The 71,005-nt window shown below is 37.4% G+C and overlaps 7 protein-coding genes across 14 annotated transcripts; 3 read left to right on the top strand and 4 right to left on the bottom strand.

Annotated features, from left to right (window-relative positions):
• Nucleotides 1-5,722: 5,722 nt before the first annotated feature.
• Nucleotides 5,723-8,006, bottom strand: LOC143559138 (transcription factor TCP5-like). Of its 6 annotated transcripts, none has more exons than XM_077047808.1 (3): nt 7,779-8,006; nt 7,485-7,643; nt 5,723-6,831 (listed from the first exon to the last, which is right to left on the bottom strand). In XM_077047808.1, the coding sequence occupies exons 2-3, from the start codon at nt 7,530-7,532 to the stop codon at nt 5,839-5,841; spliced, it is 1,041 nt and encodes a 346-aa protein (XP_076903923.1). In that variant the 5' UTR covers nt 7,533-7,643; nt 7,779-8,006; the 3' UTR covers nt 5,723-5,838. The 6 variants fall into 6 exon arrangements, with proteins under 6 accessions (XP_076903923.1, XP_076903924.1, XP_076903922.1 ...); XM_077047809.1 differs by having other exon boundaries at nt 7,485-7,631; XM_077047807.1 differs by having other exon boundaries at nt 7,485-8,006.
• A 13,777-nt stretch (nt 8,007-21,783) lies between these two features.
• Nucleotides 21,784-23,954, top strand: LOC143559107 (glycine-rich RNA-binding protein 4, mitochondrial-like). Of its 2 annotated transcripts, none has more exons than XM_077047788.1 (5): nt 21,784-21,852; nt 22,662-22,828; nt 22,923-22,991; nt 23,123-23,229; nt 23,373-23,954. In XM_077047788.1, exons 2-5 carry the CDS (start codon nt 22,678-22,680, stop codon nt 23,721-23,723), a joined length of 678 nt encoding a protein of 225 aa, XP_076903903.1. In that variant the 5' UTR covers nt 21,784-21,852; nt 22,662-22,677; the 3' UTR covers nt 23,724-23,954. The 2 variants fall into 2 exon arrangements, with proteins under 2 accessions (XP_076903903.1, XP_076903904.1); XM_077047789.1 differs by having other exon boundaries at nt 21,802-21,861; nt 22,667-22,828.
• A 1,596-nt stretch (nt 23,955-25,550) lies between these two features.
• On the bottom strand, nt 25,551-28,326 carry LOC143559137 (uncharacterized). The gene is made up of 3 exons (XM_077047806.1): nt 28,046-28,326; nt 26,882-27,962; nt 25,551-26,175 (listed from the first exon to the last, which is right to left on the bottom strand). The coding sequence occupies exons 2-3, from the start codon at nt 27,836-27,838 to the stop codon at nt 25,678-25,680; spliced, it is 1,455 nt and encodes a 484-aa protein (XP_076903921.1). The 5' UTR covers nt 27,839-27,962; nt 28,046-28,326; the 3' UTR covers nt 25,551-25,677.
• A 6,777-nt stretch (nt 28,327-35,103) lies between these two features.
• Nucleotides 35,104-37,510, top strand: LOC143559136 (DNAJ protein JJJ1 homolog). The gene is made up of 3 exons (XM_077047805.1): nt 35,104-36,762; nt 36,847-36,905; nt 37,324-37,510. Exons 1-3 carry the CDS (start codon nt 35,155-35,157, stop codon nt 37,379-37,381), a joined length of 1,725 nt encoding a protein of 574 aa, XP_076903920.1. The 5' UTR covers nt 35,104-35,154; the 3' UTR covers nt 37,382-37,510.
• Nucleotides 37,511-37,672: 162 nt separating this feature from the next.
• Nucleotides 37,673-41,644, bottom strand: LOC143559135 (histone deacetylase 5-like). Of its 2 annotated transcripts, none has more exons than XM_077047803.1 (14): nt 41,375-41,644; nt 40,427-40,628; nt 40,191-40,337; nt 39,992-40,101; nt 39,698-39,909; nt 39,550-39,614; nt 39,304-39,474; nt 39,132-39,218; nt 38,925-39,027; nt 38,721-38,845; nt 38,451-38,644; nt 38,228-38,354; nt 38,086-38,150; nt 37,673-38,012 (listed from the first exon to the last, which is right to left on the bottom strand). In XM_077047803.1, the coding sequence occupies exons 1-14, from the start codon at nt 41,545-41,547 to the stop codon at nt 37,847-37,849; spliced, it is 1,947 nt and encodes a 648-aa protein (XP_076903918.1). In that variant the 5' UTR covers nt 41,548-41,644; the 3' UTR covers nt 37,673-37,846. The 2 variants fall into 2 exon arrangements, with proteins under 2 accessions (XP_076903918.1, XP_076903919.1); XM_077047804.1 differs by having other exon boundaries at nt 38,937-39,027.
• Nucleotides 41,645-59,918: 18,274 nt separating this feature from the next.
• On the top strand, nt 59,919-61,081 carry LOC143559133 (uncharacterized). The gene has a single exon (XM_077047801.1). It carries the CDS (start codon nt 60,021-60,023, stop codon nt 60,930-60,932), a length of 912 nt encoding a protein of 303 aa, XP_076903916.1. The 5' UTR covers nt 59,919-60,020; the 3' UTR covers nt 60,933-61,081.
• A 3,460-nt stretch (nt 61,082-64,541) lies between these two features.
• On the bottom strand, nt 64,542-67,292 carry LOC143559134 (PLASMODESMATA CALLOSE-BINDING PROTEIN 1-like). Its single transcript, XM_077047802.1, has 4 exons — nt 67,182-67,292; nt 66,116-66,355; nt 65,988-66,021; nt 64,542-65,057 (listed from the first exon to the last, which is right to left on the bottom strand). Exons 1-4 carry the CDS (start codon nt 67,231-67,233, stop codon nt 64,784-64,786), a joined length of 600 nt encoding a protein of 199 aa, XP_076903917.1. The 5' UTR covers nt 67,234-67,292; the 3' UTR covers nt 64,542-64,783.
• Between the last annotated feature and the right edge of the window lie 3,713 nt (nt 67,293-71,005).

The following is a 71,005-nucleotide window of genomic DNA, read 5'->3' as shown; positions in this document are numbered from 1 at the left end:
TGTGAAACTAATAAGATATGAAAGTATAGGATAAGAAGTTACTACCGGAGTGTGTGTTGGAATGGATCAGAGCAGATCAGAGCAGATCAGATCTAGATTGAAGGGAAGATATGTTATAGGATAAGAAGTGTTGTCTGATGTATACTATATAATGCCATCCCCAGCCGCCCAAATCTATTCAACTTGAATTTTAAGGGACCCTTTATTTATTTACTTACTTTCATTTTTTAATCTTTAGACACTTGAATTTTAAATGGATTGTAAGAAAGAATTGAAGTTTGATTTTTGGATTGATGATTGCAAAGGTAAACACACAATAGTTGTTTAGAACTCAAATAGGTAAATTATGGACTTCAAGTTATAAGTTTGTGAGCTTGAAAAATCAATATTCATTAGCCGGCTATACTTGGCTATGTTTCTTAATTACAATATGTTTTCCACTCACATTAGTTTATGTGTCTCTATATATGTAACTTGGCTAAAAAACACATATAACTCTAAAGTTTTAACTTTTTTTTAAAAACTTTTCATATCTCAAACTCTAATCTCTATTCAATTCCATACTTATTTATTCTTTCATTTATTATTATTTTTTCCCCTTTTTTTTTTCACTCACTAACTCACACATAAGTATAGAAAATTTACATATAGAAGGAATATTACATCTCTATACTTAGAGAAGCATTGTTCTCATAAGGTTTGACCAACATTTAATTTTGGTGCAACCTATACCGACGACGTGTCGCCAGGATAGGATATGACGTTAGGATACACTAGTTTATTTTCATTTATTATTTTCTTTTATTACATAGAAACATGTCGGCACCCCTATGCCGGCGACATGTCGTCAACAAAAATAAATCTGTAATATTTAATTATTTTAATACGCAATAAATAAAAAGTGTTGTATTGGCTCACCCTAAAGCGAAACAAATCAACCTTTGCTTCTCACTCTTCATCATTTTATCAAATCTCCAGCTCGCATATATCTCTCAAACTACCTCCACCCACCACTGTTTATCGCCACCACCGCCTTGCTATCACTATCGTGAGTTTCCTCTACCAATTGTGACTTGAAACACCTACAAATTAAGTAATTTTCCTACATTATTTTGTGTTTTGCCACAAATTGTTGATATTGAAGTTAATCAAAACTCAATGTAGGTGTAACTGAAATGCCACAAATTTTCCAACGTACCAGGGGTTGGGCTTACACACAAACGTAGTTCTTAAATTTCAAACTAACATTAAAAGACTGCGAAGTTCATACAAATTCCGTACTTGGAGGTATGTAGTTCAACAAAGCACAAATACAAAATCCGTCTTTAACATAGCAAACATACTAACATTCATACATTCATACATTGTACATACGCATATATAGTTATATACATAATACATATAGATAAAAACTATACATACATACATATAAATGTATACATGCATACAAATTTCAGGCCAAACGGGATAAACGTGACGTGGGGATAGGTTGCTAGGTCAGATAAAGATTCTTGTAGCGTGTGTTTATGTGTCTCACAATGTATATTTATACATTAAGATGTACAATCAGTGACGAAGCTTGGTGGCCGAACTCAATATATATAAAAAATTCATCAACTAGAGGGGGGTGGGCTCAAAATTTTGGTCGGAAACATGTAAATTTACACTACGTATAAAAAAATTTCGGCCAAAAAAGGATAAATTTACACTACCAAGCGAAAAAACGGAGGGGCCGGACTCAAAATTTCGGTCGGAAATGGGTAAATTTACACTATGTATAAAAATTTTCAGCCGAAAAAAGATAAATTTACACTACCGAGCAAAAAACGGAGGGGGCTGGGCTCAAAATTTCGGTCGGAAACGGGTAAATTTACACTATGTATAAAATTTTTCGGCCGAAAAAAAAATAAAGTTACACTACCGAGCGAAAAAACAGAGGGGTCAGGGCTACCCGTGGCCCCGACTAAGCTACGCCACTGTGTACAATTATACTCCTTAATTTTCTTTGTTAATAATAAAACAGATTTTAACTTAGATCTTGAGAGCACATGAGTATAAAAAAATAGAAATACGAGCACGTAAGGGATACCAAGTCTTTTGCTCAATATATAAAATCTAAGGAATATAGCAAAAATGCCTGATTAATGACCCTTGAACAACTAAAGAGACAAAGCAAATACGTATATTGTTTAAATGACACCAATTACACGCCCTGCTTGCGGTGCGCGCATATAATGTATATATGTGTGAACCCTCGGGTGGGCAAAAGTAAAAGTGCACTAATTTTGACGTTATTTTACTAATCTCGTGAAAATAACGTTAAAAGTGGCGGAAGGTTAATCAGGCATCATGTGGTGGCGTTGATAGCCGAAAGACAAGGGCACATGCACCAATCAGCCGGTGTCCCTGATGATTGAGTGCTATGTGCCTTATGTCCAAGGCTTGATGCAAAACTACTATCGAGCCGGGGGTCTCACCGGAAGCAGCCTCTCTATCCCTATGGGATAGAGGTAAGACTGTCTACATCTTACCCTCCTCAGACCCTACCATAGCATTGCTATTGGTGGGATATACTGAGTATGATGATGATGATGATGATGATGATGATGTTTAAATGACACCAATTACCAAATCTTTGATTCCTGCAACATTGTTACGATTTGACACCTAACATGTCCAGTCATTATTTCATGAATACGATCGACCGACAAAAGATAAGGTTGTTTTAATTCGCCTTAGACTTTGAGGAATCTAGTTGGAGTGTCAACTTGCGTAATATATCGATGGTTATAGAAATGCCTTCAGACCTTCTATTGGCAAGTGTACCACGTATTCACAAAACTAGAACATGCATTGCAACTTAACATCATAACATTAAACTTTATTCCTAACTTAATTTATGCCTATTTTATAAGACTCTCAAATAAAGAAGGCTTAGATAACTTAATTGCAATCTTATTCTAACTATTAGGCTATGGGGTATACTCTTACCTATACATAGGTTAAAGTGACATGACACTTTAAAGATGGATTAAACCAATCCCCACTTGTGTTAAGTGTATTAAAATGGCCTATGGGTTATGCTTTTAACGGGTTAAAAAGAACAATATGCATTAATTATGTATTGATTTGTTATATTAATTATGTGTTAAATGGGGGTTAAACCATTTTCTTTGGATGACATAGAGTGAAAAAGAAAAAAATGAGTGATGTGAAACTTATGTGGAGTTAAAATGGGTTAAAGTATACCCCACCTTAATAATTTGAATTGATGTGAACTTGATATTTTGGTTAGTGCACGTGGCTTTTTCTTATTGGACCAATTATTATTTATTTATTTTTAATTTAAACAACTTACATTTTTTATCCTTTAAAATAAGTTATCGTAGTCATTAACTTCATTAGTTTTTTTTTTCTTTAAACGATTTACATGCATGTCCATTTTTCTATTATTATCATCTTAACCGATTTACATTTTTATCACCGAACTTTAATAAAGTCATCATGGCTTATGAACTTTAATAAATCCCTTTAAATGATTTACATTCATACCCCTGAACTTTAATTGAGTTATAAGTTTGGTCATTATATATTTTTTTCTTTTTTAACAAATATTTTTCTTTAATTTGTTTTTTTTTATTATTTAACTTATTAGAATTAAAGTTGATATTTAACTCTAGACAAAATTACTTAATCACGTGACTTGCTTATTTTTATATTTGTTTAGATCAAAGCATAGATAGTTTGCAACAAAGACATCCTCGCCAGCGCCCTCCTACAATTCCACTGGTAATTGCGACCCAATACTAATTAATGATCAGATTCACAACATGATTTATGGCGGTGAAATTAAATACGCCCGAACCTATATTTCAAAATCTATAACTTCACCTCATCTTTTTTTTTTCTTTTCTCTATTTAGTTGCAAATCTACATTATTCTTACTCTTATACTAATAGCTAATACATCTTATGCCTGGATTTGAACCCAAGAACTCACGTCCAAGAAGCAAGGCCGCATCCCACATTAGCAAGTTCACCTTCTATTAAACTTTTAATTCATAGCTCTTACACTTCTATATTACTCTTTCTGCATTCTTTTAAAATTCATCTTATTTTTTTCCTCATAGGGGGTTGCGCATACACCAACATCTATTTTAGATGCACAAATCTATTTTCACATTCTACAAACTCTTATAATTCACATAAAGTAACACAGCTTTAACTTATATTTCTCTTAACTTTCAAATAAGCCTCAATTCTTCATTGATAACCTCAGACCATTTTTCTTTCTAATCCCACGCCGCCGCCAAATTTACGTCACCCTCAAGGGAGCTTTCGACGAATCCTTAATTAAAAGTTTAAAACTACCATTTAAAAGTAGGAGGGGGCATTGATGTCAAGCCTAACCTTCAAACGGCCATTTGTAATTTGTGAACATTGTAGGATTAGATTGTCAGTGAGTAACATTAAATCGATCTGTATACTTATATACTGTACATATATTGTTTATTACTAAGTGTACATCTGTAAAAACTTTGAAGTGTAATATCTTATATGTGATAAGTGACTACATGGATCCGCAACTAGTTTTACGCATATTCACAATCTCTAATTATGGTGAAAGATAATAATAACATATCAAAGCATTGGTTCAGATTTCTATGTAGCATAATATCATGATGCGTACTAAAACATTAGTGGATTGATTAGTAAAACATAAATCTGGATGTGACATGAGTGTTGCTAACAATCACTGAAGTTTCTAACATCTTTCTCAAACTCACATAAAATCAAGATTAAATTTCAAATTCATAATATCCATGTAATTAAACCGGCAGGAAATCGCATAAAACAACGATTTCACATGGATACTGTTTACACTCATAGGGATGAAACACACAATACAGAAAAACGAAGAACACAATATTTCTTTGTAGGTTTTACAGCTACATAATATTAATTACTAAGTGTTGAAAAGAGTGGAGACGCTTATGTTGATTTTATTAAGCTAGATTTATATTTATATATGGGTCAAAATTATAAATTTTAAATTAGAAGAGTCCTTATGTATTATGTAAACTTAAACATTAAAGTATTGTGTTAGGTCATTAGGTTTAGCGGTTATAGAACCAATGCTTAGAATAAACATCACATTCATCATTTGCACCGGCCAGTTCGTCTAGTATAAGTAGGGTTAGTTAACAACAATCGAGTCTTGTGTGTGAATTTGTATTATGATTAGTTCTAGCCTATATCAATCAAGTGCAGTTTGTGTTTGTTTTATTCTCAAATCTCATTCCTATATCAATTGTGTTTATAATTTGGTGTTTCTTGATTTCCAACGGTGTAACAATCTGCAAACGATTAGATTAAACAACTCAACTTACCAACCTATCCAAGTAGCCCTTGTTAGTTTCTTATAAGGAGTTTCACATCTCATATTAACTTCCATAAGAAACAATTCATCTGCCATTTTCTGGCTAATATGTTCATATGAACATTTGTCACTCAATCCTAGCTACTCATTTTTATGTGTCTATCAAATAACAATGCACCCCTTGCAGTTCACCATGACTAATATCAGTACGCTGATTGAAATTCAAATGATGAACAAACCCATTTACTGCAAAATCAAATGTTTTACACAAAAAACCATGGATTTGAAAGAGGATCCAGATAAATATAACTACAAAATCAAGGAGTTCAAACACCTGAAGAAGTTGGTATATATATCACACACCCTTAACATTAAATACAAGAAACCATATATGTGTAATAGATAATGAAAACTATAAAGGATATGAAGTGTTGTCTTTGTAATCTCAATTAAAGGAGATCACCTATCATCATTGTTATGAAAACAATTAACCTTGAGATGCGCATCCAAACCAAAGGGTACCTTCTCTTGAGAATCATTCGGGTTGAATAATGGCATGAGCGAATTTGGTGGTACATGTTGGGAACTTGAGCTTAACAAATGAAAGTAATTGTTTTGTCTAACAAGATCATGGTTATTTTCTCCTAAATTGGGCATGATAAATGGAGGGAAAGCTGAAGGTGTGATGGCGGTAGGAGGACCCAAAAATAACTGGGATGCAGATGGGAGAGCCATCGAAGAATCAGTTTGAGATGAAACTAGTCCTTGGTTTCCAAATTGAGACATTGAAAGATTTGAACAAGGTTCCCAATTAGTGTAAGGGTTGTATGGAAACAATCCTGGATAAGAATATTGAGGTATGGGGAAAAAGTTCAAACCTCCACTTTCGTGTTCGTATGATTTGTTTTCGACTAGTGCTTCCTTTCCTTTCTTCTTTCTTTGATGGTCTCCATTGATGTCATGATCTTTCACAAATGTTGCATTCGGAGGATTAAGAGATTGAGAGAGAGAAATTTGAGGTGAATTTAAATCTTGAGGAATAAAGGCTGCTGATAATGGATTGAATTGACTAAAATCTCCAACTAGCATTTGGAGGGGTGGAAGCTGATCAATATCATCTTTAGTTGAATCAAGCAGCCAATCTATGACCTTGCTAGGTTGGCTTAACCCTAGCTTATCTTGAAGATCATACAATTGAATGGCTGTAGGAACCGAAAGCCGAATCCTTCGGTCTCTTAATCCTTTTACTGTGCAAACCTTGCTATGTCGATCTTTCCCTCCAAAAGCCTTAGATACCCTTACGATTCGCGGGTTCTTGAAACCTGCCCATTGTCTTGAAGTTGATGTATACATTGGTAACATGTTCTCATGATTGCTATCGCCTTCTTGCTTTGATTGAAAATCTTTTCTTCCTGAAGTATTGTTGAACATCTTCCTGTTTGCATCATCTGGCTGCAAAAAGCAGCTAAACACACAACTGTTCACAGGTTACTTATCTTCATATAATGATTATATTTCAGTTTTCTGAAATGGTGTTTGGTTAAGCTATACTAATCATCAGACCAGGTTAATAGATTAAACACTAAAAATTTTAATTTCGAAAACGATTTCATAACATGAGCAAGAAGTGTGTCTCCAATCTAGACAAATTTAGGGAGATCACAAAGTAGGGTTTCAACATGACAAATTTCAGTTGAATATTCCTTGATGATCGATAGATACGAACAACAAACTAGGGTTTTTGTTTTCCAGATCTAAAACATGATATATTAACATATTTTATATTTTGTTATAACTAGCAACAGATGAAAGATTAGATAATGAGAATAAATAAGTGAAATTTATATAATATATCCATTTTATGGCTAATTAATACCTGCAAATTGAATATTCCTTGATGATCGATAGATACGAACAACAAACTAGGGTTTTTGTTTTCCAGATCTAAAACATGATATATTAGCATATTTTATATTTTGTTATAACTAGCAACAGATGAAAGATTAGATAATGAGAATAAATAAGTGAAATTTATATAATATATCCATTTTATGGCTAATTAATACCTGCAAATTGAAAGATATAGATCACAAAAATGAACTCACGGTGAGTGAAACTGTCATCTGCCTTCGGTACTGCAGATCAGGCAGCATTCAATTGCAAAGTTTCTTGTGCAGTTTCAAGAAAGTCTCCAGATTCCAAATGGAATTAAATTGAGGAAGAATCTAGTATGCAAGTTCTTGATCAGCAAGCTGTATAAAAATCTGACTTCCAATTATTGCAACAAAAGGAAGCATCGTATGTCTATATCTGCATATCTCTATTTATAATATTTTCCAATATATTCGTATTATTATATTTTTGTAAATATGAAAAGATAATATTTCTTAGAATCTCACCATGTTGCAAACTAAAGTGAAGAAAAAGGAATGGCGAATTTGCGACTTAATGGTGTCTATCAGCCGAAAAGAAAGTTTCACAGGTTCATACCACACAATAAAAATTCTGGTAATTAATTAGTGAAGAAAGTTCAACTAGTCTATCCTTTAGTAATCACGTGCTTATATATCAGTGATGTATGATGGTGTATGGTTAAAGTTAAACAACTCAATGTATATGTATACAAATTTCAACTATACATGGACCATTCTAGCCTATTTAGAGAAAGGGGCTTAATGCTTTATTGACACCACATATGACCCGCTTTATCTGTCAATTCTAAGGTGTGCGTATGCATGCTTGATCATCCACACTCAAAAGTACATTATGCAAGAAGATAGAAACATAAGTATATAATACACACATACATACATCTAGAGAAAATAAACTTGGGGTTGGACACTAATTTGGGCAATTACATTCTTTTTATTATTAGTGTAATTTGTGTTCTTTCTAACTGTATGGAGTTTTAAGTTTTAACAATACAATCTTACCTAGTGGTTGAATCGAATAAAAACATACGCTAGAAAACAAGTGCTAAATGATTAATGATGCGTATAAACATATACAAGCTAGTGATGGGTTAACCCCATCCAAACCACTAAATCATGACCAGAGCTCCACGGGTGGTTGGTTCTGGTACGTCAATGCATTTCACCAATGGAAAGGTCCATAGCTACGCCATTGGTGAAGATCCAAAATGTAGGTGATTCTTCTACCAGTGGCGGAGTGATACGATCCTATTATATTAATAAGTATATTATTTTATTATTATTTAAGTTTATCTTTTATTTAGTTTCCTTATTATAATCAAATTATGTTTCCTTATTGTTTATTTTTTTCTAGTTTTATGTCTTTGTTTTCCTGTATATTGTAATCTTTGTTTGAGAAAAAGAATAAGAAAGAATTATTATTTTGGGTTTATATTCTCTTATTCTCTTGTGTTCTTGGAAGATTGACGGTTGTCTCGAATAAACCGTATCACGGAGCTAGGAATTTTATTCTGTGGGTTCGGGATTTTTCAATGCTTGGTTTTTTTTTAATTAACATGGCAGCCGCCAACTATCATTGACGGTTAGATCTTCGCCAACAGTGTAGCGACAAATCCTCTAATTTATAGTGTGAAGGATACAAGACCACGCGTGGCAACTTTAGTTCTAATACCACTACCTTAGGTATGTCAGTAAACACTAGGACCGTAGAGATCGAGAACAAAGATGTGAATATAAAAGGTTTTATGAAAAATACTAAAAGACTTACATAAATCTTATCTTTAAATTTTGTGACGGATCATCAATTAATTGTTAGTCACAAATATGCCCTTACCCGACAATTACTAAAAAGACCTAAAGGAATACTATCCGCAAATATCCATGACAAAGATGGAGGGAAATACGCCCGGTCTGTTACCTTTCTGGCATTAGAGACACGTCGAAGCTAATGAGTTTTGTACGATAAAACCCCAACTGTTGGATCTCTCTCAAGATTGACGGCCTAATCAACGCTAGAGTAAAATTCACGTGGATAGGGGCATTAGCGGCAACATTCTCAATGTATGCCCCCTTTTTTCTTGTAGTGTAAGGATACCTACACACATGTATATTAGTATATTAGGTTCTATCACCAGAGATTCGTCGTTGATTTCTAACAGATCACGGACATACCTTTAAAAAACCGAAAATTTATCTATTGCTGTGTAAGTTGTGTGATGTGACGGAGGCAACCCACCAACGGACTTTCTAAGAAATAAATTTTCTTTTTCAGGATTTTGCTAATTTTACCCGTTGGTAAATTTTGTTTTCTAATAGTGAACAACCGCACAACAAGACATGGCACGTTGACCCCTCTCCCCTCGCTCGTCGTTTCAAAGTACTACTAGAACAACACTACTTAACCCTACATATACGCTCCTTGGGTGAGAGTCTTGATCCACTTTTTCACATTTAACACTTACTATTCTCCGTTGTTGGGAGTAATTTCAGACTGCGAGTCACAAGTCGGTGAACTTGAGGGACCAATGTTGACAAGTTGCTCATAGTTGGTTATGTTTCCTAGTTATGATATGTTTCCTAATTGTATTGTGATTATAATATGTATGTCTTGGCTAGCAAGTTAGGTTAGTCTATATAAACATGTCATGGTTTGACATTATAGATTGTGGTGGTGTGAGATGCAACCTAGTTAGGGTTCATCTAGAGACACACACAAGATGTAATCGAGTTAGGGTTCATCAAGAGTCAAACCGAATTAGGGTTTGAGGGTTTGTAATCAGTTTTTTGAGTAAGATTTTCTTATTAATATAAACGAGAGTTATTCGTTTAATATTCGTGTGTTGATTATCGTAAGAAAAAAAAGAATAATTTACAAATAAAAGTTTATGCATAATATGTATTTTTCTTTCAAGAGGTATTTGTGAACGGGGTTTTGCGAGCGAACTTGTTTGGTTCTAAAAAGAGGTTCAGGACGGACTGAATTGGTTGTATTTGTTCCAACAAAGTGGAGCAAAGGGGGTTGTGCGAGGCAACTACGAGACATCAATCTGAGCGATTCAGATTGCGTGAAAAATTGATCAACTGTGAGAGGTGTGAAGTTTACCTGAGTGATTCGGGTGGTACGGTGTGATACCGGTGAAGAAGAAAGTTGTCAATCCGTGACAGATTGATCAAAGAGTGATTGTGTGAATCAATCAAGAACGAGACGAGAAGTCGGTTGTGTGAAGCAATCAAGTTTGTAAGATTTTGATTTGAACGATGTGCTCGTGTTTTGGTTCGGGAGCAAAAGAGGATCAAGGAAGATTGCTCTTCGCTCGATTAGATGATCGGGATTGCAGCCAAAGGTGTGGTTATGCGTTTTCATACGACCGGGTGAATGGTCATGAACATGGTTACAGAGGTAGTCGAGTTCGGGGGAGCCGAAAGAACACAGTCATGGATCAAGGAGAGTTCTAGGAGATCAAGATCGAGATGATGAAGACCAAGATGGTTGTGAAAGCCGAGAAGGTCAAGCTCATGGGTCAAATCAAACATGGCAAAAGAGATATGCTCGGAGTTGAAGTGCCACCTATTTCGAGTCAGAAATTAAGGGGAGATTGTTGGAAGTAATTTTAGACTGCGAGTCACAAGTCGGTGAACTTGAGGGACCAATGTTGACAAGCTGGTCATAGTTTGTTATGTTTCCTAGTTATGATATGTTTCCTAATTGTATTGTGATTATAATAGATATGTCTTGGCTAGCAAGTTAGGTTAGTCTATATAAACATGTCATGGTTTGACATTATAGATTGTGGTGGTGTGAGATGCAACCTAGTTAGGGTTCATCTAGAGACACATACGAGATGTAACCGAGTTAGGGTTCATCAAGAGTCAAACCGAGTTAGGGTTTGAGGGTTTGTAATCAGTTTTTTGAGTAAGATTTTCTGATTAATATAAACGAGAGTTATTTGTTTAATATTCGTGTGTTGATTATCGATACGGGACTTGATCCTTCTCTAAAAGTATTCTCCTCTCATGTGTAACATTTTTAGACATGCTATTGAAGAAAAAACAACCTTTTTTATAATCTTTACAATGAATGTAAAAAGGATATTTAATTAGTTTATTAGTTGAGTTTTGAAGGATGTTGATCTTGGAGAAAGCTGTGGCGTAATCCAGAGAAGGATTACAGCTTAGATAAAGCTAGCTAGCTACTGTATGTAGATGAGGGACCAAAGGAATAAGAAATTCAAAAGATATCTCACAGTTACATTGCTTATATATTGCTCTGGCCGGGGACCGCCTGAGATAACCATATATTATGATGCAATGAGATATAATATAATGAATAAACATAAACTTCCAATGTATATTACAAATATTGTTTCCTAATTAACGAGTATCAAAGAAATTTAAACCTGTAGTTGGCTTGTTTGGGACTTGATATAAAAAAAGGTGTAAAGATAACTCTAAAGTTAAAGCTTTAACTGTTCTTTTTTTGATAAAGGGGTAGGGTTAGCTAGGGAGGTGAATTCTTAATTTTTTGGAAATAAAGCTGAAGGTAATTAACTACTTTCTTGCTGGATTGATTGGTGAATCAAATATATATGGTTAGCAAAAAAACATGAGAGCTAACTATATATAAAAACATACTTAAGAGCTCAGAAAGGATACTTCAAATGCACTTAAAACTCTGATAAAAATAGAAATATATGGACTATTTGGAGCCAGGGGTTTCGCTGGAAGAGGCATGGTTATGTGTGGGATTTTACCGGGTGGATATGGTTGCTGTAGAAATATATGGACTGTGAAGCCTGCAGCAAAACTGTTATGGCTGCAGCTGCCAGTGAAGCTTTTAATTGTTTACTGTATTTTTGTATGATGTAAATATTCAAACAAGCAAGAAACTCTATATAGATAACAATAATAGTTTCAGAAAAGAAAAGGAGATTGAAGAATAAGTCAAACCCTAGAATGATTGAAACCTCACCTTATATTGTTTGATACTAGAATCATGTTTTCGGTGTTCTTTAATCTAATTTTAGCAGCATCAAGCCTTATATAGACAATACCAGTTGTTTAACAAAAGAGAAGGAAAAAATCCCTAGAATTGATCAAACCCTAAACTCATTGATTATATGGTGTTCTTTTATATAACTAATTATATCAGCATGGAACCCTATATAGAAACTGCACCAATAGTTTAAGCAAAGAAAAGGAAACGATCCCTAGAATTGATCATACCCTAAATCATTGATGCTTCACTTTTATGATTAATTATTGGGAAAACTGAAAAGGAAAACAGCAAAGCTAAGAATGTGGCCTAGCTACCTACTTTGGTTATATTTCGAAGAATTTTGTAAAAAAAGAAATAGCCTGTTTTGGAGCAACCTTACCAAAAATCTGAAACAAGGTCCAAAAAGAATAGAATACCACTACACAAATCTATTTTAAAAGTTAACTCCCCTCTTTCGCAGCTTTGAACTTTTTTTGACTGTGTAGAAACGTAAGTTCTGTAATCCGTCGGTGATACTCGTTTTTTAGCTGACGATATACCTTAACTTTGATGGTCCGGTGACAATTAACATTCCGTTAAAAGTTTTGAATTAATTATCAAGTGCACAAATCACAGGATTAATTAGGACCAAAACATTTGAAATACTATGTTAATTAGAAAGTAATATCTTTTAGAAACTGAGCTATAATATCATACTTCTTTAGTTTCCACATAAACTGCACTTACACATGCAATGCCATCATGCAAGTTAATGAGGTTAGGCTCAGCCACCCCGGGTTCAAATTAAAGTGGCACAACTGGTCCTGATAAAGTGGGTATTCTAGCGTGGTGAGCGGAGTTGGATAGGATTATGGTGTTGTCCTTATTGGCAAAATGTAATGTTAGTCGTTGGATTGTCCAGTTTGTACATGGTGAAAGGGAAGAGACAACCGAGCATTTCTTTGTCTCGTGCGGTTTGGCTCAAGCAGCGTGGCAAGCGGTTTCAATTTGGTGTAAGGTCCCCCGTTTAGTAATCAAGATATTCTTGAGATATAAATTTATAAAGGGTTTAAAATGAAAGGCGAACTTGTTCTACACGGTTTGTGTGGTGTCGATGTGGTGCTTATGGAAGGCGAGAAATGACATAGTGTTTAATGGCATGGCGGTTACGGTGGAAACCGTGGTGGGGGATATAAAAGCACTCGGATACCTTTTGGTTAAAAATAGGTCGGGTGGGTCTAGCTTGTCTTGGGAGGATTGGATCGGTGTAGGTTCAAGGTATAGCGCGCTATGCGTGTTTTGTAAACGTTCTGTGTATTGGGTGTATCTTGGTCCTCGGGCTAGTGTCTTGCTAGTTCCGGGTCGGTTGTATGTTTTTTTTTAAATATAATTTTACTTCCGTTGGCCGTTCTAAAAAAAGTAAGTTAACAGAGCTAATTCATCCGAACTTATATTTGTGTATATATGTATCTTTGTGTTATGAACTATTTTTTTGGCTTTTCTAGCATGACGACCCTAGGCTTTAGATCTCTTAACTTCTATGTCAGAGTGATATACAGGTAGTCTAGCAAAGATAGAGACAAGACATGAGAAAGAAAGAGAGAGTTTCAAGACTTATAAATGCACAGGGATACCACAGGTATTAATTCTAGCAGACAAAATAAATATAGAGGTTAATTAAGAAGAAAACTAAATGGTCCCAGTAGGATCTAGACATATGTTTCTATTCTTCAAGACAACAAACACATACTACTATCACTACCTCTGGTGCTAACTGCAGCTTACTATTGTATGAATATTAAATCAATTTAGCCTTTCAAAAAGATGTATGTCAAATTCAAAAGTCTACTCATTGTAGTTGATAAGGATATAGTGCCTTGATTGGTACATGCATTACATTTTAAGAAGGATCTCCTTTTCAAAGGGAATTGGTGCTGATCATGAAATGGCCAGTTGGGTGCAAGTGGACACTTAATTTCCATTACAACCACTGGATTTCAATATCCTCTAGCTAGAGTCTAGCTTGACAAGGGTACATAAAAGGAATCCCATAAAAAACAATTAACCTAATTAAATCACGCGAAATAAGTTAATTAGATACGAAGGTAGTAATGTTGGTAAAACGTGTGAGAAGAAAATGTTAGATTTAAGCAACAAGTACTGTCAGTTAGCAGATAGTACTCACATAAGCAGTATTAACAGTCACCATCCAAAGAGAGAAGTATCAAGAAGCACAAAGATCATGAGAAAAATGATTGTTTAAATGATCCCCAAAAATGACGACAATAATAGTAGGAGTGTGAAGTCATTTTCATGGCCAGCAAAACTCATCATATCTCCTTATGTTGCTTTGGCATGATGCATAATTTTGTACCAGGACTCGTCGTAGAGTGGCCATAATTTCAAACTAGACACTCCCAAGAACGAGAGGCGTGTCAAGTGCAATAATGATTAAGAAACAAGTGCCTTTTATCGATCAAAAAAACAAAAGTAAACAAAAACATATAGAATGATAGTAGCACGCTACCACTGTTGGTGATTTTAGTGTCATCAAGTTATTTGAGTAATCTGAATTTATTTAAAGACTAAATGGAAATAGGAATATAGAGTGATACGAGTTAGGAGGTAGTGGCACGGGAGATCAAAAATCAATCATCAAACAAGAACAATAAAGACATGATGAAACCTAAATACAATTGTATTGATCGATCAAATCACTTGTATGTTTACATGGTGCCCATCGACAATGAAGACCAATGCGTCAATTTGGAATCGACACACCCTAAACTAGACACGTATTTTAAACGGTTACTGACTATACATATATACAAACTAAACCTTATACTACTTACAAATACTCAAAAGACTTAAAATATGCTTTACATTAATTTAGATGTTGTCTCTGCTTTTTAGTTTTTGACAAAGGGCTCCGAGCGGCGATTTAGGATATTGTGGTATGTGGAGGTCCGATTTTGGAGGATTTTCAATAAAGACTAGCCTCTCTCCCTATCCGTCTTGATGGTTTAGGGTTATATTCATTTGGGGATGTTTCCAACTATGCTTTCGTAACCTTGAGAGCACAATCTTGGAAGTTACAGGACCACATTTTGCGTGATTGTGGTGTTGATGGGTTAGATTCCGATTTTGGGTGTGCGTTGGATTTTTTGCACAACTCTATTCCCGATCTTGATCTTGGCGGGTTCGCTAGTAAGGACCCCCCCCCCCCCCTCAAAGCCCAAAATGCTTTGGCGAGTGCCCTTTATAGTAAAACCGTCCAAAGTTTAGGAGAAAAGTTTGGCATGTCCCCTCATCAGAGAGCGGTATTATAATGTCTTAAAGCTCATCATGCTCAAGACTTTTTGACTGTCATCTCCATTTAAGGGTTAGGCCAACACATGTCAGCAGTGGACTACCGGAAAACTTCTAGGGTTTAAATATAGACATGATTTGGTCAGAGATGTCCTTTGTGATGTGTTAAAACAGGTGGGAATCTCGGTAAAAAAAGGCTCCTGTGAATTTCTTGTCGGATCCTCGTGAAGGAAGGTCTACTCTCCGACCAACGGACATTCTTGTGTTTGGATTTGGGAGGGAGTATGCTTGTGTGGACCTTACTGGGGTGTCCCCTCTTATCGGGCTTAGGGACACCGAATTTGTTACTAGGCAGGCCATGTTAAAGGTAGAATCAGGAAAAAATGCTAAGCACGAGAAAGCGTGTATTGAGAATCAACACTCCTTCATTCCTTTTGCTTTTGATACATTTGGGTCTCCTGCCCCGATGCGGCTACGCTTCTGAAAAGAGTTCAGCGGGTCATGCACAGTAATTTAGCGACGCCGAAAAACGATAACTTTGTTTTTAGTATGATCGATTTCGCCATTCAAAAGGGGGTGGCGGCGCAGCTTATTGTCCGCTTACCTGCCTCTCTATTGTAATTTGATCATTTTATTATAATATTAAAAACTCATCAAATTTATTAATTAGATAATTGACTATAAGCTTTTATCAAAATTCTATCAATCAATTAAGGCTAACAGGAGGTGTGGAGTACACACGTTTTTCTTATGAAATGGCCATTTGGGTTCAAGTTGACACCTAGTTTACATTACGACCACTGCATTTCAGTATTCTCTGGCTAGCTACTAGTGGTCTTGACAAGGTTACATAAAGGGATTCCCATTAAAAACAATTAACTTAAACACAAGTTCAACTTCAAGTGACTCAAGTCAAGCTGAAATTAGTTAAGTATTTAGGAAGTAATGTATTGCCATAATGTTAAGACTGAAAATTGGTAAAATGTGTAAGAAGTAAATGTTAGATTTAAGCATCTAGTAGTGCCAGTAACTAGATAGTACATATCCTGCATATAGGCAGCATTAACTGTCACCATCTATAGAGAGAGCTTCATGAATTAAAAAGAACATGAGAAAAATGATCCCCAAAAATGATGACAATTGACAGTAACAAAAGAAGGATTGTGAAGTCATTTTCAAGGCCAGGAAAACACATCATGTCTCCCTTTGTTGATTTGGCATGCTGCATAATTTGTACCATGTCTCATCCTAGAGTGGTCATAAACTTGATCGGGACACTCCCAGGAAAGAGAGGCGTGTCAAGCACAATGATGATTCAGAAACGAGTGCCTCTTATCGGTCATAAAAAACAAAAAGAGAACAAAAACAATTAGAACTATAGAAGCACGCTACTAGAAAAGAAAGTTGAGTGTTAATCCAGGTGTTAACCCTTGGGCCAAGTTTGTACACAATGAATTAAACAATCGAACATAATTGAACTACAAAAAGCCAGAAATCGAAACATCCATTTGAAACATTGCCAACAAACCGTTAAAATGTATATTTAGCTCAATGGTATCTAGTGGTCTAATACGTACCCCATCCCTTTGCAGGTAGAGGGTTCAAATTTAGTGGATTTAAGAATAGAATATTAGTTGTTAAAATAATACATATACTTATTGGGGAAAGGACTAGTTAAAGCATCTCTAATGGTAAATTGTTTCGTTATTTACTTATATCATGCGGTTGCGGTTGGTGGCCTAGTGACAAAGACAAAGTCTTTATACATCCAAAGATAAAGAAATTTGCCTTCCACAAAAAAATAAAAAAATTGAACTCATATCATGAGTTAAACCGAGCTTGAAGGCATGACTTGATAAACCCAACAGAAATCGCCTCGAGAGCCAAGTTTTCAGGCTCAACTCTATGTCCCTAACCCGCCCAATCAATGGAGTTGATAGCTCACGCACGAGTTTGAATTCTTAAACATTTTGAGAGCTTCCAACATATTCTGAATCAATTTGGGCCCTGTTTGTGATTCATGGGCCTACGGCCTTATACTAATAACTCCTAATATTCCACTCCATATATATACAACCGAACCATTGTAAAGTTAAACAACACATGAGTGAGACAATCAAATGCAATTCACACAGGCTTGAATCAAGAAAACAGCAATTTCAACCCCCATAAACCCAAAAGCAAAAAATGTATAGAAGCCCATGCAATATTTTAAGAATTAGTGCACCTAAAGTAGAAAAAAGACCCAACATGAAAGTGACAACGCTCACAACAGGGTGGTTTGGGTTCAAGTTCGGGTCTGATTGGGACATTTTACGGATCAGTAATGCCCAAAAAATTGTGGATTGTACGGAGGGTGTGCCTCTGATCGAACCTAGACCAAACCCGAACATGACCCGAATTTCTTTTTTTAGCAAGTCAAAACCAAAATTGGTCTCAGTCATTCTGGGTGGTTTCTCTCGGGTTTATTCACCCAATAAGATCGAGAAGTACGGAAGCTTAACTGGGCGGTGTCGGGTCAGCCCAGGCCAATGATCGGGTAATTTAGCCCAGCTTGAAATCTGTTAACCCATGGACTATGAAAGAAAATTTATGTACCCTTGTGATATAACTAATCTTCTATAATATATATAAACGAAGATATAAAAATCCTACGTGTCGCGATGTGGTCGCTCCCCCTTTTTTTTGAGTCACCAGACTTGCTTGATTTTTAAATGGAGGCTTCTCATGCATTTGACCCGAATTCACGGGTATGGGTCTTACCAAACCCAGATATTCCTTAAACGGGTTATAACATCTCATTAAATTAAAAATTATTCTCACCAAATTATTGATGTAAAAATCCAATAAAATAGGATATAATAAAATTTGATATCTTATTTATTTTAAAAAAGATATATATATATATTATTTAAATTAAAAAAACAATTTGATTGTAAAAAAAATAAACGGGTCTTGGGTCTCATAAAACCATAAGTATATTATTAACTTTCATAAATATTATTTATAATTAAAAACCAATTTTATAGTAAAAAAATAAACGAGTCTTGGGTCTCATCAAAACCATATACCTTTTAAACCGGGGTAACATCTCATTTATTTGTGAAACAATTTATCATCAAACCATAAGTATATTATTAACTTTCATACAATAAGAAAAATATAAATTCAAAAAATAAATAAATATTAGAACAAACAATATAAAACAACCCCCGTAATACGGGGGATAAAAACTAGTGTTAATATAACCATGAAATGTGTCATGTTTAGGGATTATGATTCAAAAAACAAAACTAATGTTTAAGTTAAATGATTCTCTTTTTTAAACGTAAATATGCACAAAGTATTTAGTGTACGTACGTAATCGAAGTAACGAATCTATGAATGAAAATAGGACGAGTCCGGCCTATTTGGTAAATTGAATGGGTTGAGAGGAGGTGAAAAACAGCTCAAGATGAGTATCGTTGCTGGTTAAGTCATGTTAGATTGACACGAAATAGTGAAACACTTCGTAATTTTCAGTTTTTATCAATGTGATCCATTGCATATATCTTAGGGGCCCAAAACACCAAATAACTTGAGAAGTTTATAGTTATAGTTGGGGACTTGGCTTGGGAATTGGGTCCATGATGGTCCAGTATTAACTACAGTTCTTGAAAATGTATATTATAAACTAGAAAAGAGTAAAGTGTTATTTTTGTTCTTTTGGTTTGGCAAATAATGTGAATTTAGCCTAAAAAGTTTACCTTTTGCATATCAACCTTCCACGTTTCCCAGTTCTTGCCAATTACATCCAAATCACTAACCCCGTTAAATTTAATCGTTAAGTTAGGGGTAAACATGTCTTTTCATTATTTCTTTATTATAATACTTATTTCAGTGAACTGCGTTTGCGTGCCTCTCAATGACGACCAGTGTTGTTGTTTTTCTCCCAATAAGCCTCCTCACGTGAGGGGCTGGGGTGTTTTTGGGGAGAAGGAGAAGGGGAAGGGGGGGGGGGGAAGAAGGAACAAAATTGCCCCTCACGTGAAGACACACTGATGGGTTTAATGACCAGCTTAACGAGATTAGGGAATTCGGGTTTAATTGTAAGTGAAATGAAACTATATGGAAGAAAACTGTAAATTTGAAACTACTAGACCAAAACCACATCTTTGGACAAACGAGGGGGACGAAAACCGCAGTTCACTGAAATAAGTATTATAATAAAGAAAGAGTGAAAAAACATGTCTGTCTCTGAATTAACGATTAAATTTACGGGGTCAGTGATTTGGATGTAATTGGCAAAAACTGGGAAACGTAAAGGGTCCATATGCAAAAAATAAATTTTTTGAACTAAATTCGCATTATTTATCAAGCCACGAGGATGAAAATGACACTTTACTCGATAAAAAAACTAGTGTGACAGTATAGAATTTGGGATATTAAAACTTTTTGAAAAGAAAAAAGAGAGCAATCCAAATAAAAGTATCATAATAACTTTACTAAAATACAAATTTCAAATTTTAAAATTGTAACTTTGTGAAAAACACCAAAAATACTCTTTTTACAACTTAATTCTTTAGTGAGTGTTCCGGTATTTCAAATGCAGTGGAATCTAATGTTTACCGGTTATGATTTTTCACATCGGCATTCACAACTGGGTGCCCCAAGTATTCATCGTCACTCCCAATCATTATTAGCGCCTCCCACCTACGTGGATCATCCTAGTCCAGTCCAACTCCGTTAGTCACCAACATATCTTCCCTAGTGCCTTTGTCCGCTTTAGATGTTAGTCACCTACTTTTAGCGATGAATTAAAACTACATTTGAATGGTTAAAATTAGATCTGAATCATTCAGACTTGTTGCTGCTGAATGGTACAGAGGCTCATTCAAATCTGAATGAACCAAACAGCCCCTACATATTGTTTGTTCATGTGACTTGTATCCTTCGATGACAGCTTGATAGACAATCCAACTAGGTGATTTATGATAAAGATCCGAGTTGATGAAATTTGTGTCCTCTTCTAGATTTGTAACGTTCTTCTAACGTTGTAAAGTAAAGACTCCAGTTGAGAACAAACACCAAGTGTTTAAAGGCTTGCAATGCCATTTTGTGTATTTGTTATTCACTTATTTGGTTCATTGAGGATAAATGTGAAAGAAGCTAGTGAAAAAAGGATATCAACACCTAAATTCTAAGACTATATCACCATCACCACCCCCAATTAACAACCCTAAATCGCCGTTCGAATATGCCTAACAGTTTCAGACTCTGCAAGAAAAAGTGTGAATGGGGATAATAAGCGGAAAAGGGCCACACTTATAGGAGAAAAAGAGAATTCACATTAAAATTAAGAAAATACAGCACTCATATTTAACCCTCGTGTATGTTAGTTCAATGATTGAATTAATTACATTAATAACCTCTCATATAGCATTTTAGTCCTTTTACACAAACTAAGACGTAAGTTAGTGCTAGAACACAAAACTGCTCCAAAATGAAAACCACATAAATCAAGCATTCTACCTTTTAAACCTAGACCTGAAAATTGTGACTATTACCAAAACGTGTGGACTCTGTTGGTGTTATTTCTTGGACGGGAATTCTAGATATACTTTTTGATTCTTCACAAACCTTAATTACCTCACTGTTTCAACATTCGATGTTGAGTAGTATCTTAATGTATGGATAGATCAAGAATTAGTTTGCGAGCTTTTCGTATTTTTGTTTGAGATTTTTTTTAAAGTTTGTAAATATCTAATTCTTTGTTTTTGACTCTAAAACATTAGACCATAGAGTTTTTAAACTTATATCTTAATCTATGAATGAAAACCTAAAATAAAAAAAAAGTCAATCCATATATTCTGTCTTCATCTTGCTTTACAATCGTGTTAAAATCAAAGTGATCTTTCGGATAATAAAGAGTTATCACATGACATCATAGCGTTAATTTATGTTATGCTAGCTTTGTTTAATCGTATGATATAGAAAACAAAAAAGAAATAATAAAGTCTCAAGAAATATCTTTTGTTTCTCAAAAATCTCACTCCAAAGTGCTGAAAATGCAACAAAGAGAACTTGAGGGATGAATTCCGTATTAGTCTAATCTAAGACGTGAATCAACGGCCTAAAGTTTCTGGATTCAAATCCAACGGTGAGTACCGATTCAACCCCTCCCCGAAAGTATCTCATAAACCCTCGTTCGTTCGTTTGTTATCTATCAGCTGCCAAATTGAAATAGGGTTTTATTCATTCACAAACAAACAAACAAAGGTATCCTTCCTTTCCAATTTATTCAGTTTTTGCTGCTGATCTTAATTCATCGTATATTAGTTTGTGATCTATATGCTCGATTATTATTATTTTTATTTTTATTTTTATTTTTGGTTTCATATTCTTTCTGTTATCTGTTTCATTTAATTGGTTACAAGAAGCGGTGGTAGATGCGATTCGTGTTAATGAATTAGGGTTTTCATTTATTCATGGTTAAGCTTACTTATTCTTTTTGCTTTATTGTAATTATTATATCTACAACATATTAAGACAGTTTAATATCTATTTGTTTTTGTTTATTTGCTGAAATGGATCTAGATTTTTATCTGCTGAAATGTTTACTTTTTACTGCAACTGTGTTGTTTTGTTTGCTTTTAATCTTGTTATGTTAATTGACAGTCTAGGTTTAGGAAGTTTCTGATTTATTAGGTTCTAATTTCTATGCTGTCAATACTGGTGCTATATCGGTTATCGGACCTCTAGCAGAATATCGGTACCTATAATAACAGAGATTGGACCGATATATCACCGATTTTTCCAATTTCAGATTAATTGTCAGTTTTAGTGTTTTAAGTCTTCATCAGTTTCTACTTGCTACAATTGTTAGTGTTTTGCAAGCTGTAAAAGGTTCAATTGTTAATGGTTGGAGAGTATACTGAATTGTTAGGGTTAAATTGGTATATATATATAAACTCTGCATGGTATTAAGATTACTGATATCTGATTTTTTCCCCATTAACTGCATAAAATTTAGGTTACTTCTATCATTTTTATTTTCTTATCTGTTTCTTTGATTTGATGTATTTTAGGTTACAAGGTACAGCCATGGCTTTCTTCAGTAGAGCTGGTAGCCTTTTAAGGCAGGCTGTGAGTAAGCACACAAACATCAACCATGAAATGTCAGTGACAAGTCCGTCTCTTTTTCAAATGGTAAGATGCATGTCGACTGGCGGTAGCTCAAAAGTTTTCGTGGGAGGTAATCTTAACTTGATTTAAGAGTTTAATACGAGTAACGTTAAGTTCAGAAGTCTGTATTGATAGTTGTGTTGATGATTTTTTTTTTGTTGCAGGATTGGCATGGGCTACGGATGATAACAGCTTGCGAGAAGCTTTTTGCGCGTATGGGGAAGTTTATGAAGGTATGATTGTCAACCTTGTGAAGATTTGATAAACGTTATAAGATTGATATGAATGGAAGTTGCTCTTTTATTATGCTTTGTGTTTTTTATTTTATCATAAGTACCTAATAGCTTCTTATGGCATGTAACAGCTAGAGTGATCGTGGATAGGGAAACTGGCAGGTCCAGAGGTTTTGGCTTTGTTACCTTTGCAGACACTGAAGCTGCTTCTGCAGCAATTCAAGCGATGGATCAAAGGGTATTTTTGCCATTTTTTATAACTGTTTTGGTTGGGTAGTTTATGTTAACCTTTGTCCCAGGAAAGCTGCAGTGTTGAAATTTTCGTATGTTTTTATGATAGATATGTGTTAAATGAATGAAATTTATGAATAAATTTTGCAGGAGTTGCATGGTCGAATGGTGAGGGTGAACTATGCCAATGAAAGAACACAAGGTAGCGGCGGCTTCCGGGGAGGATATGGTGGCGGCGGCTATGGTGGTGGTGGATATGGTGGCGGCGGCTATGGTGGTAGTGGTGGTGGCGGATATGGTAGTGGTGGATATGGTGGAAATGATGGTGGAAACAATTATCGTTCTGGTGGTTATGGAGGTGAAAGCCAAAACTTTGGTGGCGGTGACAGTTTTGGTAATGATAATGCTGATTCTGGAAACACTTTTGGTGATGCCGACACTCAAGTAAATGGAAGCTACAGGGACAATGATGATACTGATGATTTTGCGAAACGGGCTTGATTCATGCACCTGAGTTTGTCACTGGAATGCTATTTGCAGCTTTTTATGGTCTGTTATTTTCAAGTGTTTTTTTTATGGATGTTGAAAATGGAATATGCAAACTTTTGAATGTTATGGTCTCAATCGGCTAAAACTTCATTCGTGCTTGTGAGAGAACAGTTAGTGTTCTTGGTTTTAATAGGATAAAAGGATTGATTCCTCTGTTTTAACATCAACATTATTTTTTGAAGATCTCATGTTGCTTTTATTTGGCTTTCATGTTTTTACTAATTTGTGTGACGCATGCCGAAATGGCGTTCTCCTTTTATTTGCCTTTCATGTTTTATTAATCTGTATCATGCTAATGTTAACATTAGTCGAGCGTGCCATAATGGTACATGTGTTGTTTCCATCATGTTATCAGCTTCACGTATGTAATATGTTTTGTGAAGCTACATATAATGGTAAAACTTTAGGAAATGAACAATAGCTAATGTAGTGGTGTGGCAAACTCTTGTGAATTTTATGTTTGTAGATGTTCGTAGGGATTTTAGTGGGCATTTTCTTTCGGTAGTTACATTTATAGGCATCTTGGTGGTTGGATAGGGCTTAGGGACCATAAGGTCCTGGGTTCGAATCACACGAGGGGTTTTCCCAAGATTTATTGGGTTTCCTCCTGAATTGGTGGTTAGCATTATTGCCTAGTGGAGATGGATATGATCGCGTGGTTCTGCTGGTGACACGATGATACTCCAGTGGTCCGTGAGTGATCCTAATTTGCCGTTCAAAAAAAAAACATTGAGGATAGGTGAGGAAGTAGTTTCTGGCATTCATAACAAAACGACCAAGAAGACGAGACATTTTTATTTACAAAGATACCCTTATCACCGGGTGATGTTGGAGGCTCTAAAATCCTAAGCACCAATTATTCTGGTGACTCTTTTATATGGGGCAAGTGTAATAATATTACCACTTGCCCCAAGGAAATGATCGGGCGGATGTAATTGGTTTATAATTTGAAATGGAAAAGAAATCTGATCTAACGGCTAGGAAAAAGAGGTCGTTCAAAAGAGGAGCGTGTCTGGCATTTGGTGACGGCTGGTTAACGTGTCCTCTGACATAATAATTCACGCTCTCATTATTATGTTTTTGAGTTATTATTAAATAATGTAATAATAATATTCCATAGAATCTGACAAGTACACTGTTTACATCACTTCAATTTTGTCTTTGTCGGCTTTGTTTGAACTTGAATTTCAAAATTGATATTTTTTAATACTTTATAATTCACAGACGGTTCGTTTATTTTAATACTTTAGTGTTTAACCGTCTTTTTAATACTTTAGTGTTTTAAGAGGATGACGCCCTCTTTCCTAATTAGGGAATGAATACCGTCTATTTTTAGGGTTGTGATGGCCGTCATTTACGATGATTTACAAAACCCTATGGTGAAATGGTAGTTACATCGGGTTGTTGGTCCAAGCTTATGGTGATTTGTTACTTCAATTTCAGCAGTTTGCTAATGAATTTGAGTCAAGTTAAAAAGAAAACCATTACAAACCACAAACGATTTCTACAATTTTAAGTTTTCAACTAAAAACTATAAACAATAAAACCAAAAGCAATTACATAACAGAAACCATTGAAATATTTATTACAAAAAGTTCTCTTTTCGTCAGAATTTTATAATCCAATCGAGGACGGCATCGAGCCATAAAATAACCAAATTACTCATTAAAAACAAGTAGCAAAGGAAACATGTGTGAATCTTGTGATTAATTTCGACTTGAACCATAGCCCAAAACCTGCATAACAAAGCCACTTAGAACCTATGCTACAAATTGCGGCTTGAAAACAAAAGTGCATAATACTTATTAGCTGTGATTCATGTCAAAAACAATAACTATCAATCTATCATCAACCTATATATATATTTGTTCAGACACAAAATTATAAATTTTTCAATTTCCAAACTTCACTCATAAAACAAAGCCCTCTGTGCATTCAAAACTGCAGGAGACCCTTGTCTAGCTTTCTCCACTATATGTTTTATCAACAGCTTCTCCATCTCATCTTCATCAAAATCCATCACATCACCGCCCGTACCACCACCACCTAGCGGCGTTCCATCATCATAATCATCCAATTCATCAAACTTTGCAAACTCATCACACGCCTCATTATAAGCATCTAAAGCTTCACCAGATAGATTCAAAACAACTGGCTCATCCACGCGGTTTTCATCTCCCGCATCACTGCTTGAGAAATCTTTCCAAGATTTTTGATTTCGGGCTTCAATTTCTGCTTCCAATTCTCTGACTCGTTCTTCAAGTTGGGATTGAAGAACCTCGTGTAACCGTACGCTTAATTCTCGTGGTGAAACTGCATAGTTTGGAGAATGAGTTGTGGTGTTGTCTAGCATGTCAGCCCTTAACTCACCCTCGACTACACCTGGCTCAAAGTCCGGATCAAGCTGCAAACGGGACATGTAAATTAATAAATCACAGATTGACCCAAATATTGTTATACACGAAAAGGGGTAGGGTAACCTTAGACATTAGTAACCAAGTTCCCTAAGTGTTCCACTAAAGTCACTCAAGTTTCATTAGCTGTTTCAATCCTATATATATATATTTTAAACTAAGTTAAGCAAATGAAATATTACGAATCTTGATTACTGTTTAGTGACTGTTTTTACCAATTTGACTTAAATTTAACAATTATGAAACTTTGTTATTATTTAGTGAAATTATAATCTTCTCTATTACCTCCTAATTCAAGTTAATTGGAAAAAACATTATTGTTTCTTAGGAAGAAGATTCATTTATGTTTCATTTGTCTCGCTAATTTTTTAAAAAAAAAACAACACACATTTATAGAAAGATTACATAGTATTGGAACACTTAATATTATCAAGTTAATTAAAAATATATTATCACTTATTAGTAACACGATTCATACATGTTTCATTTGCCTCAATTTCATATAATTTGAACATATTAAAAAAAATTACATAGGATTGGAACACTCGAAGAAAGTTGAATTACTTTAGAGAAACAAAAAAAATACTTTTTAGAGTGATTTTAGTAGAACATTTGAGAAACTTGGTTATTATTGGGTGAAATTTCCACAAAAAAAAGTATGATAAATGTATATATTTATGTATGTAAACCGGTTACCTCAACAAAATTGGAAATCTTCCTTTCTAAGGTGGAAGAACTCATATTAAGTTCAAGCATCTCGAGTTCAGCTTCGAGTTCAGTTTCAATTCTACTAAAAGAATCATCTTTTTCCTTCATAAAATCAGAATCTTTATTATAATGCACATGAGAAACCGAATGAGGTGACGCATCACTGACAGAACCATCCATTCTTTGTGATTTATGATCATCATCAATTGTAAGCTCTCGCAGAACTAATGAATCTTTCATCTCAATCTCCTCTTCAAGATCTTGAACAAGACTCTCTTTTTGCTTCAATAACCGATTCAGTCTTTCAACCTCACGTTTATTTTCCATAAAAGAATACAACATCCCAAAAGAAATCCCGATACAAACAAGTAGAGTTGCATCTACAGAACTGTTTTGAAGTTTCTTTTCAACAGGATGATGTTTAACAACAAAAGACTCCACACTTGACCTGTTAATTACATTATTTCCATCAGTCACCAAAAACGGCCTCACCGTCTTACTAGAAGGTGAAGCAACCGGACTTGGCATATATTCCTTCATTTCAACATGAGCCATAACACAACTTTCTAACGAGCTTAGAGGTCTAATTCCTCGCCTAATTGTTCTCCTACTTCTAAACGACATTCTACTTCTAGAAGTCACCGGTTCAACATTCTCCAAAATTCCATTACTACCCTCATAACTTCCCGCATTTACCTCCTTTTCACCATCAACATCATAACCCTCGGTTATAACTTCAGACTCAACATTTTTAAAACTTCTTCTGTTTGACACGCGGAAGGGCCATTTCGTGTCAGACGGCTGCTTCGGGGAGTCCGGTTTCTCACTAAACGAACCGTTAACGGATGACTCCGACGTTATCCGGTCACCGGTCTGCTGAAACTTTTTGAAATGCTGGGCAATATGGCCCGCACCGGCAGCGATTGCAACCATCCATTTATCCATATTCTCACCCTTCCACAGAAGAAGACTAATCTAACCAATGTTCACACACAACATAACATAACACAATGTTGAATTAAATCAAAGAATCCCCAAACTGAAGCCCTAATTCTGCCACTTTTGAGCCCTAAAAAAATAGGATGCTTTGAAATGGTCAATAATAATAATAATAAGGATATAATAATAAATGAATAAGGTGCTGCAGCTAACCTCTTATAAATGCGTTGGTTGGATTAATGAATGCGAAGAACTTAATCAATGCAACCAATTGAACACTATTCAATTGATATTACTGCAGAGAAACTTGAAGAAGATAATAACGATTCGAATGAATGAACTGATAATAAGTGTATGCCGAATTGATAATAAGACGATTGGCAATGCTATAAACGAGTGTGTAATTTGGGGATTGCTGTCAATTGCTCTGCAATTTTTCTAGGGTTTTTCATTTTCTCTCAAATCACACCTCACCTTAACCCCAAATGGGAGATAATATATATATGGTGATTTTGACTTTTATTTTATACTTTTGATACAAAACATGTATACATGTTCTTGTGAAAAATATTTAATTTTAAATTGTTTAAAGGAAAAACAAATTGATTTTTAAATGAATTGATCGGATATGTTTGTGTTGTTTATTTAATTTTAACTCAACATAACATATAATCAAACACATTTATTTTTCATGTTTGTGTTTATTATGTTAAAATATAAAATGAACAATTTGAAAACGTAAATGAACACAAATTAACATAACTAACCAAGCATAAATAAACACATACGAATATAACTTAGCATTAATAAAACAAGTTTATTAAAAGTACAAATCAATACAAGTTTACTAAGATATTAGAAAAATAAAATTTTTATTAGTGTATAAAATAAAACTGAAATAAGCTTTCATATATCAGAATTTCGTATCTAACCAATTCATATAATTTATTTACCAAATTTAAAATATGTGACAACTGTAATATACTCATTTACTTACCAAATTTACAAACCAAATAGTTTACATTGTAAATTGTAATAGACTTTGATTTTAATTCTTTAATACTCTGATTCTTTTAACATATTTCATTTCTTTAAATGAAACCTATGTGAACCAATTCCAAACATCATTATTTAAAACTGAAAAAACTAATGTGTATATCTTGCCGTACGGGACAACATAAACAATCAAACAACCTTGGCCCAAACAACATTATGATGATCCAAAATGCACCAAGACAAAAAGAAAAATGCACATGGCTTTGATTGTAGTACATAACCTAATTGCTATCAACCACCCCCCACCACCATCATCATCACCAGGGCCGTCTCATGGGTAAGCTAAATGAGGCAATGGCTTTAGGCCTCCAGATTTACAGGGTCTCCGCCTTAAATAAGAGTTACGTATTACAAGATTTTGAAAGTAGAGTTCTTTCAGAATTAGTAACTCAATGATGAGCCACAAGCTAACGATGATTGTTTCATATTCATTATCACGGCATATTATTCATATTCTATAATTCATGTATATTCTCTAGCACTATACGCATACAGAAAAGAAAATAAAAAAGCCTCAATATTTTAATTAGTTTTAGGCCTTCGAAGATGTTTAAACGGCCCTGATCATCACCTCAATAAAACATCAATATTAACAGTCAAACACTCTTTCTATTATTCACTTTGGAAAAACAAATGTTGAAAAAGTTTTAACTGACTTAATTCTGAGCACACATGATGAATGGTCCACTCACCAACAGCTTTTCCAGCTCCACAAAACATTATCCTCTCGGTAACATCTTTATCAAGCTATATAATTGTAAATAATAATATGTAAGTGAATAAAAAACAACAGTGGATAGAAATTATGTAAGATTGTAAGTAATAAAAATCAGTCATTCACAAAACAATTAATAAAGATAGTAACTTAACAATGTAAGTGAATGGTCGTCTATAGTCACCAGCAATTATAAGATAGTAGCGATTAAAAAATCAACTAGCTCCATACAAAGATAACAAAAAAAAAAAAAAAAAGTCAATTTGCTTCATTTTGTAACATATTCACGTACTCATACATTCTTGATGTGTCAAACAATAGAGTAAACTGCGGTTTCGTCCCTGTGGTTTGTCCAAATTCGCAGTTTTAGTCCAATAGTTTCAAACTTGCGATTTTCGTCCCTGTGGTTTCATTTCACCTGCAATTAAAACCGAATTCATTAACCCCGTTAAGTATGGTCGCTAAACCCATCAGCGTACCTTTCACGTGAGGGACAGTTTTGTCGTTTTTTCCCCAACTAAACCCGAGCCCCTCAATTGAGGGGGGGCTTGCGAATTACGACTGAGTTTATTTGGGGAGAAAAGGGGCAAAAATGCCCCTCGCGTGAGGGGCACGCTGATGTGTTTAACGACCAGACTTAACGAGGTTAATGGATTCGGGTTTAATTGCAAGTGAAATGAAACCACAGGGACGAAAATCGCAAATTTGAAACTATTGGACTAAAACCGCGTATTTGGACAAACCGCGGGGACGAAAACCGCAGTTCACTCCAAACAATATCATTCATATAGTATAAATACATACAATAGCAATAACCAATCTACTTGCTCCTGTAATTTGTGAACATGTTATTTCAAGACCTCTTCAGCAGACATGATTAGCAAACTGATGGAGTACACTTACTAGATTGCCTACAAGAAAGGTGCTAAGAATCTAGTGGCTGATGATGTATCTAGAGTGCAAGGATTAGCATTATTTGAAATGGGTATTAGTGTTATTGATCCTTTCTTACTTGTTAGAATTAAAGCTTCTTGGGAAAATGATAAGCCATTTACAGTCTATCATTAGATAAATTACTTGGAATAGTTAATTATTACAAATGAAGAAGTTGCGGATTAGAAATGATGCTAAACTAAAAAAGTGATATTTTGAGCTTATTTCATTCATCCTCAACGGGAGGGCATTTGGGGTATACTCCTACTTTTATTGAAGGTGAAAAACTTTTGCTATTGGAAGGGTTTTCCAAAACAAGTTTACAGTTTTGTTAAAGAATGTTCTCAAAGCCAACAAGCTAAATATGAGCCTATAGCTAATCCTGGCCAGCTACAACTTCTGCCTATTCCCACTCATATTTTCATAGATATCTCCATGGATTTTATCTAAAGTCCAAGGTAAAGATACTATTTTAGTCATTGTAGACAGATTAATTGAGCATGCCCATTTTACCGTTTGGCTCATTCTTTTAAGGCTCCTCAAGTGACACAACTTTTTCTTGATACAATATTCAAGATACGTACATGGTTGTCCAATGACCAGTACACCATATAGAGATCCTATTTTCTTAAGTCAAACTGAAAGTAATTCATGAAAATACTAGGTAGTCAACTAGCCTACTCTACAACCTATAACCCTCAGACTGATGGCCAAGCCGAAGTTTTGAACACATGCCTTGAAACTTATCTTAGATACATGTGTATGCAAGAACTAGATCAGTGTCTCAAATGGCTAAGTCTAGTTGAGTGGTGATACAATACTATCATTCCTCTATCAATACAACTCCTTTTGAGGCTCTACATGGTTACCCACCCCCTCTACATATTCCTTACATACCTACTAATACTAATGTGGAAACAATGGAACTTTTACACTGAGATATGTTGGGAATTCTCAAACAAAATCTTGGCTACTAGATAAACGGAATAAAACAGTATATGGATAAAGACATAAGTGAAAGTGTATTTGAAATTGGAGATTATTCTTAAAGTTGAGACCCCTGTACTGACATCACTAAAAACTTAGAATAGAGCATCCACAACAACAGACTCATACAAACCGACACATCATCGTCACATCATATTCCAAACTTTTCTTAAAAACCTCAACTTTCTTCCGCAACAACAAACCTCCACAAACCTTATTAAAAATATTAAATATGTATGCATATGTATATGTATATATAGTATGTGTGTGTATAAGAGGGGAGGGACCCAGTATGCAAGTTTGAAACATGTTTGCAACCATGTTGTCACACCCCGATCAAAGGCGGCGGAACATGCCGGGGTGCAACGATTGCTAATAAGCGCATGACACTATTTAAAGCGACAATATTTAACAAACTCATTTCATTTCACAACATCAAAAATGTCACATAACCAAATATTCATAACTCAAATACAACAAAATATAGCAAATCAAATATTGTTCATTTTTGCTAATATCCTAACGGTATTTGTGACGTTTTCTTCACCGAACTCCATAATCAACCTAGATGCAAACCTGTAGCATTTCATAAAATAAAGTTTATCAACACAAAGGTTGGTGAGCAATTCATAAGTTTGAACAATAGATATATAGTATGAAAAGCCACAAAACTAGTATACAAAACCATAAATAATAACTATAAACTTGGATAAATAGTTATCGCTAACAAGTTAGCGACACCCAACTATAAGGGGTTGCCAAATAGTTTAGAATTTTATAGTTATCATTAATTGCATTACGTTAACGACACCTTGCCATGAGGGGTTGCCAAATGGTCTAGGATTTATAGTTCCACCATCCAAAAGCGATAAACACATAGTCAAATAAGCATAGAACACCAAATCGAGCAATTATTCAAGTAAGGTATACAACAACGTTTGTGGTTTAAGACCCAAGTATAAAACATTTAGTTTAGATAAGTTGAAATGTTACCCCCAAAATAAAAGATAGAAAACGGGGTATGAAGTTACTCACGTTCAAGTAATAAACTTGAAAGATTGATTATTTGGAGATTTGCCGGAACGACGAGTTTAACGTATGAAGCCTAAATAAAAGAAAGTCTTGGATTTAGAAAGGTTGTCTTGAAGATCTTTAAATAAAATAATTATTGCAAAAACTAATCAATTAAAGTTCAAGGTTTAAAATGTAACTATTTACGAATTTATAATAATAACCCTTTTAAAAAATGTAAGTTTGCTCAAAACCGGGTTAAAGTATCTAACCTTAATATTTACTTAACCAATGTTAAGTAATAAGGTGGGGAAAATACTAAAATGCAAGTTCCATTAGGCTAAAGATACTAAAACGGGTTTTTAACGAGTGTTCGGGTTGTCGATTCGGGTCTTGACAAATGGTCAAACCCAAAAGTCAACTTTCCAAAATATTAATTGTTATGAGATAACTCATTAAAACATACTAACACTTAACCAAGTACGTAGATCTATTGTTTAGAACTAACAACGCACGTTAAGCGAGTGTTCGGTTTTGTCGGTCCAAACTATGTTATGAGATCAAGTTGGATCCAACTATTCCAAGTACTTAAGAAAATAATTAAAATCAGTTTGTAAACTATTTTTTTAAATAAATATACAAGTCTTGATAGCTAAAAACACACTTGTGTGTCTTAAGCGAGTAAAAGTCGGTATAGTTCGGTTTGGTTCGGTCTCCATCTCACAAATAGTTCATAGATGGTTTCTACATGCCCAAATATCATAGAACTTGTATGTTGGTTTATAAATGAAGAAAACTTAAATTTTACAACAAAAAAAGTTAATTACAAGTCTTTTAAGCAAAAGTTTCGTTTTAGTTCGGTTCCCATCTCCCAACGAGTTCATAGATGGATTCCATATGCTTAATATCAAAGAACTTGTAAAAATGATTTTTGAAACTCAAATCTAGCAATAAACATGTTTAAACAACTATTTTAACAAAACTAGTAAACAAAAGTTTGGTTTCCTATTTGGACTAGTTTCGGTTAAACCGAGGTTAGTCTTATACAAACCCACACCATGGAACTTGTAAATAAGATGAACAAACTAAAGGGTTAGAAGTTAGTCATAAGTGATATGTATAATAAGTTATGTGTGTGTAAATATATATCAAGAACACGAAGTCCTCCATGAAGCTTTGCCTTATGACATTCGAAACTTAACCAACCAAAGTCGGTGAAGTAACAAATAAAGGAAACAAGGGGTGTGTATTATATATATGTTGTACCACCATATTCAAGAGTTAGTAATGTTAGATGAATAAGTTAGAATGAAAGACTATAGTTAGTTTGACTTGAGAAGTCAAAACTTCAAGAATACATAAGGAATAACAACCTTGAATCTATGGAGTTTTGAGAGAGTTTTTGGATATGTAGCAAGAGTAAAATGAAGAAGATGGGTGTGTATATATAGGGAAGGAGTGAAGGGTTGGGTATAAAGATTCTTTTATGGTTTGCATAAAAATGGGTATGTTTAAATGGTCAAACAATGCATAATATAAAAAAAAACAATATTTTATATATTTTATATATTTTAAATGACAAGATCCAATATTTTATATATTTGAAATGTTCGGGTTACAAACGGGTCGGGTTTACATAACAAAAGTGACCCGAAATTGACGAATGTCACACATGTACTTTGTTTCCTTGGACTTGGCACCACTATGGTGTTTCCTTACCACATTAAGTTTGCTTCTTGCCACATCACCCAAATCTTCAGGGGTGTGGCTTGTTGTAGATGCTCTTACTCATGATTAGTTCCTTTTCTTACGAGTTAAAATTACCAATTGTTGCACATAGGCACCCATTCTTTCATGTCTCATTGCTGAAGAAAGCACACGCTTAGCATACTAATCCTCAGTTTCCTCATCCCTGGCTTTCAAAACTATCTACACAAAAGGGTCCCTTATTTACAAAACGTGTCATCATGAATACATAGGCTAATCTTCGCCCACTTGGAAGATCTGTCATCTTTTAATTGGTTTTAATGTACTTACTTTTCAGCAGGCTAAAAATCTGAACGTGTAGGCTAAATTTATGAAACATGTGTCATCTTCTGACTGATCTAAACTTACTATATATAATATTTACTGCCTAAAAAGTGACGACTAAGACTTAACCTTCTTAGCCGACTTATCTCTCATGACAAGTCTAGAAGTGGTAGAGGTATGCCCTCCTTGACTCCCTTAGTGGAGACAAGCTTTGATTTCACTTGAGCCAGTTTGAAGAATATATGGATGAATGGACGAATCATGATTTTAATTTTAAGTTCGAACCCAACATGTGGCGAGGGTTTACGAATTTCATTCGGTTCCCATACATCTGAGTGTACAGTCTCAAGGCGGTCGAGAAGTCAACCTTAAACATATCCTTCAAAAAATAAACTTACACGTAAGATTTTTTACCGTTTAAAAAAACGACTTAAAACTAAAAGTCAAAAGTCTATTTCCAAAAATAAAAATAAAAAAACAATATGCCTATTTAAGTAATTTCCCCTGCAATTTATACTTCCGTTTTATTACGTATCACAGGTTACCATTACCAAAACCCTAGTCGTAGCTCACCGTTCACCCACCACCAATGACATCGCCGGAGAAGCGTTGCCTATACGAAGTCCTGGGCCTCAGCCGCGACTGCACCGCCGACGAGATCCGATCAGCCTACCGCAAGCTCGCCCTCCAACGCCACCCAGACAAACTTATTAAATCCGGCATCTCAGAATCCGAAGCCACCGCTTCATTCCAAGAACTCGTCAACGCCTACGAGGTACTCTCCGACGTCAAAGAACGCGTCTGGTACGATTCTCACCGCTCACAAATCCTCTTCTCAGGCACAAACCCATCATCATCGGCATCAGCTGTCGTTCCTGATTTGTTTAGTTATTTTTCGAATTCGGTGTATTCGGGGTTTTCGGATAAGGGTAAAGGGTTTTATAAGGTGTATGGTGATGTGTTTGATAGGGTTTATCAGAATGAGTTGAATTATGTTAGGATGTTGGGGTTGGGTGGTAGTGTGGCGGTGAAGGAGGCCCCGTTGATGGGGAATGCGGAGAGTCCGTACGCGCAGGTGAATGCGTTTTACGGGTATTGGTTAGGGTTTGTGACGGTGATGGATTTTGCGTGGGCGGATGTGTATGACGTGATGGGGGGGGGGGATAGACGGAGTAGGAGGAAGATGGAGGAGGAGAATAAGAAGGTTAGGAAGAAGGCGAGACGGGAGTTTAATGAGACGGTTAGGGGGTTGGCGGAGTTTGTGAAGAAGAGGGATAAACGGGTGATTGATATGCAGGTGAAGAGGCAGGAGGAGGTTGAGAGGAAGAGGGAGGAGGAGAGGGTGAGGAAGATGGAGTTGGCGAGGGAGAAGGCGGAGAGGGCGAGGGCGTATGAGGTGCCGGAATGGGCCAAGGTGGAGGATGATGATGTGGCGGATGAGGTGGTGGATGAAGTGAGGAAGAATGAGTTGTATTGTGTGGCATGTGGGAAGAAGTTTAAGAGTGATAAGCAATGGAAGAATCATGAGCAGTCGAGGAAGCATAAGGATAAAGTTGCGGAGTTGAGGGAGGCTTTGGGGGAAGAAGATCAAGAAAACCAAGATGATGACGAAGATGAGTTTGTGTCGGGTGATGAGGTTGAAAAGCTAAAAGAAGAATTTGAAGGTGTTGATATACGGACGGAAGAAAAGGATGATGATGAAGAAAGTCGGTCAGAGGAGTTTGTTGATGTTAATGATAATGGAAAGGGAACGGATGATGACGACAAAGAAGAAGAAGATGACGATGATGAGGATAGTGTTTTGAAAGCAATGTTGAAGAATAGAAAGAATCTTGGAGCGACAAGGAAGCCGAAGAAGGTTTATGTTGAAGTTGAAGATGAAGAAGAGGTAGACTTGATGGAGTATAATAATATTAAAGGTAGACGAAAGAGGGGAGGTAGGAAAGAAACTGCTAAAAGAGATGAAGGTGAAGAACAGGGAAGAAGTGATAAACCCGAGATTAGTAACAAAGTTGAGGCGGATGAGAAACGTGAGGACGGTTTACACACAGAGGAACCATCTTGTGCAAACAATGAGAACAATGGTGGGCCGACGGAAAAGATCAAGGTTTCCAAGCAAGCTCCTGCAACTAAAGTTACAACCAAAAAGGAGGCAAATTCTAAAGCCAAAAATCCGCCCAAAGGGAAGAAGCAAAAGGTATTACTAACATAGTTGTTAACCTGGTTTTTCAATTTGTGCAACGTTTGGTCTAAAATCATGTTATGTCTTGTTTGATTGCAGGCAACATCAAGAAATGCTGGGACTGAATGCGATACTTATGGAGTAGACTTTGAATCAAGGTATGAAGTTAAGATTCTATGTGCTGCATGCCCCTTTATCCGTTCTAGGAGTGCAAAGTGCAAATGAGTCAAGCTGAGCCCGAGCCTGAGCATTACACTACTCGAGCTTGGCTCGATTTAAGTCTACGTTTTTGGGCTTGAGCTCGGCTTGTATACAGAAATTGAAGCTTGATTTTTGCTCAGCTCGAGTTAATTTAAGAAAAACCTTAAACGAGGTTGGACTGAATATTAGTTAGTATATTGAAGTCCAAAAGTAGTTGACTTAAAACATAAAATCACATAGATGAGCCCGATAATTTGAGGCTTGGCTCATTTAGAGTGTTTTATCGTTTTGATTTCGAGTGACTCGTGAGTGGCTCAGCTCGTTTGCACCCGTTTCTGTTGGCAGCTGAGCTTATTATGGTTGTTTATGTGGCAGGACTAAATTACATAAACATTTGAGTGACACGGGTCATGCTACACTGAAATCACGTTGACAATGAAGTCAGAAAGAAGTTGCAGATGTTTACTCTCAATAAGTCATTCCAGGGTTCCTGGGGCTTGAGTGGTATCAATTTTATTTACATTTATACCATTTTATGCAGAGTAGGATTCTATTTATTAATGGTGCTGAGTGAAAAAGTGCCAATTGCTTTATAGTTGTAATTGAGTTGATATAAAAGACAAAAGTATTCAAAATTCTGTTTTAAATGTTTGTTATTTGTTGGTGTATAACATCATGCTCTATTTAGAAATAATTTCACAATTCCTATAATTAAACAGACCTAAAAGCCTAAAAGGTCTTTAACATTAACAGAAGTTCAATACCAAGTTACAAAATAGAAGTTGTCAGTGGACTCCAGAAAGTCAAAAGCATATATCTTAGTTGAGAAATGAGAGCTACCAACACGAGTTGTTCAAGCAACGTCTTTAAAGAATATACACATAATTTAAGGTTGCAATCATAACGGTTTAGTAGCTGCTTCCTGTATATAAGCAAAAGCTTCATCTTCTGACAGTTGTTTCCCCTGTACAAGCCCTCTAACCAAGGTGTCCGCATATCCTTTAGCCGGTGCACAAATTGGTATCTTTCCAGATTTAAATCCCTCAACATGAGCATCGGTGCACCTGAATTTGAATAAGAACTGTTCAAAAACCTTAAAAGAAAGAAATTTACATTTTCCAGGCAAAACAAGCTTACGTCATTGTTAAAATTGGAATATCATTCTCCTTCCCCAAGTAAACAACATTATGGTACCAACCGTCCTGTGCAAAATCGACATTTGGTTAACATTATACTGTTTGACTTTTGAAAGTCAACTCAAAGAAGTTGCAGTGTGTACCTTGAGAGCTTTCAAAGAAATATTCTTTTCATATTCAATGGAATCTAAAGCATCCAGGTCAAAGAAAGGAGAATTTGTGTCTGTACACACATTTTCCTGAAGTAGAACATCATTAAACTGCTCAAGACTGCAAAATTGACAAATCAAAATCAATGTGAGAAGGATTATTGATATAAAGATATAAATAAAATAAAAATATGAATAAAATTTTAATATAACATACGTGATCCGATAAAGGCACATGAAGGTCTTTTCCTGATTATTAATTTCAGGATTAAGAAAAGCAACACCTCCAGGACCCCAAGTTACTGTACTCTCTCTACCAAAGAATAAACGATGCGGGACCATCTTCCACATTACCTCTGTTGGCTTCGTTTTATCCACCGCACCTCGACAAGGTTTTTTCATACCTTCCGCCTGCAAATTAGGTTAAAACAAGGGTAAGGTGGTAATTTGACCCCTAACATTATAAATGGTTATGCAACTGTTTTACCTGGCCACCTTGTATGTAACAAAGGAATCTTGACTCGCTCATGCTTGACCCAAAAGATGCATACCAAACATGAACTGTTGATAACTCGGATCTCCAAGCTCGAGAAGAAGTAGCAGTAACTTTATCTAGATTCAGTTGCAACTAATTAGATTCTAAAGGACAGATAAAATTGAAGATTTTTGGAACAGGAATGGAGAATTCAACCTGCAACATTACCGTCTTCACTGAGACTCAGTTTTGAAAGTGGTATTGTAACATCCTCTTGAAGATCATCATCATATTCGTCTTCTGATTGCGAGCTATATATCTGTAGTCACATATGGAAAGAAAACACCCAATTGTTTAATCTAAATTTGATGATTATGACAAAAGTTTCTTAACATAAATAAAGTAGAATCGCAAAACTGCCACCTGAAGTTGAGGTGTTACTTTAGTGGTCAACTCTTCAGGCAACTTTTCTGCTAGTATTGGCCAAAAGGTCCTTAATTCCTCGCGAACCTGAACAAATGTAATGTGTAACGACAACCATTATTATGCATAACTGCGTAAGAAAGATGAAATTTTGAAAATTTCTGGATCTTACCGCCTTGATCACGGTCCATGTGGATTCAAATGGATAAACATCAACAGATTCAGAAATAGGTTTGTCTTCTAGCAAAGTTTCCACACAAGCAACTACTGAATTTGCTAATGAGTTGAGACTGTATCCTCCTTCTAATGCCATGATAATCTTTCCACTGCTAAACTTCATCAGCTAGACAAATCACCAAAAATACTGTTAAAACATGTAAACTGCGAAAAACACAATCCTAGGCTATTGGACGCTAACCTTTTTCAACAGTATAGAATAACCATGTGGTGTGATACGACAGCCTCCAAGTGGGTCACCAATGGCTGCTCAATGATACGATAAAAAGTTTCATATACATGCGGACAGTATATATATATTAAGTTCATTGACAGTTAGTAGAGGTGACCTGCATCAAATCCTGCTGAGATTATTATTATGTCAGGGTTGAACTCTGTTGCAACTGGGATTAATATATGGTCCCAAACCGCAATGTAATCTGCATCCCCACATTGACCATTCTCCCATGGAACATTTATATTATATCCAGCACTGGGTTCCTCACCAATCATGATGTGTGAACCATCATCACCAGTAGGATAAAAACTCCCAAACTCATGCCTGCATGTTTACAGTGTATCTATAAATAAGCATCATAAATTGATTATCTGTTTTACAAACAAAAGGAAATCATGTATTTTACCTGTGAACAGAGAAGAAAAGCACATTGGAATCTTTATAGAACATCTTTTGAGTACCGTTTCCATGATGAACGTCCCAATCGACAATTAGTATCTTGTTGATACCTAATTCCTAAAACATAACAAGAGTTAAGTTACTTAATGATGCACTATGGTCATGTGCGTACATGTTAATGATACAAAAACACATATCACTCTCACTTTTTGGTTAAGAAGAAAGCTGGTTGCAATTGCAACATTGTTGAATAGGCAGAACCCCATTGGTTCATCTTCTTCTGCATGGTGTCCCGGAGGTCTAACTATAGCAAAGGCAGAGTTAAGTTCCCCCTTTGCAACTTTCTCAGCAGCCTGTTAAACACATCTTTTATTAATACTTTACAGTCAAATAAAATATATCATATAACACGTAATTACAAGTATGTATCAGAGGTTCTCACCTCAAGCACAGAACCAGCAGCAAGATAAGCAGATTCTGATGAACCTTCATTGAAATATATAGAATTGTATTTACTAGCTACCCTGTTTCTTTTTGAAGCTGGCTTTTGGGAGCTTATTGTCTTGATCAGATTAATCTGATTACTGGTATGAACTGCAGCTATATATTTGTCCTCCACTTCTTTGGCATCAAAGACCATGCATCTGAAACACAAGTTCAAGTATTAAAAAGGGGGTGGCGGCGCAGCTTGTTGCACGCTTACCAGCCTCTCTGTTGTAATTTGGATCCTTTTGTTCAGTATTAATGAAAAGTAAAGTTACAATAATAAAAAAAAAATCATGAATACATCACAAAACCGATTTAAAACTTGTTAATGCAATCCAGATTTCCATCATATGATAAGGGTAGAAAAAAGAAACATTTACAGAGTCACTACAGTCTACAGTAACAAGATAGCCTTCTAGCATCCGTTCCCCCCCCCCCCCCCCCCTCTTCCAAAATAATAATAATCAAAAAAAATCTTTCCATAGGTCAAAAGTTACAACTTAAGGATTAAGATACAGATATTGTTGATTAATTAAAAAAAAAAAAAACTGGTACTGAAAATGAAGTTTCTTTGTTTTTTTACCTCTAATCATGCTAGGTAAGAAAAGATTTGCATAAACTTAGGTGGCAATGTGAAATGTGATAATTAAGTAAAAACAGTAGCAAGAAAGGAAATTTATTTACTAAATAAATACTTATAATTGTAAGCAGCACAGTCAACATGAAAATAATTAGTATCAAATGACAAAGCCATTAGAAACCCTAATAATTCCATTAAAAACTAAACCAGTAATAATATAAAGTATCAAACACTAAAAGAAGCTTACAAGTACATATACATTATATATAGTGAAGGTATGCATGTATTGAGTGAGTAAGAAAGAGAAGTAAGTGTGTGAGTTACCTGTGAAGAAGTTGAGTGGAGGTAAGTTTGTTCCAAATAGCACGGATACGATTGGGGTTTTCGGGATGAGGTTCGCCTTTAGGTGTTGAGTGCTTACACATCCTTTCATCGTACACCAAACCAACACGACGTTGAGTTCCATGGACGTGATCGGGCGGAGGCGGACACTCCATGGACACAGAGGTTGAGAAAGAAAGTGAGGTTTGAAATTTGAAACAAGGCTAGGCTGTGATTGCTACTTTCTCCGAGTAAAAGAGCTAAAGCCAAGTAATCATATCATCCACTTTTTGTTTCCATAGATTGTTTGACGGGCCACGCAAACTAAATTTGGGGTTTTTGGATGATACCATAGTCAAATGGTTAGTTAACTTTAGATAAGTTTTCGGTTAAGTTTAGTTACTTGTCTAATGTATTTTATTTTCCTTTGTACTAGTTGAATATGGTTTAGTTATGATGATCCAAGCTTAATTATAAAGTTTTGAAGCGAAATGTATTTTTTTTTTAAATTTGGCTATGGTGTTTCGAACTATGTTATAAATAATTGGAACATGAAGATGGAAATAGAGGTATAAAACTTACAAACACACAAACATAAATGTTATGTTTGGTTTCGGTTATCGTCGGTTAATCAGATTCACATAGCCATTACTATCGATTTTATTCGGTTATTGGTAGTTTCGGTTAATTGTTTGTTTATTCATTATGGTTCGGTTTTTCTCACCCATAACGCGAATGTAAGTAGATTAATTACATAAATGACTCAATTGAAATATGGGTTTAAATAGAATCTCGAATTGTGTAGTAGATAATTTTATGTATTCAAATTTGTCTCGTTTGTTAAATTAAATGTAAATACCCTTTTTCATTTACTTATATAAATTGTTATTCTGATATCCAAAAATAACTTGAAGTTAGTTCTCAAGACCAAGTATGATTGGTTATCTTTTTGTTTTCTATATTTTCATATCTTTTTTATGAACATTCATTCCAACACTTTTACTAGGCTTTTATTTTTAAAAGATTAAGAAAGCAAAAACATATTTTGAGTGGTTAATCTATACACACCAAAAAATCTTAATTTCAAGATTAAACCAACATATTGTACAAAAGAAACTTGAAAAACTTATATTCTCATTTTACATTACATGTATAATGCCAATGGTTTATCCCATTCATTATGTGATCTTAAGATATTATATACTATAGATCAATGTTGTAAAACTCGCTAGGCGGTCCTTAGGCGGCTGAACTCCTTGTAGGAAGTACTCGGAGTACCCGGGGAGTACTCGGCTTGTACTCGGACATGATAAATATAACATAAAATATTTATTGGATATCTTACAATACTAATAAACAAAAATAATGATGCATAGGTGTCCTAACCACATTCATTCCTAGATTAAAATTTCATATTAATCTTCTAATCTCTCTTCTCCTTAATCCATGTTATCCATTGGGTTATTGGTGAAAATGGTTTGACCCATGAGTTACGTCTCAAGATATAATACATACATTAATGACTGTTTACAATAATATAAAACCTAAAACATAATTTTGCTCAATGTATATATTACTTTTTATTAAAAATGTCAACACATGTTTTAACAATAAGGACTTGTGAATTCAGTTTGAATTATGCGAGACTTCTCACTTCATATATATAAATTCTTAATTATTCTGTTTAATTTAAATTTCCAATTAATGTGATTATTAATTTTGTATCTTTAATTTAATATTCTAAACGTAGACATACTAAAAAAAATTTAAGCATTAAAACAATGATTAGTTATACCTAAAGAAATTTGGAGTCCTGTAATTGTAATTCATATTTTTTTCTAAAATGTTAAAAAACCGAATTCTTTGTTTTTTTGGAAACTGTAAAATTTTGTTTTTTTATTTCATAAACATTTATTACATAATCAATTTCAACAAAACAAATCTTATGTTACTCTACTAATAAAAAATAAAGTGTTAATGCTTAGGTGTCAAGACTACATTCACTCATAGCTTAATTTTTCTTCATAATTCCTAATATCTCATCTCATTTATCCTAATTATCCATAGTCAAAACCATTTTATCAGTTGGGTTATAGGATAGTTAGATGGATTTTATTAACTATTTAAAGGTGTATAAATGTCACGTTTATAATCACCATTCAAGAAGAATTGATGCTAAATATAATCAATTATTGGGTTGGTTGTGGTTTTTCAACATCGCATAAAGTATATATTTAGGTGTGCATATATGTAATCTGATGACATTATACTAAAGATTATTGTCTATATGCACATTGATCATCATCTTTTAAACATTGTTACACGAAAAATTACATTAAGTTCATATTATCCACCATGTGTAGTACACGTAGTGAAACATGATGAAGATACATTTTATAAGTCATGAAACGTGAAAATTTTATAATTCATAAATCGTATACTTTGTCTAATACATTAATATACATGGTAAATGAGACCTTAAAGTGATTATTACAAATTCGAAAATACTTATTTGTATAGAAAATTTGTATCATATGTTGCGTTTAATATGAAGACACGTTTTGGACATGCAATTGTATTACCAAATTGTGTTTGTCGCATTTCGAACTACAATTGTATCACATGTTTCGTTCTGATTTGACATGAGACAATCATCGAATACGTATGGGTCATTTTAAAAAATGGTGACTTTGGTTCATTTCAAAACAACTTCACTAAAAACTAATATAGCCTCAAAGGCTTGTGGATGACCTTGCATTAAAAACAACTCGGTTTATCATCATCAATGAATCTTTTAGATTTATTATATGGTATGTTAAGCTACACGTAATATCAATCATGAGAGGTATTTTAAGAATCATAATTAAAATATCATACCTGATTTATTTAATTTATCTTTACCTTTCATTTTGTTTATTTTTTTTAAATATCAGAATTTATTTATTTTTGTCATTTGACAAATCCCGTGTAATACACGGGTTCAAAAGCTAGTTATATATATGTTAAGATAAGCATAATTCATGTCAAGATAAACATAATTCATATGAAAAAACATAATTCAAAAAATCCATGTTTTGTTGTTATTTTTAGTTTTTTACTAAAGTAAAAATAAATAAAAATTATGGCCGAGTTGACCTTGGAGGCCGAGTAATCCCGAGTACTCTGACTTTTGACCGAGTTGGACCTTGGCGAGTAATGGTGGCCGAGTTGGGAAAAAGCTGCAAGGTTGATGTCCGAGAACCTTGGAATCGCCGATTCCAAGACCTTGGAATCCGACTTTTACAACACTGTTATAGATAGTAATTCACGTGTCGGTGCCATAGAAAATTAATGTGCTCCTCTTATTAGTTTTTTATGGTTTTATTTGACTTTTAATCAATTGTGTTGGCATGATGTCTTGGTTCTTAGTAAATGTTTATTTAGACTTGAGCCCACATTTCAACCCAAGTTCAGGCATATATTTATTAGCTTCTTTTATTATGTGTTATATTTTTGATTATTTTGTGTGGTTTTCTTTTGTTTTATAGTTTTAATTTGATGAATTTGTTATTTGGGTTTATTTGTTGAACCATCACGAATATTTTTGATATCGGCCGAATTCACATTGAATTGTTGTCGCAACGTCTGAGTTTTATCAACACCCTGGTTATATCTATCGAATAAACATCGTTTTAAATATGGTATTTTTGTGTATTATTAGCTATACGAGTGCTACCACTATTATGGGGGTCTACTAACTTAAGTGTCGATACTGTAACGAACCTAACCGATACCGATCAAATTCTTGTCATTTTGATTATAAGTTGTACATTGTCGTTGCCATTTTGGACGTTTACAGATTTATCCGGTTGATTTAGTGTCGGTGTTGTAACGAATTTAACCGACACCGACCGAGTTTGTCGCCGCGACGCGACGGATATTATATAGTTACCTTTTAAATAGCCATTTGTACATCGTTGTCAAAACTGTGTGAAAGGCCCCTCTTGATAGAAGAAGAATGTGTAAACACACTAGTAGTAGTGTGATGATTTTTTTTTCTCTTATTTACTTTTGTTAATTAAAATATATTGATACCGAAGAAACACTAAATGTCCCCGGTAGATTACGAATAATCTTAGGGTTAAGTAGATGTTTCCCACGAGGGTTAGGTCCGGCAAAGATGGTTACTCTTCTCGACCTGCAAAACAGACACCGTGAGCTCATCACTGAGAAGGGGGGGGGGTTCCTCCTTGTGACCACCCTCCGGCGTGAGAATCAGACTAGATTGCTCTGAATATAAGTGTATATTGAGAGAAATAGCTAGAGAGAAGATAAGATGCTGATACCGTTCCAAGGTGTTGGAGTATTTATAGCCGAAGGTAGGTTTCCAAGCAGGTACGGCCAGCTGTGTATAATATTCCTTTTCCACCAACTACAGGCTACGTACGTGCCACGATGGGAGTTGGTGGGTAGGCAGCGGCTGATAGTGACATTTTGTACTGGAGCGTGCTCCTCCTCGTACTATTGTCGGTGAGCTGTCATCCTGTGATTGGTTCATGGGCTGCTTTTGTCAGATCTTGTCTATTTTGTCCATACCTTGGCAGGTATAGTACAAAAGATCTTCCAGAAGTGTACGGACTGGCTCTTTTGGGCGGGAATATTCCCGCCTTGCTCATTCTTTCCTCAGGTGACATTGCTGAAGTATGAGTTAGTGCCTTATGCGTGTAGCTTTACTGTTAGTGCTGGTAGCCTTTCTTATTGGCTTGTACCCACAGCTGCGGGAACAGGTAGGGTACTGTACCAAGGGAGGCTTTCTTGCGGGAATAGCTGGCTTACTGCGTGTAAGGTCTTCATCTCTGAGCATGGTGGATCCTGCGGAACCAGCTGGTCTAGACGTACCTCTTCAAGGTGTGTCTTACGGGTCCAACTGGGCTTTGCGGGGACCTACCGCTGGTCCTGACACCCAGTTGGACCCGCAAGACACACCTTGAAGAGGTACGTCTGCGCAAAGACCAGCTGGTTCCGCAGGACCCACCATGCTCAGAGATGAAGACCTTACACGCAGTAAGCCAGCTGTTCCCGCAGGAAAGCCTCCCTTGGTACAGTACCCTACCTGTTCCCGCAGCTGTGGGTACAAGCCAAGAAGGAAGGCTACCCGCACTAACAGTAAAGCTACACGCATAAGGCACTAACTCATACTTCAGCAATGTCACCTGAGGAAAGAATGAGCAAGGCGGGAATATTCCCGCCCAAAAGAGCCAGTCCGTACGCTTCTGGAAGATCTTTTGTACTATACCTGCCAAGGTATGGACAAAATAGACAAGATCTGACAAAAGCAGGCCATGAACCAATCACAGGGTGACAGCTCACCGACAATAGTACGAGGAGGAGCACGCTCCAGTACAAAATGTCACTATCAGCCGCTGCCTACCCAACAACTCCCATCGTGGCACGTACGTAGCCTGTAGTTGGTGGAAAAGGAATATTATATACAGCTGGCCGTACCTGCTTGGAAACCTACCTTCGGCTATAAATACTCCAACACCTTGGAACGGTATCAGCATCTTATCTTCTCTCTAGCTATTTCTCTCAATATACACTTATATTCAGAGCAATCTAGTCTGATTCTCACGCCGGAGGGTGGTTACAAGGAGGAACCCCCCCTTCTCAGTGACGAGCTCACGGTGTCTGTTTTGCAGGTCGAGAAGAATAACCATCTTTACCAGACCTAACCCTCGTGGGAAACATCTACTTAACCCTAAGATTATTCGTAATTTGCCGGGGACATTTAGTGTTTCTTCATTGGAGTCATCCGTGCATAAGCTAGAACTAATTCTTCTTTTCTCAGTTTTTTCAAAACTTCTGGAAAGATGGTTAACGTTACTCCGATGCCAAAGCCACCGGGTAACCAAGAAGCTCCGGTAACCACAACCCCAGCCACTGGGAGGAACACTGGAGAATACACGAATGTTACGAACACTACCCCGGTTACCCAAGCCGGGGCAAGTGCAGTAAACAACCCTCCCCTAGGATTCACTGATACCCAGGTAGAGATGCAACAGACGAGGCTTCCCCGCCAAACACTATATCAAGTTAAAGCTTGGGCGGAAGCACGTCAGAAAGAATTCCAAGCTGAGTTGGATGAACGTTTACGTTCACTCCAACAGGCTAATGACGAATTCGGAAGCACTCGACAACAGCTCAACATGAGCAATGATTGCGAGTATTCGGATGATGAGTGGGAAGAATCTGACAGTGACGCAAACCCTCGTCATAAGGCGAAAGGGAAGCGTAAAGAAGCAGACTTCCGCTCGAAAAGAAGTTTTGGAGAAACTTTCAAGCCAAAGAGCGCGGGGGGAAACCCACGTGACTTCTCCAAAACTTTCAGACCGACTGTTGCAAACGCGGGAACGTCCAAGTTTGCTAGAGACATTGCGGAAGCAATCGCTCCAAAGAGTGCCAAACAGATGTCCAACATAGGCACTTACGACGGCGTATCTGACCCGGACGATCACTTGAACAGATTTATAGCGGGGGCAACCGTCAGCAATTGGACAGAATCCACATGGTGCTACATGTTCCAGATGACGCTCGTCGGGGCAGCCAGAGCGTGGTTTGATCGTCTACCGGTCCACCACATCTATGATTGGGCAGACTTCCAGCACAAGTTCAGCCAGCACTTCAGTCAACAAAGAAAATATACTGAAGAGCAGTGGACGATCCTCAACTGCGTCAGAGAGGAAGACGAATCTTTGCTAGACTTCATCACTCGCTTCAACTCAAAGAAGCTAAGTCTAGGCACCATCAGTGAAGATCTTGTTCGCGCCGCTTTCATCCAGGGCGCTAAGTACCCAGAGCTTATCCGCACGTTGACGGGTAAAGATGGCATGCCATCCACGTGGGATGCCATCATGACGGCAGCTAAACGCTTTGCCGAGACGGAGAAGCAACTGGGTAGAAATCTTCCCCAGAGCACAAATCTCTACACGCAGAAGACCAGGGAAAATAACGTCCGTACCGCCCGACAAAATAAGAAGAGGAAGCTTGGAATTTGGCAGTCAAGGATAAACTTTGACACCTCATCCAGCTCTCGCCCTCTCTTATGCGGAAGGGACAACACGCACTCATCAAACATGAATCCCAGATGGACGCCACTCACCAAAAGCGTCACCGAGATATTTGCCACCGAGAAACTCCCATGGCCAAAGGCTCCAATAATCCGACAGCGTCATAACGCTGATCAGAGCAAATCCTGTGACTTCCACGGGACCAAAGGCCACACTACTGAGGAATGCACATCTTTGAAGGATATCGTCGAAACATTCGTCAAAGATGGGAAACTCACACACCTCGTGGCGTCAATCAAGAACGGAGGGAGGAACGACAATCGGTACAAGGGCAATGGACGAAAGCCCGTCGACATCAGCATCTACATGGTTCATGGCAACGTCAGATGAAGAAAACGACGAACAACAGAGCCAAGTGCGTGGAAGGAAGCTGAAGTGCGCTTCCCGCGTGTGCCAGGAGGGCCCAACAAATAAGGCCCCATAGTCATCAAAAGCCAGCTGGGGCACTACATCACTTCCCGCACTCTTGCTGATAATGGCGCTTCGTCAACCGTCATGTATAGGCAGTTCTTCGACAAACTAGACAACGAAGACAAAGAACGTCTAGAAACGGTTTACGCCTCGATGGAAAGGTTTGACGGCAGCACAAACACCCCCTTGGGGATCCTATCCTTCCCCGTCACTCTCACAGACGGGAAGTACTCCCGCACAGAAGACGTGGACTTCGTCGTAATGAGGAAGCCACACCACACGTACGACATTCTCTTTGGGAGAGACGTGATGGCAAGGTTCAATGCTGTGGTGTCGTCGGTCCATGGTATGATGGGATGGCCAACAGCTGAGGGCGTTGCTATGATCACGGGCATTTCCCAGGTATGCATCGCATCTGTCTCATCCAAACCTAAACCAAAGATGGCTAAACCAACAACCTCTGAGCCAGAAGAATGGGCCTTCAATGGCAAATACCCTGACCAGGCTGTTACCATTGGCCCAACGATCACTCATCCCACACGCACCCTACTCAAACGCTTGTTGCAAAAAAATGCTGACATCTTCGCGTGGACACCAGCCGACATGACTGGTGTACCCCGAAGTAAGGCTGAGCATAAGCTCAAGTGTGACCCGGCGTTTACGCCGGTCATACAAAAGCGTCTCGTGATGGGGACTGAGCAGGCTAACGCGTGTAGAACCCAAGTCAAGGAACTCCTTGACGCAGGCATCGTACGCGTTAGTAAATATCAAACATGGGTTGCAAATCCCGTCATGGTACCGAAGTCAAACAAACATGGCGCATGTGCATAGACTTTAAAGACCTAAACAAAGCATGCCCCAAAGATTGTTACCCGTTACCCGAAATTGACCTTAAGGTAGATTCGTTAGCACCGTTTCGCCTTAAATGCTTCCTTGATGCGTTTAAGGGATACCATCAAATCTACATGGCCGTTGACGATCAGGACAAAACCGCATTTCGGACGCTCGATGGCACATTTTGTTATCAAATGATGCCATTCGGACTTAAGAATGCCGGGTCCACATACCAACGCCTGATGGACAAAGAGTTCCATGCCCAAATCGGGAGGAACTTGGAAGTTTACATGGATGACTTGGTCATCAAAAGCCTTGAGCCAGAAGCGATGTTGAAAGACATCGAAGAAACTTTCAACACGCTCAGACGGATAAACATGAAGCTCAACCCGAGCAAGTGTTCCTTTGGGATGGAAGAAGGGAAGTTCTTAGGAGTCATCGTCACCAAAGATGGCTTCAGAGCGAACCCTGAGAAGGTCGAAGCCATTATGAAAATGGAATCACCTACTACCATCAAACAGGCTCAAACATTGAATGGACGACCAGTCGCACTTAACCGCTTTTTGGCAAACCATGCGGATAGGTCGTTCCCATTCGTGTTAACATTGAGAAATTGCTTGAATAAAACGCACTTCCGCTGGACACCAGAAGCGGAAGCAGCTTTTCAAAAGATTCGGTCACGCTTGATCGAACTCCCAACACTCACAGCACCAGAAGTGGGGGAGGAATTAATTCTTTACCTCTCTGCCACAGACAGAGCAACCGGGGCAGTCCTACTAGTAGAACGAAAAGGCATCCAGATGCCCATCTACTATGTTAGCCGCGTCTTAACAGATGTAGAAACCCGGTACTCTACCCTGGAAAAATTAGTCTTAGCGCTTTTACAGGCTTCACGCAGGCTAAGACGATATTTCCAAGGCCACCCAATCACCATTCTCACCAACTTCAAACTTGCAAACGTTCTAGGCAAACCCGAGTTGTCAGGGCGCCTAGCCAAATGGGCAATTGAATTGGGAGAATACGCGATAAAGTACAAGCCAAGACCAGCCATAAAAGGCCAGGTCTTGGCCGACTTTATTGTAGAAGTCCCCGCTTCGCGGGAAAAAGAGTGCCAGGAAGAGGCTCAACCCTCTCCAGCACAGGACATTGATGATGTCTGGCGACTCTATACTGATGGAGCAGCCAACAACGAGGGTTCAGGCGCAGGGTTGAAACTAACTAACCCAGCAGGCCAAGAGTACACTTACGCTATTCGGCTGGATTTCCAAGTACGAATAACGAAGCGGAGTATGAAGCATTCTTGGCTGGATTAAGAATTGCGCGTAAGATGGGGGTGAAAAACTTGGAAGCCCACGTGGATTCCATGTTAGTAGCCAACCAGATAAACGGGACGTACACGGCCGTGAACGACACAATGGCCCTGTACCTCGCACAAGCAAAAACCCTTATGCGCGATTTTAACGATTGCAAAGTTATGCACATCATGCGAAGCGAAAACAAATCTGCGGATGCGTTAAGCAAGCTTGCATCGTTAGCCTTCACCCACTTGGGAAAGGACATCCGCGTTGAACTTCTTGGAGCACCATCAGTCCCGCACAAGGAAATTTGTGTCATCCAAACCGGCACGGAAACATGGATGACACCAATCATAAATTACCTTGCAACGGGTATATTACCAGAATCGAAGACACGAGCAAGATAGATACGCTGTAAATCACTGAACTATCAACTTGTTGATGACATACTTTACAGGCGTAATTTTCTTGGCCCACTACTCAGATGCGTTGACAACCAAGATGCCGGCTACCTCCTAAGGGAAGTACACGAAGGCATCTGTGGAGTACACGCAGGTCCATGCGCAGTTAAGCTAAGCTAAACAACGCGGGATACTTTTGGCCGGGGACGCATACAGATGCGCTGGCCTACATCAGAAAATGTAGGTCCTGCCAGCTCTACGCACCCAACACGCATTGCCCGAAGAACGAACTTGTTCCAGTCACTTCTTCATGGCCATTTCAGAAGTGGGCCATCGATGTGACAGGCCCATTTCCCACAGCAGCAGGGAACGTTCAGTTCATAGTGGTAGCCATCGACTACTTCACCAAGTGGATAGAAGCAAAACCCTTAGCCCAAAAAACCGCAAAACATATCAAAAAATTTATTTGGGAATTTATTATTTGTCGTTTTGGACTTCCACAGAATTTGGTGAGCGATAACGGCACCAACTTTGCTGACCATAAGCTACAAAAGTGGCTGAAAGAACTTCAAATCACCCACACCTTTACCTCAGTGGCACACCCGCAGGGTAATGGTGAGGTGGAAAGAGCAAACAAGAGCATCGTCGATGGCATAAAGAAAAGACTCTTGGAACATAGATCCGGCTGGGTGGACGAAGTTCCACATGTCCTTTGGGCGAACAGAACGCTAAAAAAGGCAAGCACGGGCGAAACCCCGTTCAGCCTCATCTATGGCACTGAAGCCATGGTCCCGGTCAAAATTGGTCTACCATCACCAAGAGTCATAACTCAACCAGAAGACAATGATGCGGAAAGACGGTTAGACCTTATGCTGACCGAAGAACGCAGAGACTTAGCCGCAGCGCGTGAAGAGAACTACAAGCGACAAATGCAAAAGTACTACAACACGCGGGTAAAACTCTGCAACTTCAATGTCGGAGACTACATACTGCGTAACAACGAGGCTTCGAACCAAGAACGCCCAGGAAAGCTGGCCCCGGTCTGGGAAGGGCCATACATCATTAAAGAAGTTTTGGGAAAGGGCGCATACCAGCTCGAAAGGCTCGATGGCACCCCCATCCCAAGAACATGGAATAGAGCTCAATTACGCAAATGTTACATGTAGATCAATTCCAAACTTGTAAAGAAAAGGCCTAGAGCCACTTCTAATGGAAATGATTCTCCTTTCACATTATTTTGATAGCCTTACCTTTATACTTTTGAACTGACCACCACTGAAATGCCGGTATTCACCGCATAAATAAGTGTGGGACGAAGTAAGTCGTTGCGTGTGGAAAGCGGCACAACCCGCATAAACACAAAAACAGTAAATATTTCTAAGAGGAAGATGAGGAAAAGCTTCACACAGGTCAGATATAGGTAAAGTTTGGTCATCCTACTAAGTGAAAGTGACGGTTCTACCCGCACAATCATGATAGAGGAAACAGAACAGTAACCTATTATCCAACACGCGTCGAAAGGTTAACTTATTCAAAACACTTAGAAAATTGCTAAGTTAAACTAAAATATGCATGAACAATTCATATAATGTTTACAAGGCAAGGCGTTAACAAAATATTTATATTTACAATAAAAATTCAAACATTACAAGAATGGCTAGGTATTTACCCGCCTACAAAAATACAAATATATCCTAACGGTTGGAAGGGATCTCAAGGTTCAAGCTTCAGGACCACTCCCTCCAAACCCACTCGAACCTGCACCATCAGTTGTCTGCGGCGGTTCGAGGAAAGCCTTGAGAACAGCTAGCCCGTCATCAGCAGCCGCAATTTCGTTCACCTTCTCCACAACCGGATGCGGGAAGGCAGCATACTGGTTCACAGCTTGGTCGTAGGCAGCTTCAGTGTCTACATTGTGTAAAGGAAAGTTGGAAGGCGGGATGCCCTTCTCTGCAAATCCTAGACCAAGCAGGAAACCAGCCTTCTCTCCATCCTCATGAGAAGCGTTGAGGGCTGCACTCATGGCATCGTCATAAGATGTGTTCGCGAAAATCCGATGCACAACCTACAAAAAAAAGTATATATAAAAGAACTTTTCTAAGTATAAAGAAAAGCGTAAAGAAATTATGGAGCCACGCGTACCTGCGGCAACGCTTCTCGTAGAAGCCATTCCTTAGTGATCAGAGCTTCTTGGAGGGTAGCTTGAGCTTGATCGCGGGCGCGTTCGGCTTCATTCTTGTTGAGGTTGGCAAACAACACATCCTTAGCAGCAGCCTCTTCAACGCCCTTGAGCTTGCGCTCAGTGCGATCAAGCATACCCTTCTGATCCAGGAGCTCTTGGAGCTTCTTGGCATCTTCTAAAGCCAAAGCATCATGAGCCTGCTGAAGCTTCTCTAGTTTGGCTTTGAGCTCTTCGTTCTCAGTGCGTAGAGGCTCAGCGACGGCTTCAGCTTTGGTGGCCCTCTCTGTCGCATTACGCGCAGTTTCCTTGGCCAACCTAAGCTGTTCGTTAACAGCTTGGGTAGCTTTGGAACGGGCCTCATGCCTGGCCTGAATCTCGACCTCAAGGTCCTTGAAGGCCTTCTCCTTCTCCGCGGCGGTGGCAGCAAGCCTCTTGTTCTCCTCCCGCAATGCTCGCGCCTGAGCCACTTCCAGGCTACGCACAGTCTTTAACTTGTCATTTTCACGACAAAGTAGCTCGACGCGCGGCTGCATCCGGGCAAGGAGGATTCGGAGCTCGTTGGACAGCCTACCCTCCTGGTAGCTGGCCATTGCCTCCCCCAAAGCACCGCTTGGGGCGGTATGGCGCGCCCAGTCGACGCAGTCCGCAGCCGTTCGGAGGGTCGTTCCCCGGCGGATATTCCACCGTGGAGCGTACACCTCATTGGAATCCGAAACTGCAAAAACAAAAAACAGTTAGAAAAAAAATGACAAAAATGGATAATAGGCCCAAATAACCCCACGCACCTGTAGGGTCGATAACAGGCCGGTAGCCGCCGAACCCGTCACCCGAACCTAAGGGATATCCATCCAAGAGGTCAGGGAGATGGGAAGGAGGCAAAGATTGGCTAGAGGTCCCAACCCCAAACATACCTGAAGAACCGGCCATGGACGAGGTAGTCGCTGACATCGGAGGGGGCATGGTAGAAGCCACCGTGGTAGAGACCATCGAAGGTGAACTCAGTGAAGATGAACTCACAACCGTGGTCGCCGCTGCGGATGAGCTTGCAGAAAAAGTCACCGCCGGCCCAGTGAAGGATGTGGTAAAGATAACACTGACGGCCGGTGGAGATGAAGTAATAACTGGAACAGTTGCCTCAACAGTAGCGGCAACTGAACCAGCACCGGAAACAGGCGCAGCCGCCTGGGTCATCGCCTCGGATAGGTTGACCAAACCTATCGTCGTGGGTCCTGAACTGCTTCCTCCCGCACCGCTCTGAAAAGCAGATACGTCCACTCCTGCATAAAGAACAAAATTATACTTACGGGTTTTCTTAATCTTGAAAGACCTGACGGGCGGAGACGAACCCGATGGAACTGGCCTCTTCACGCCAGTCACCGTCGCAACGCTTGGTTGCTCGGAGGTGACAGCCGTCTCAACCTCTGAGACAATGGTCTCGCCACCACCAAGGTCCCCCGCCGCCTCCTCACTCTCAGTCTCGGAATCCGACTGATTCCCCAGGTCAACGACGGAAGCGACCTTTGCCTTGCCCTTCCCGCCAGCAGCCTTCTTCTTCCTCACAAAGAAGGGCCCATTTGCGGATTCCTCATCAGAAGATGACAAAATCAGAGGAATTCCAGCAGAAGTTTGAGCATGAAAAGGACGAGGATTGAAGAACTTATTACCTGGCCGAGTGGCGCTTAGGATCTCATGACCTGCCGGATAGACTTCTACGAACCTATCCGCAGTTTGCTCCAAGATGGGCAACTCGTTCTCGTCAAGATCACGAGTACCCAACCGTGCTGGACCACCAGTCTCCCGCGGATGCATGGGCGATTGTAAGTCGTTCCCCTCTGAAATAAGAAAAAATAACAGTGTTAGTAGAAAAACCCTAAACCAACACAAAAAATGGAGCATACCGTAAGGAGTAGAGCTCAAACCGTATTCAAGGACGATGGGTATTTGCGGCGTCCCAGACCCGGCATCCTTCCACACGCGGCTCATCCCAAACATCACCATCCCAGACTCCGCGAAGCGATAAACCGGAGTCTGGATCTGGGAGATCTTGGCGAACCATTCCGCCTCCTGTTAATTGGAGGCGTGAATGTTAGGGAGCGCCCTCCCGTTCTTGAACGTCATCGCGATGGGGACGACGCGAGCGGAGATGTAGAAAAACTCCCGCTTCCAAGACCGAAGACTGCGCTCGGTAGCGCAGATCTTCAACCCCTTGATCCGAGTGACCAGGGTATACCAACCCTGGATGCACCTCCAGGAGTAGAAGGTCATCAAGCGGTCGACGCGGGGCTCGATGCCCAGAATACGGCACACCCATTCGAAGTGGCGAACTTTAGCAATCGCCATCGGGTGCACCTCCGTCAAATGCACACCGTGTTTCTCCAAAACACGGTATACGAACTTCGTTAATGGGAATATGAGATTCCCATATATGAAGAATGAGGCATAAACCCCTATCTTGCCCTTAGGGGCATCACACACCGTCTGGCGGGGCTCCGGAAACTCAGGCTCGTAAGGATCGAGCATGAACTTCTTGACGATATAGTGGTATAAATCGACAGAAAGAGTACACTGGCACTCGCCAGCAGTACTCTTATCGTCCTTATCAGACGTGGACGTCGGGTTCTCGAGGTATACATCGGACTCCTCGACGTTAACCTCGGGATCATGTGTAGAAGAAGACATTTTTTAGATGTTAAAGTGCGATTTCAGGAGAATGCTCGACGGAAAATTTAAGAGTATTCGCCGTAAATCGCTTAGAAAAAGAAGAGTGAAGTGAAAGTATGGAATGAGATACACCCTCCCCCCCCCCTTATATACTCATCGCAATGAATGCGATGAATTTAATGCGGAGGAGAGAGAGAGCGCAGGTGCAATGAAACGGCGACACGTGGATAAAGCAAGCTGGCAACAGGTGTCAGGATGGCGCGTGACATGAAACTCGCGCCCACGCGCCTGAAAAAGCGTCCTGATTGACCACATGCTGTCACGTCGTCATAACTTCCTGCACGTCCTGAAACCGTCAGAAGACGCCAACGTCCCTTCAGCCGTTTGGACTGTCCTTATCCTTTCACCAACTCTTTGAATTTCAGAAAGATTCAAAAAGATTCAAAAATAAGAGGGAATATACCCCCTTACCTTGGAAAACAAGAAACCATAAGACAAGTGCGGGTACAGTGTCAAGGTAAAACCCTTCACATACTTAGCATTTGCAGGGAATTGAAGCCAAGATACCTTGGAAAACAAGGAACCGTAAGACAAGTGCGGGTACAGTGTCAAGGCGAAACCCTTCACATACTCAGCACTTGCAGGGAATTGAACCCAAGAAGGATCTTATGGGCCATGCTTGCGGAAAGAGAAATAACACCTCCGCATGGCGGGAACGTTGAGAACTGGATTGTTTGAAGCTTCAAGGTGGAATTGGTGGTTTAACATAACTGATCACTATGTCCAAAACTACCAAAACCTCGTGAAGAATCTATACAAGTGAAACTCAACGCTCCCGACTTGCGAAGAGGTTAAACACCTACCCGCATCATAACCAAAGATCAGGCAGAAAAGTCGGGAATTTCTGCAAGTGACATTAGGAAAACTGCGGGAAGAATTCCCACGGAAAACCTAAAAAAAAAAAAAAAAAACCCTCTTTAAAACCCCTTGCTTAAAGTCCAAAAGTTCACCTCACTTTTTAACAATTCATGAGAAGAACAATGGACTGGGGGGGCTTGAAGAGGTAGGTCCCCGCAAAGCCCAGTTGGATCCGCAAGACACACCTTGAAGAGGTACGTCTGCGCAAAGACCAGCTGGTTCCGCAGGACCCACCATGCTCAGAGATGAAGACCTTACACGCAGTAAGCCAGCTGTTCCCGCAGGAAAGCCTCCCTTGGTACAGTACCCTACCTGTTCCCGCAGCTGTGGGTACAAGCCAAGAAGGAAGGCTACCCGCACTAACAGTAAAGCTACACGCATAAGGCACTAACTCATACTTCAGCAATGTCACCTGAGGAAAGAATGAGCAAGGCGGGAATATTCCCGCCCAAAAGAGCCAGTCCGTACGCTTCTGGAAGATCTTTTGTACTATACCTGCCAAGGTATGGACAAAATAGACAAGATCTGACAAAAGCAGCCCATGAACCAATCACAGGGTGACAGCTCACCGACAATAGTACGAGGAGGAGCACGCTCCAGTACAAAATGTCACTATCAGCCGCTGCCTACCCACCAACTCCCATCGTGGCACGTACGTAGCCTGTAGTTGGTGGAAAAGGAATATTATATACAGCTGGCCGTACCTGCTTGGAAACCTACCTTCGGCTATAAATACTCCAACACCTTGGAACGGTATCAGCATCTTATCTTCTCTCTAGCTATTTCTCTCAATATACACTTATATTCAGAGCAATCTAGTCTGATTCTCACGCCAGAGGGTGATCACAAGGAGGAACCCCCCCCCCCTTCTCAGTGACGAGCTCACGGTGTCTGTTTTGCAGGTCGAGAAGAATAACCATCTTTGCCGGACCTAACCCTCGTGGGAAACATCTACTTAACCCTAAGATTATTCGTAATTTGCCGGGGACATTTAGTGTTTCTTCAGATACTATATAGTAATAAACTTTATACAAATCCAAAGAAATATATTCATCCGATTTTCACGCTTCCATCTTACATAAGTTAATATTCTCTTTTGACGGTCTGCATAAGAAATATGTATACTTTTATAAACTTAAAAAGTAGTTACTCCTTACAAACATTGTCTAGCTTGAGTTCGACTTGAGTTTCAAGCTGAAGCTCAATGAATTGACATATACTTTTGAGCTTGGCTTAGCTCTAATATAATAAATTATTTTATGTTGGGGATTTTAAGTTTGGTTTGGCTCAATAAATTATCATTAGTGGTTGGGGATTTTAAGTTTGGTTTGGCTCGACTAGACGAGATAACAAAATATAGACTTACATACAAGGATACGCATGTAAAACAACACAAACCTAAAATCAAGTCTTGTATATTCTATCTACAAGTACTTTAGATTTTTATATATACTTAAGGTGCAAAATATGAACACGTGGGAAACTTGGAGGGTTGAAATGCAACGTGTGCCTAACCACATGGGTCATGGGCGGACTAATTTAGGGTCACTCTGCCACCACACGACCACCTTCAACAATATCTCGCCGGCGGTAGATCCACCGTCCGTAACCACCGTTCACTTCTGATTACTATGCTATTCAGGTACGCTTTTCAATCCGTCACTAACTGTTTTTAAGAGCGAGGGTTTAGATGTATTTTCAATACTTAAATTGCTAGCCATTTTACTCTCAAATCTAACCTATATCTATTTTGCCTTTGAGATTACTAGTTTTAACAAACTTTGTGGTGTTTATATTAGACTGTTTAGGATCAATCATGACAGATTTTTTCATTACGAAAGCTTAAGTAAGCATGATCGTGAGTATTATATACACATTTTTTAGGTTAGTTTCAACATTTTCATTTGTGCTTGTTTGTTTGATAAATGATAACATGAACAAGGGATTCCGTTCGATTAACTAAATGAACGAACACGAATAGAGGCCATTTTCGTTCAAGTGTGTTCGTGAGCGTTCGATAATGGGTTTGTTTACATCCGTTAATGTTTGTTTGCTTATGTTTGTTCATTAAAGGTTTTTTAATACTTTTTGATTGTTTTTTTTTTAAATTTATCATATAGATATAAGCAAAATTATTAACTATAAAATATATCTAATGATTATTAAGTGATAAATTATATGTAAAGCTAACATATGAATATGAATGCTAAAGATATATATTTAGAAGGGTGTGGTACTTGGAAAATCCCAAAATCAAAAAAAGATCTATCTTTCTTTTCACAAAATGCTTAACACGATTAGATTCTTTCATGATTCTTTGCCTGTCCCAGCTGATGTTTCTACTCCCAGCGAGAGAAACCTCTCATAGCTGAGGTTGTTCAAATAAATGTTCTAATTCCAGGGTAAGACACCCGTATAGAACTGGGAAAAGCCCTAGTTGTATCCATGCTCTCCATCTAATCGTATATCATGGCAACACAAACTTGGTATCCGGACTGAACCGTTGACCCTGACTATTCTTGGTTACCCGAATTAAATAAAACATTGTTTGTGTTCATTTGTGTTCGTTGAATTAACTGTTTGTGAACCGATCTTTTGTCCGATAAAAGCTTGATGGATGAACATGAACAAGACCTTTTTCAGTTTGGTTTGGTTCATTGCAGTTCGTATACAGCCCTAAGTTGTTGCCTAAATCTAGTTGAATGAGTTTGTCTTTCTGTAATTAGTCAATAAACAAGTTAGATAATGAAACAAGAAAAAAGTGACAAAACCTTCTAGTAATATCCTAACCAAATTACATGGTGTTTCAGGCCATAATCATACATTCATAATCGAGTTTAAATGAGTGGTGCTTCTACTTCATGCAGCTTAAAAGCTGCATTTTCACACTGTGTACAACAAGTCAGAACCTATGACTACCATCACTATCTCTGCCTACTTGAACTACCTGCAAGCATACGCAGGGCCGGTTTTGCTCTGCGTGCCTTTAATGTTGAAACATCTCGAGCAATGGACGTTGCTTCCGACCCCAAAATTGGGTTGATGCGTCTTCTTTGGTGGCAAGATGCCATTGACAAGATCTTCAAAAACAAAGTTATTGAACATCCAACAGCCCAGGCTCTTGCATCTGTCATATCTGAGCAAAAAGTTAGCAAAATCTGGTTGAAACGGTCCGTTGAGGCACGTATAAATGATGCTCAAAGGGGTGTTGATGATGTTTACCAAACAGTTGAAGAGCTGGAGAAATATGCAGAAGATACATCTTCAACTATATTGTATACGACTCTTCAAGCAGGCGGTATAACATCCACTGCAGCAGATCATGCAGCTTCACATATTGGGAAGGCGAGTGGATTGCTTTTGCTTATTAAGTCACTTCCTTATCATGCGCACCGTAGCCACCAGTTTAGTTACATACCGGTTAAAGTGGCTGAAAAACACGGGTTGGTTTTAAAGCAAGGTGGGAAATTGGAGATAAGAATGGATTCACGTGAGAGACTTAGTGAAGCGGTTTTTGATATGGCATCAACGGCTAATGCTCATTTGCAGAAGGCTCGAGCCTTGGTGGAAATCGTGCCTAAAGAGGCTCGATCGGTTCTTTTACCTGCCGTGGGGTCGCAAGCTGTTTTGGATTCTTTGAATCGGGTGGGGTTTGATGTGTTTGATCCCAGGTTGAATCGAGGGATTTTGGGTGTGAATCCGTTGGTTTTTCAGTTGAGTTTGAAGTGGCATTCATGGAGGGGTGCGTACTAATGGATGTTTTTACAGAGATTGTTTTGGACCATTTTTGGTGAGTAAAATAACACAGGCATTTGGTACTGATTATAGAAGGATGTCTTAAGAATGTTTATTCATTTGTTGTTTATGATGTTATGGCATGTAACAGTTGTTTTATGACTCAAGTTGCCTATTGCTCTTCTCCAAACATAGAATCATTTGAATCAACTTAAATTATATAGTGAATCTATTTGAGTCTACTCAATTTATACAATATCTCTTGCCATTAGGATGTGTTTACATGCGGGAAGAGTGTGCAGGGGTTGAGGTGGCACCTATGTGATCACAGGGAACACTACACGCTCCTCATCACTCGTTTTTGCATTTGAGAAGTAATCATCATCATCATCGTACCCAGTATATCCCGCCAATAGCAAAGCTATGGGAGGGTCTGAGGAGGGTAAGATGTAGACAGCCTTATCTCTACCCCATAGGGATAGAGAGGTTGCTTCCGGTGAGACCCCCGGCTCGATAGTAGTTTTGCATCAAGCCTTGGATATAAGGCACATAACACTCAATCATCGGGACACCGGCTGATTGGTGCATGTACCCTTGTCTTTCGGCTATCAACGCCACCACATGATGCCTGATTAATCTTCCGTCACTTTTAACGTTATTTTCACGAGATTAGTAAAATAACGTCAAAATTAGTGCAATTTCACTTTTGCCCACCCGTGGGTTCACACATATATACATTATATGTGCGCACCGCAAGCATGGCATGCATTTGAGAAGTAATCCTATTTCAATATTCAACACTGTGAAAGAGGAGGGTTGATTCATCATATAGATTGTACTATGCTAGATTGTGCTACTCACATAAGGAGCGTCATGAAGTTTGAAATAGGCCGGTTTGGATTGTCGAAATTCAACCTTGCATAAATAAAATATAATCGGTTTAAAAAGAAATTTCTCAGGTACAAGTGTAAAATACAATCAAAAAACTTGAAGAAAAGACTGAAAGTACTAATTTTTTTAGGCTCAGGATCCTCCCACATTACCTATGATCCGCACAAACCATTTTTTTCCTATACAGCTCGTATAGGGCTATACGGTCGTATAGCACCTAAATCGTGTCAGTTTGTGTCTGATGTTGTCCGCCATCGTTTATAGTGCCTCGTATAGCCCTATACGGGTCGTATAGGCCTATACGGCTGTATATACATTTTTTTTTAAAAAAAATTTATATATTATCTGACTTGCATCATATTTTTTTTAGCAATTTTAAACGTTCTTCTTTTCAACCCTTTCATATGTTGTATAGCACCACTGAAAATCTCTCTATACGGCTCGTATAGTCGTTTTCTGACAGCAATTAATAGTGGTCAAAAGGCAATTTGAAATTTTATGCAAATGTTTTCTTTACGGTCATATAGAACAACCGTATAGGTTTTATGGTTTGTCAGGGAGGAAAACGAGCCATTTAATGCCTATACGAGCCTTTTTTCCCCTTGTCAGTCATTTGTACACTATACGACCGTATAAGCCTATACGAGCCGTATAGCATATGAGGGTGGTGTATGAGTACTCTTACTGATGAAAGCAGAGGCGGCCCAACCATTTTGGTGGCCTAAAACGAATAAAATATTCGGGGCCTTTTTAAAAAAAAATTATAATGCGTTTCTACGTTTTAATTTTTTATTTGTTCAGCTCCACATTTAATTAATTAGATGAATAAGTTAAATATAAGACCAAAATAGTTTCATTTATCTTTTGACCCTTTATTCTATAACATAAGTTTGTACATGTTTGTCTCTTAAAAGAAACCAAACAAAATATAAATGTTTTGAAACATAACATGAAAATAACTTGATTGAAAAATATTGAAAAAATTTGTGGATAAAACTAGGGGTGTGCGTGGTGCGGTTTGGTGCGGTTTTTGAATGAAACCGAACCGAAAACCAAACTTTCGGTTTTATGACTTTTTAAAACCGTTCGGTTTCGGTTTTTTCGGTTTCGGTTTTTGTTTTCGGATTCGGTTTGGTTTTGGATGCGGTTTTTTCGGTTTTGCTTCGAGGCAAAACGTTTTGGGCCAAAATAAACTTGACCCAGGATATTGAAATTGGGCATGATATTTGTTTTTTTATTTAAACAAATGGTTAATAGTAAACCATTGCATCAAAGCCATCTCGTTTAAACAGGATTCAACTTAAAAATTTATACATACAATATATACTTTTTATATTTCTTAAAGCTAGGGTCTCAAAATTTTGTGGGCCTAAGAGCATTCCCAACTCATTCTCTGTATTATTGTGAGAAGATTTTGTAAATTATAGGGTGATTTTTGAGTGGTTGTAAGTGTAAGTTATAGGGTGAAGAGAGAAAATGTAGTGATTTTTTGTAAATTTGGGAATACTTTGTTTGAACATGAGAGAGAAATGTAGTGTTTTGTAGTGTAATTATAAAGATGGGGATGGAGATCCGGATAAGAATGCTCTAAAGCCCTTGCTTTAGTTTCTAACATATACGGGCCGGCCCTGGATGAAAGCACAACAGAACATAAACAAGCGTATGAAAGGTGGGAAAGATCTAACCGAATGTGTCTGATGGTAATCAAGAATTCCAACTCAATTGCTATCAGGGGAGCAATGCTTAACTCTGAAAATGCTAAAACTTATCTAGACTCAGTGGAAGAGCAGTTCAAAGGATCTTCAAAAGCGCATGCGAGCACCTTAATTCTGAAGATGCTTAAGTAATGTCAGGACTCGGTTGGGGTGAAAAAAGTGAAACTGGGAATTGAACATATGGGCCATGGGTCCATATTTGTTATTTCTTCAATTAATATACTCTAATTAATTTGTGAAATTAGTGATTCTTCAAAAGAAGTGCAATACAAGATTTGCATTGTATTTTAGTACCACCAGACCACGAATACTGTAGTTTTAACAGTTCGATAAGATATAACTTTTGTATAACTTAAATTAATCCAAAAAAAGTCAATAAATAAATTGCTATAGTGGTTACTATCTTTGGAACACAGTAGTAGACTACTAGTCTTATTTAAAATATTTGAAGGGGTTGTTTTGCTTACTATTTGAACTTCTGTTAGCAGAACGATGATAAAAGAACGCAGATAATATTTAATCCTTACAATGTAAGACGATATTTACAAACACCAATGGTTTCCATATAGTGTTGCATGATTTCTATGATTCATTTATGTGATGTTCAAAATAGCCATGTGCGGGTATCATTCATGTCAGATTTGGTGTTAAATCTCAAGGTATGTTTGGTCCTGTTCTAAAAGACTATAACTTTTGAAAACCTAATGGCACTATTCCATGTTTAAAAAATAGCCTAAACCAAACCATTTTGAGCGGTTTGCCGTTTGGCCTACCTAGCCCAGCTAGTTCGGCTTAAACTTAAAAATTTAAAATTAATCCTATCAAAATCATTCAAACCGTACTACAAACAATGCTATTGAGTGTGTTCTAGTAAAGTAGAACTTTAGATCGTTGCAAAGGTCCCTAACGACATTACAAAACCATTTATGAATATTTTGAAGCTCCATATTTTATAATAGTTGCTATTTTTAATTATATAATCAACAGATTCCGCCGAATAGTAGTGTTGTTGGTCCACATAGAAATGAAACATTCTCATAAAATAAGTTAGAAAAAAACAGACAAGAGTCATAAACATCACATGAGTCATGACCACCAAAAAGGAACATAGACGAGACCCTCAATAATTTCCCAATCTAGATAGTAAGACACTCCACTAACCTAAGTAAAAACCATATAATAATACTACTACCACAAGCATGCATTGCCCACTTGTACCCTTACTAGTTACTACTACATGCATCATCCACTTGTACATATTCATCAACCCCACAATAGCATTACAAGCGTTGAACCCATTATGGTCAAGAAACCAAAAGTGGCGGCTTCTTGACGTATCATGAACCCATGACTAACATCTGTGTTGATACCCGCTCCTGACGGACCCATACCTGGTCCAAATCCACCTCCTCCTAACACGCCAGTGTTGGTTGGGTTGTTTCCATAGGGAGAAGAGGTGGTGCTGCCTGGTGTCACGGTGGTGGTGGCGCCCGGTGGTGTCCTCGTATTACCCGGTGAATTTGTCACGGGCATACCACTACATTCACAAATATTGCACCAAATGAGTCCACCGTAAAATAAATGCCAAAAACAACTCAAAGGTAAAACTTTTAATGAGTTACAAGAATAACAAAATATGGATTGACCACTCTTGACTAGTCTTGGCTCCACGTTACGCTTTGTCAGTGTTGTACAACTATTGAGGCACATGTTACAACCAAGAAGTGGACATAGGATACCAAGTAATAATGAAATAAGATAACGTGGATTGGTACAACTCTATGAAGCACAAAACAACAGGATGCAGACAGAAGACGATAAAATCTAAAAAGACATTACCTCGATTTGTCAAAAAGTTAAAAATTTAAAGAGGTTTTGTTTTGCTTGAGGCTGGTGGGCCCACCTCATACATAGGTTAAAAACTAAAATCCTGATTCATTATTTGAATTTACAAAATAAGCTACATTTTATATGTGAGTCTAATTATGCTCGTCGATTTGAGCTCGGATACATGCCTAAAAATATATACAATAACCTCTTACTATCTATACGTATGTAAAATGTTATACATGCCCGCATAAAAATAAAAAATTAAAAGGTTTATTCAAGTAATTTTACGAATTGTTAAAGAAAGTCCATATAACCTTATAACGACCTGTCTGACTTTATTGATACTGACCGATATGACCATTTGCTTTGCATAAGTCATTCGCGCTCTACAAATGTCCATTTAACCAAAGGAACCCATGTTTAACTTTTTATTATTACTTTCGTTTTTTAATAAAAATGTATCCTCAAATACTGGGGATCCGAAGCCTGTTGGCTCCTCCCGTATTTGAGAAGATATTTATGGAAAAAAAGCCTCAAACAAACAAAACTTTGGATTCCTTTGATATGGACATTTTGGGGATTTCGAATGTTGGTGGTGGAAAACAATTTTAGCAAAGAAACATATATAAAAAGATACCTGGCAGAAGAAGGATAAGAACACCCATTAGCACCTGTTCATACACAATAAGATAAACAAAAAAAAACATTATTAATTATAAAAACAAATTAAGATTACATATAAATAAATAAATGTTTGTGACTAACTTGGGTCAGAGGTGGTGACGGTGGCTGCACCGTTGAAATCACATGAGCCAGGGGTCTGACCCTTGGCTTGGAAATAGCTGTTGACCACATAGTTGCAGTGGTCAATGACGGTGTCTGGGCTGTAGCACTTGCCACCTTGGTGCGTTGGGGTGCAGTCTGCACCGTTTGCACACGCCCAGTCTATTGCCATCTGCAGAACCTTCTCGTTTCCACCTTTCTTGCACACACACCATGTTCCACCTATACATACATAGGTACATATAGCATGTTTATATATTCTTCATGTATTTATGTTTTCATATATGTTATCCTATACATAGGGAAAATCATCAAAAATAAATATTTGAACAGTCAAATTCAATAAAATAAATTTATTTTTCGTTTTATATATAAAAAAAACATGTATTTTCGACAAGGGCTAATTTTTGGAATTGAGCTTCAAAACAACTTACTAACTTATTAGCTTTTTTAAAAAACCATTTAAAAAAGACATGATTAGAAAACATTTTTTTAAGTATTTCAAAAGGCTAAAATAATAAAAGATTTTTGTAATTGTCAAACACTTTTTTAACTTATGCCTTTTTTTTAATAAACCAATAAAACAATATTAAGTTGTTTTCAAACTCAATCCACAACATGCTCTATAGCATATAACAAGACTAAGAATTTATGTCTAACTATTAAAGCATGAAGTACAAGTCAATAGATGATGATTGTTTATGATTGGAACAGTCTAGTTCTAACTAATGTACAACTTCTATAACATCAAGTACAAGCCAGCAATGCATAACACAATAAAGAAAGATTTTTGTATCCGCTCAAAAGAAAGGAATGTCTATTTACTGGTCAAATGATTCAGCAAGCCTTTTAAGGTTTAGCTTTTTATGGATTAAGACATACTGTTTGTTATTTTTCCTATTTTGTTGGTGGTTACATGAACAAAGATTTTGTTAGGTAAAAACTTAAAACACATATAATAATAATAATAACTTTTATTATTATCCTACTTTCTTTTTTTTTTTGTTGAATCAGTTAAGAAATGGGAAAGAAAAATATAAATGCTTACTTGAGTGAGAAACCATAGAGAAAATGAGCAGAAGAAGAACCAAAGCAGCCATTGCTGTGATAAGTGTAGTAGAACAAGAACAAGAAGCTTGGAGAAAAATGAAGAGAGAGATGATGGCTTTAAACTTTAAATGGAAAAGGTTAATCTTCTCTCATGTGAAAAGAAAAATGAAAGTCCAGGTAAATATATTTTAAATGGATGTACAAAATGCATTACAAGTTGTACAATAGTTTGGATTTGTATATTGTAACTCTGGGATAGGAAATAAGTAATTTACTGAAGATAAATGGTTATTTTTTTAAAAATGTGACTGTTTAAATAAGAGTAATTTATTTTTGTTTTAAAGTGTGTGGACGTGGTGGGCTGACACGGGCCCAGACAGCGAATGTACTATTGTGTTTTAAATTTGGTTATTCGGCATTTTTATGCAACGGGTATATTTTGGATTTCAAACCAACCGAATTATTTTATGGATATATCCTTGGATTTCTTGATTTAAATTTAGTTATATTTGACTGTAGGTTTTACTTCTTATGAAAACTGAAAAATCATACGAGAAAGGATATAATTAACAAAAGAGTTCATGGTCTACTTCTAATTCTAACCATTGGATGAATATATTAAAAATTCTTATGATTCACATAATTTATTGAAACTGAAATTAGAATATCAATGAATCCAACCTAAATAAGAAAGTTGGGTAAGGGGTTATAGTGAAGAAAGCTGGGTATGAGCATACCTAGTACCTATAAGGTATTAGTCGGTTTCATATTATGGTTTAAAATTGGCTCTAACATGGTTATACCAAACCTAAACCCGAAAAAAAACCAGAAACTTGCAAGTTATCTATTGCACTCAGTCTCTTGGGCGTAAGCCTTTGCCTTTAGGGTCTTGTCACTTTTGGGCCTGTGGATTATGTCACTTGAGATATGGATCATTGTCTTATTCTTACAAAATAATTTCTTCATAAGTATGAGATGTGTTTAGAGATATGTTTGAACAGCAGCAACCGCAACCCCAACCCCAACCCCAACCCCAACCGCAACAAGTTTCTAAACTTGTGATCAATCCCAAAGCATCTTCGAGATTGCCTTCAAAGTAACATCAATCATTCATTCAAAACATCAATAATTCCAACAATAATAAACTACACAAATTGTATAAAACCTACAAACCTCATAAGGTACAAGCTGTCATTGTCGACAACATAACACAATAAACATACATAACACTCAGATTCAATGATGACAGCGCGTTTGATAGAAACCGAAAACTAAAGTACTGAAATTAATATAATAGTCACATTCGAGATAGGCTTGATCTCCAATTACAAGGTTAAAGAACCCTAATTCTGATAAGCATAAACATCCATATCTTACAAAGGAAAAACAAAGCAATTAATACTAATCTTAAAACGGTTACTAGAAACTGATAAAAACTTCCCCACTACTTTCCCTCCATTATATTCTTTTAATTTATATTGTTTAGGCGGGAACTTGAATATGTGACTTGACCCGTTTACTATTATGGGTATAGACCCGAACCAGGTTCCTATCAATACATCCCGACCCGGGGTTACTATCATTGGTTCCATTGCCGGGAATCGAATTAATGATCCAGCGTAAACATCAGGGACTTGAATTAGTATATGAGACTTGTGCCTTGTCGTCGCAACATTCTCCAATCCATCATTTTTCAACGATGTAACGTAGTTATGCATCATTCATGCTTGTATCTATGTACACTACACTGTTGAGTTTTCATCAATCTTAAATTAACATCTTTGATAATTTGGTCACAATCTTCATTTCCAATCATCTTCAGATAAGACGGGCCACATATGTCAAACCAATCCGGTGAGTTAGATACTAAGATGTGTGTGTGTATAACCAGATCATTGGTTCGTGTTTCGATTTGTTTTTCGGTTTATATTACATGCAAAACCAAAACCAAATTGTAAGTTCAGTTTTCACAAAAATATAAAACCAAACCACCGGTTTATCTTTCGGTTAAGTTTTTTCGGTTTCAAGCACACCCATAATAATAAATATATAACGGATAACAGTATACGTATGTATTAGAATTATACGCATAGCTAATGAGAGCCGAGAAAGAAAATAAATATTGTTTTCCGACCGCTCTACGAAACATCTTAAATCTTTAAAATTTCATTCCACCCTTCATATAGCCGACTCATCTTCGATGACTGATCATAAAACAATTACAAAATTTCTGTAAATTCAAACAAATCCTAGTGAGGCATTTCATCAAACAGTTGGCGTGCACAACAATATCAAGTGGATACTTGCAGCATATTGAATGTAAAAAAAAATTAAAATATGATGATCGGGATGAAGAATGGATCAGCCTTGAAAGTGAGACATATCCATCCAGCAACAAACAAATCAAAATGTTGGCGAAGGCAGATCCATCTCGCAAACTGTACACACGTATGCGGTTATGGGAATTACCTGATCAATACGTCGTGGAGCCTAGTGACGGTTAGTAATGGAGTTGTGAAATGAGATGGATCTGGTGGATGGGATGATTTTCATTGGGAGTGAGATTGGGTGGATGGGAATAAGTGGGTTGGAATTAGGCGTGCAAACGAGTCGAGCTCGGCTTGTTTAACTTACATAGAGCTCGAGCTCGGTTCGTTTAATTTACATAGAGCTCGAGCTCAAGCTCGGCTCGTTTCGAGCTCTATTTCTAAAGCTCGAGCTTGGCTCGGGCTCGCTTTATAAGTTATTTTTTAAATAATATAATATTTTTATATATTTTTTCTATATATATATATATGGGGTAGGGTTAATGTAAAAAATAATAATTTTGTGAGAAACATAAGAAGAGATCTAGACCCTTGGATCTAGGATCTGACGGTTGAGATTGGTAGTTTCTAAAAACCGTATAGTTTTCTATTTATATTGTATAGTTTCTTATTAGGTGGTTTGCTTTATTTTAAAGCATTCTTACACTTCTCACAAAACAATTGTTTTTTATTTGAACCCTCTTCTCTCTCTCTCTCTCTCTATATATATATAATTATTAAATATAAACATGTTGTCAAATATGTGTTTCAAAATAGCTCTTATCATGTATTATTGTGTTTTTTCATGTATACAAAGTATTAAAAGGTTCGTGTTCGTGTTTTGGATGCATGTACACGATAAGTTTTCGTGTCGTGTACAGGAATACACATTTCATGTTCGTGTCTTATCGTCTACGGGCACACACGATATGCCAGCCCTAGTGCCAAGCCCCGAATTTCTGGAAATTTAAGCCCCAGTTGCGACATAGAATATAAGTGCTGCTCGTTCAAGCTTAGGCATATAAACTCTAAATACCCGTGTAGGGTATGAGTTCTGTTTAAGTTATTATTTTATTATTATACTATATGACTTAGACCGTAGTCAAAGGTACTGTCACACCCCAAAAATCGTTAACTTAACAGCGAAAGACTTAATCAACTAAATTGAGCGGTGACAGACGCTGTTCAGCCAATCATATTAAAAGAAATAATGAACCAATAGTTGGACTTTATTAAATATCAGAGTTTTACACGTGTCAAACATACACGATTCTATTTTAAATTACAAGTCCAACTATCATTCATTTAAACGCACAACACCATTTTCCCTAATCATTTACGAAGTATCCATTTTCTTCATTTACCTGAAAAGTATGTTAAAATAATTTTGTCAACACGAATGTTGGTGAGTTTCTCAATTAAAAACCGGTATGTAACAGTTCTCGACTGTACTCCCATTTATTCATCATTCTTATCAATGATAAATTTCATTGTTCACCATTCTTATCAATGGGAA

This window comes from Bidens hawaiensis, unplaced genomic scaffold (assembly GCF_021521415.1).
Source record: "Bidens hawaiensis isolate Kalapana, Puna unplaced genomic scaffold, B.hawaiensis_p1.1 tig00019700_1, whole genome shotgun sequence".
NCBI classification, from domain to species: domain Eukaryota; kingdom Viridiplantae; phylum Streptophyta; class Magnoliopsida; order Asterales; family Asteraceae; genus Bidens; species Bidens hawaiensis.
The sequence above is the reverse complement of the archived record's forward strand: the minus strand, read 5'-3'. Positions and strand labels throughout refer to the sequence as shown.

Bases quoted from the DNA above. Each gene is read 5' to 3' on its own strand.
- LOC143559138 (XM_077047807.1), bottom strand. From the start codon at position 7,532: ATGCTGCCTGATCTGCAGTACCGAAGGCAGATGACAGTTTCACTCACC. The intron at 6,832-7,484 runs GTGAGTTCATTT...TGCTTTTTGCAG, and splicing joins AGATGACAGTTTCACTCACC to CCAGATGATGCAAACAGGAA.
- LOC143559107 (XM_077047788.1), top strand. From the start codon at position 22,678: ATGGCTTTCTTCAGTAGAGCTGGTAGCCTTTTAAGGCAGGCTGTGAGT. The intron at 22,992-23,122 runs GTATGATTGTCA...GGCATGTAACAG, and splicing joins GTATGGGGAAGTTTATGAAG to CTAGAGTGATCGTGGATAGG. The intron at 23,230-23,372 runs GTATTTTTGCCA...TAAATTTTGCAG, and splicing joins TTCAAGCGATGGATCAAAGG to GAGTTGCATGGTCGAATGGT.
- LOC143559137 (XM_077047806.1), bottom strand. From the start codon at position 27,838: ATGGATAAATGGATGGTTGCAATCGCTGCCGGTGCGGGCCATATTGCC. The intron at 26,176-26,881 runs GTAACCGGTTTA...TCCCGTTTGCAG, and splicing joins AGATTTCCAATTTTGTTGAG to CTTGATCCGGACTTTGAGCC.
- LOC143559136 (XM_077047805.1), top strand. From the start codon at position 35,155: ATGACATCGCCGGAGAAGCGTTGCCTATACGAAGTCCTGGGCCTCAGC. The intron at 36,763-36,846 runs GTATTACTAACA...GTTTGATTGCAG, and splicing joins CCAAAGGGAAGAAGCAAAAG to GCAACATCAAGAAATGCTGG. The intron at 36,906-37,323 runs GTATGAAGTTAA...TTTATGTGGCAG, and splicing joins GGAGTAGACTTTGAATCAAG to GACTAAATTACATAAACATT.
- LOC143559135 (XM_077047803.1), bottom strand. From the start codon at position 41,547: ATGGAGTGTCCGCCTCCGCCCGATCACGTCCATGGAACTCAACGTCGT. The intron at 38,846-38,924 runs GTTGAATTCTCC...AACTGAATCTAG, and splicing joins TGAAGACGGTAATGTTGCAG to ATAAAGTTACTGCTACTTCT. The intron at 38,151-38,227 runs GTACACACTGCA...GATTTTGCACAG, and splicing joins TTTCTTTGAAAGCTCTCAAG to GACGGTTGGTACCATAATGT.
- LOC143559133 (XM_077047801.1), top strand. From the start codon at position 60,021: ATGAGTGGTGCTTCTACTTCATGCAGCTTAAAAGCTGCATTTTCACAC.
- LOC143559134 (XM_077047802.1), bottom strand. From the start codon at position 67,233: ATGGCTGCTTTGGTTCTTCTTCTGCTCATTTTCTCTATGGTTTCTCAC. The intron at 66,356-67,181 runs GTAAGCATTTAT...ATGTATGTATAG, and splicing joins CTCTATGGTTTCTCACTCAA to GTGGAACATGGTGTGTGTGC. The intron at 65,058-65,987 runs GTATCTTTTTAT...TTGTGAATGTAG, and splicing joins TCTTATCCTTCTTCTGCCAG to TGGTATGCCCGTGACAAATT.